Below are 63,505 nucleotides of genomic sequence, written 5' to 3'. Positions count from 1 at the left end.
AAAATTAGCTAATCCTTGCTCAAAACCCTATAATTTATTAATATGAAGAATCTATGCACATTCCACTACCCACATATCTCCAATCTATCTGAAGAGGACATGGCGTTCAGTTTTGGATCTATGAGCATAGGAACTAGACCTAGTACTAACTCAAATGAATCTTATGATGTCTATGTCTATGTTTATGTCACGTCTAATTATAGTGGAACTAGTTATGAAGCTCAAGATGCTAAAAAAATTATGGACCTACTAGTTGGTTAATCCTAACTATCCCATATATGGGAGGACAATAGGGAGCTCAAGAGAGACCTATGTGCACTATGTTCAAACATGACTTACAAACTGCTCGGGTTACATGACTTGGTATGACTATTGTATGAATCTAGATGGTTGTTCCTCATTGTTTGAACCTCATTGAAGCTCTTCATTTATGTAGATGGACACTTATCTAAATTGTAATACAATGTTTAAACAAACTATGGATTTATGCATGGTTTATTCATTCTAATTAACATTTTATTTTCAAACTTTTCATTAATGCGCATTACATACCACTTATATTTCATCATATGTATATCTTATTATTAGTAAATTTTGAGTTTTATTTGTTCAATACATTCATTGATAATGTACAGAACATCTATGAAAGTTTTACACAAAAATTATGTGTTTCAATGCCTATATCTGTCATTTTTGTTGATTTTTTCCCGAAACCTTAAACGATAACGATATATCCCCCGAAATATCCGTAAATTGGAGGCCCGATATTATCTGCACGGACGATATTTTAATCCTTGGTTGGAGATAACTCTGGATGGACAAAGTCAGTCCACAGCTAGTGTTTTTGACAGGATCGGAACATCATACCAACATGGCGATTTTGGCTCCACCTAAAGACATAGCTAGCGAAGGCATATCAAAGGTCGCCTAGTGCAGAAGAATAACGAGCAGCCAAAGAAGGAAATACGGTTAAGATGCCCAAAAATGACAAGCCCTTGGCAACTATCATCGAGGTAGATGGTATTACATTGGAAAAGTGGTAGACCAATCTTTGGAACTAACGAACACGAGAAGATGAGAGTTCAAAGGCAATCTGCACATTCCTCAAGAGTAAGGATGACACACAAGTACTTACAGATACCAGTTCTGCCAGAAAAGGGAAAAACCCAGAATTAGATCCTTATGCAGAATAGACAACATGTCAATCAGAAGAGCTGACAAAGATAGACTCTCCAGGTAAATCTTCTATCCATCATGCCTCATCCTCAATCAATTAGCTTGAACCTTCATAGTCACAAGGTCAACCCGGACCTATTCCAGTAGAAAGACAAGAAGATTGGGTGAAGAATATGAAGAGGAGTAGTTGGACTACGAACCATTTGCTGACGACCAGATTAGACTCCTTGAAGCAGGTGAACAAGAAGACTGAGCAGAAGAATATGGAGAAGAATAGATGGAGTGCGAAGGAGAACTAGATGAAGAAACTGAGGCTTTCAATGCAGAATTAGAAAGCCTGTTACAAGGAGATCTAGGCGTTAACATGGTGTTTATCATGCTAGAAAAGTTTAGGGTAGCAGAAGGACAAGAAAGCACTTTGGAAGGAGGCGTGCTCTCCCAGGAAAGTTTTGAGTGCAGATTGGCAAAAGTAGAGGCGCCAAAACAACAAACACCTACTGCCAAAGTAGGCAGAACTACCATGAAATTAGCCGCAGAACATTTGTGTTTTTCTGAACCTACCAAAGAAATGGCCAATCATCTCAAACCTTTGTTCATAACAGCAAACTTCAGGGGTGTTCCTATTCCCAAAGTAATGGTAGATGGAGGTGCAGCCATTAATCTTCTATCTTATAGGTTGCTGATCAAGATGGGCAGAACAGAGAAGGATCTAATTCCAACACGCTTAACGGTCACCAACTTCGCTGGGGGCATCACTAAGACACATGGAATACTAGATGTGGATGTCATAGTAGGAACCAAGAAGCTGAAAATTGCATTTTTTGTGGTAGACACCACTTCTACCACTTACAATGCACTGCTTGGCAGAGACTAGATCCACCAGAGTCCATGTTTTCCTTCCACTCTACACCAACAGTTGGCCCTCTAGCATGAAGAGGGTTTTATGGAAATTGTGGAGGTTGACCCACAGACCATATTTTCCGTCTGCATTATGTTTTGAGGCCAGGATATTATCATGATGACCTTAGTCCTTTCACTTTCTTTGGAGTTAACCAGAACGCCGTTCTCATGGAGTCACGGCCCAGAAACTCATTGAAGAAGGTATGGCTAGTTCTCTAGAGGACTGGAATAGACCCTGCGTTCTTAACCTCCACAGTTCTGATGTTTAGCTCAAATCAACAGGAAAAGGATCGAGCTGTAACAATCCGATCCATTACAAATAGATTGTTGGTATATTGGGAAGAAAGGAAACTTTCTATGCATAGTCGAGCCATTAACATGACAGAATTCATGCATTAGAGTATAGAAGAACATGAAGGAAATTTCCAAGAGGAAGAACTGGAATTTGCACCAACAACACTGGATGATTCCCTGCCAGAAGTAAAGGATCCATTACAAGAAATAAACCTAGGAACAGAAGAGGATCCCAGGCCTACTTTCATTAGCATATTACTAGAAGAGCCAGTAAAGAATGAGATCATTGCACTTCTACACAATTTCAAAGACTATTTCGCATGACACTATCATGAAATGCCTGGACTGGATAGAGAGTTGGTATAGCACAAATTACCAATAAAAGAGGGTTATATACCAGTCAAGCAAGCCAGAAGAAAGATGTCCATGGAGACAGGCTGAAAGTCAAAGAAAACGTGGATAGGCTAGTTAAAGCGGTTTTATCAGGCCAGTCATTTATGCTTGATTAGTTGTCCAATATTGTACCAGTACTTAAGAGAAAAACAAGGGTAGTCAGAATATGTGTGGACTACAGAAATCTGAATGAAGCATCTCTCAAAGACGAGTATCCAATGCATATGGTAGACATGCTGGTAGATGGAGCTGCTCATAACCAAATGCTGTCATTCATGGATGGCAATGCAGGATACAATCAAATAATGGTGGCAGAAGAAAACATCCAAAAGACAGCCTTCATGTGTCTAGGACATATAGGTGCTTTTGAATACACTGTAATGCCTTTTGGCTTGCGAAATGTAGGAGCCACTTATCAAAGAGCAATGAATTCCGTTTTCCATGACATGATAGGTCATTCTCTAGAGGTTTATATAGATGATGTGGTGATTAAATCCCCATAAAAAGGAGATCATGTATCAAATCTAAAAAATGCATTCCTAAGAAAGAGACAACACAAGTTAAAAATGAATCCCAAGAAATGCGTTTTTGGAGTTCAAGTTGGCAATTTCTTAGGCTTCTTAGTTCACCAAAGAGGAATAGAAATCGGCAAGAACAAAGCAAAATTTATCATGGAAGCTTTACCACGTCGGAAGAAGAAAGAATTGCAGAGTCTCCTAGGAAAGATCAACTTTCTAAGAAGACTCATATCCAATTCTACAGGAAAAATCCAACATTTTTCCTCCTTGTTAAGATTGAAGCAGGAACAGACATTTAAGTGGGAAGAACAGCATCAGCAAACTTTTGAGGAAATCAAACATTACCTCTCAAATCCACTAGTTTTGTCCCCACCAAAGAGAGGTAGACCTCTCAAGTTATATGTTTCTGCATAAGAAGTATCCATTGAGAGTCTGCTAGTTCAAGATAACAAGGAAGGGAATGAGTAAACAGTTTATTACCTGACCATTGAGAGTTTGCATCAGAAGTATCCATTGAAAGACTTTGTTTGGCTTTGTACTTTACTGCTATAAAACTCAGACATTACATGATACCTTTCACCACCTATATCATTGCTAAGACAAATTTGATCAAGTACATGCTAACAAGGCCAATTTGAGAGGGAGAATTGGTACATAGACTCTGGCCATGTCAGAATTTGCCTTCAGATATGTCCCTTATAAGTATATCAAGGGACAAGCTGTTGCAGATTTCTTGGCAGACCATCTAGGAGAAGAAATTGAGAACATGGATTCCATGGATATAGCAAATGTAGACATGCTGACCAGAGCTCAAACCTATCTCAATAATCCCATTTATTCAGTCCATCTCACCCCTTGGAAGCTATACTTTGGTGGATCTAAAATAGACTCAGCCTTTGGGCAGGAATTGTTTTAGAAGATCTACTATGAATCAAACATTGTTATTCATTCCAGCTAGATTTCCAGTGCACCAACAACAAGGCAGAGTACGAAGCTTTAATCATAGGGCTAGAAATGCTGGTGGAACTAGGAATCCAATCTGTTAAAATTCTAGGAGATTCAATGCTTGTATTAAAACAGATTGCTGGAGAATACAAATGTCTGAGCCCCTCTCTAACTGTCTATCTAGTGGCAGCCAGAAATCTCTTGGCATAATTCAGGGAAGCTACTTGGGAATATATCCCAAGAGAAGAAAACTTTGCAACTAATGAAGTGGCTCAGATAGCAACATAAGTACAGATGCCTGAAGACTGCGTGCAGAGAATCATCAAGGTAGGAAGAAAAGCCTACCATCTATCTCGACCAGAGGAATGGAAATAGATGCCAATGCTTCCATAATGAGTGAAGAAGATTGGAGATTGCCTACAATCAATTATTTGCAATATCCAACCATTTCCTTTGAAAAAAGGATTTAGAATCATAGCCTTAAACTACCTCATGTGGAATGGAGATTTGGTCCGAAAGAGCAAAGATGAGTTACTTTTGAGGTGTTTAGGGAAAAAAAGAATACATGAAGATCATGGGAGAAACCCATGAAGAAATCTGTGGCGCTCATCAAGGTGGAAGGAAGATGTGTTGGTTAATTAGAAGATATGGCTACTTATAGCCATCCATGATGAAAGATTGCATTGAACATTCCAAAGGATGTGAAGCTTGTCAGAGGTATGGACCAATCCAGCAGGCTCCTTCAGGTTCCCATGAATCCAATAGTTAAGCCATGACCATTCAGAGGATGGGCAATGGATCTCATTGGCAAAATCTATCCAGCCAGTAGCAAACAACACTGCTTTATCATTGTAGCTACAGACTATTTCACCAAATGGGTGGAAGCCAAACCTGTTAAAACTACTACATCTCAAGAGATCATCACCTTCATAGAAGAACAGAATATACAAAGGTTTGGTATTCCAGAGTCAATCACAACTGACAGGGGATCTTCTTTCATATATGGAGAAATGCTAGATATGGCAGAAGCATTCAAATTCAAACTACTTCAATCCACTCCTTATTATGCTCAAGATAATGGACAGGCAGAATCAAGTAACAAGGTGATCATCAACATTATTAGGAAAATGCTTGAGAAAAATCCAAAGCAATGACATGAGAAATTATCAGAAACTCTCTGGGCATATAGAACTTCAAAGAGAGATGCAACTAGCATGACCCCATATGCTCTAACCTATGGTCATGATGCGATTCTGCCTATGGAAATAGCAGTGAAATCTCTCAGAATTGCTCTGCAACACAATCTGGTTGGAGAAGATTATTCTCAAGCAATGCTGCTAGAACTAGAAGGTTTGGTGATAAGTCCATAAATATACTCATTTATGTACTCTTTTTAATTAGGTTTTGTAGGAGAATTAGATTTACTTTACTTTTCTGATTTTCAGCTTTTCTACGCTCTTAAAAGGTTTTTAAGGGAAAATCAACTTTTCAGAGGAATTTTAGCTCAAGCCCAATTGGAGATGAAAGCTAACATCTTGAAGTTCAATCTTTGATTTTTCTAGAATTTTCTACTGAGCCAATTGGTACAGTATTACAAGTAAAGTTAGCCCACGTGCAGACAAGACAGTTTCATACATGTTACGTGAATGTGAAGAAACGGAAGCCTTCCAGAATTTTCCAGGTTACGTGCTATATATAGTTGGAAAGATAAGGCAATTATCTTTCTAAAATATATTTTTACTGATTGTTCTAGAAGGCCGAAGATCCCCAAATCGTGTGACAATTGGGCAGAGCTGTATTTCCCTGTGGAGTTAGGAATTGTGATTTTTACTTTCCTATTTGGATTCCTTGTTTACCAAGGCTTCTTGGATGACTTTTCAGCCAATTTTAGGGTTTATAAATCTGAAATAAGTGATATAAATGGCCAGCTAAGGCCCCTATACAAGGGATTCATGTCCTAAGGTGATCAACCGCGCAAGAGGAGAAAGCTGCCAATGAGTTCTTTCTTTTCCTTCCTTCTTTTAATTTTCAGTTCTTATGTATTTATTTTTGAATTCATCCAAGAACATGAGTAACTAATTTCTTGTTAGTTAGGGCTTAATCTTGAAGCCCTAAACATGATTTCAATTCTATAAACAAGTTTGAATGGATTTTTCAGTTTCTACAAGCGTGATGATTTCGGTTTCTCTATGTTATGTGAATTCTGATATTTTGTTTCTTTGAGTAGCTAACTTTGAAGCATGTATTGGAATTAAATTGTTGTAGAACATAGGTCAATTGCCATATTGAATGTGTTCTTGTTTGCAACGAATAATTGGGTTATGAACTAGTTATGAGAAATTGATTTTTGAATTCCTAATAACAAATGCCTTGTTTTAGGGTCTTTGTGACACTCATATTCTCTTTGATCTTAATGGATTCTTGATTGTTAATTTGAGTGAATGCCATACTTGATTTCAATTAAGAATACACGTATTGATGTAAATGCCATACACTTTACATACACTTAAGAGAGAATCATACAACTCAAATAAAATGCCATGATCTTGTTGTTAGTGTCGTCATCATATGCTTGTTAGAAATTGATTATCTATTGTTGTTTGTGGATTGATTGATTGTTTGGAGGTGTATAGTGAGTCTTAGCTATTGTTCTTGATTGATTCTAAACCAATTTATCTTAAACTCTAATTTAAATTCTGTTTTGTTTTATTCACAAAATCAAATCAAAATCCCCTTTGGTGTTGGTGTGTGTGTGGAAGTCCTTGTGTTTTAATTTTCGTTGCGTGACATTGATAAACATCTCTTTAGATTACAATCTCTGTGGGAATGACTCTTGCTTGCTTACTATACTATCATTTGATTTGTGCACTTGCAAGGTGTTAATATTGTTGTTAAAAATTACCAACATTTGGATACAGCAGAATTGATACCCTCAACAAACTCTTAGCATGGAAACAGGCTGTATCAAGGGCCTATAACAAAAGAGTTAAAAACAAGAGTTTTGAGGAAGGAGAAATAGTTTAGAAAGCAGTTCTGCCCCTTGGAACACACATAGCTGGTTATGGAAAATGGTCACCTACATGGGAGGGTCCTTTCATAATTAAGCAAGTCCTTGGATTGGGGGCATACAGATTATAGGATCGAGATAGAGACATCCATGCAGTACCAATCAATGGCAAATGGTTAAAAAAGTTCTACCCAACTATATGGGATTCACAGGCAGTGCAAACTGATCTTGGGATTGAAAAAAAAAAGGATGGAACTGTTGTTTAAATTCTTGTTCAAAGTTGTGCTTTAATTTTACTTCACTATATTTCATTTTTGCCTTCTTTCATTTTATTTAGGCAAAAGAAATCGAAAAAGCAAAGTTCCACAAAAATAAATAGCTTTTATTAAATATAGTCATTTTTCATGACTAAGTTTTACTACATTCAAAATTTAAAATTAAAACCCTAGCTTCCTAAGGGTTTCTTGCAATCCGGCTTTTTTGGTAGAAATTTCTCCTTTGGAGAAGCATCCCTTGATGAAGAGAGGCCTCTGCAATCTCAATGCTGGCCTAGAAGCTGCAACCATGTTCTGCACAAGAAAAGTGGCCTTGGTCTTGGTGCCCATCCAGCCCCAAGTTTGTTCTGCCTCTCCCTCATTACTAGCTTTTGAAGTTCTTGAATTTGTCTTTCCAACTTGTCAGCAATGGTCTTGGCCTCCTTATAGCCAACCATCTGGTCGATTCGCCTACATTTGCATAATCGGCCAAGTTGGCTTCATGAGTAGCCTTGCAAAATTGAGGCATTAAAGGAGGGCTTAAGCTCTTCATAGTGAGTGTGGAGATTGAGCACATCTCTTGCTAGGCCTAAGCTGAGCTCAAGGATAGGTATGGGAGCCATGTTCTCCCTATCGGCGAGTCGATCCTTCATCGGTGATCAATGCTTTTCTATTCTCATCTAAGTCCAACTCGGTTGATTGCCATATTTTTACTCTGTCCATCCTTTGCCTCATCCACTACTTTGGACTTAGCCTTGCCATGACTAGAGTGAGCTTCTCTAGCCTTTGTCCAGTGAGCATCCAAATTCTGCGGTTTGGAATAGCAAATGAGGCCGTGGCTGGTGGACTAGGGATGCAATGGATAGGCATCTGCAAAGAACCCCAGCAGCTCTCTCTTTTCCTTTGAAAGGACAAAGGCATTAGAAGCAAGGCGAGCAGACCTACGAAACTAGGCAGTCAAAGACAGAACAAAAATTACCTCAAGTTCGGGAATAGCAGCAGGGTATTCTACCTCCACTTTAGGTTACGGGTACAGCGAGGAGGTTACGCCTATACCACGAGCTCTAATGTAGATTGCTCACAGTGCTCTGCAGTACTAGAACTACAGGAGTGTTACGCCTTTGCATCTTCAAAAGGGCCAACCAGCTTGTCGGTTCTGCCCTTTGAGTTTCTGCTATTTCTTCTCCAAAGCAATTCTCTCTGCTATCACCTCAGTAGGGATATCCTCCTACAGACAACAAAAGTCAAAGTTAGAAAAAGTACAGACGCCTTAAAATAGTTATATTCCATACAGTAAGACTAAGGTCCCACCTCTTCTTCAGCATCTTTGCTTTTTCTTTATCCTGTCGAGGCATCTGCTTTGTTTTCTTGTTCCACACCTCGAAAGCCTCTCTCGGCTCTTCATCATCCCGAGAAAAGGTTGTAGGAGCTGCTGCAGATTCTATGGCTACGTATTCACTGCTATCTTCCTAAGCCTTTTTGACTTAGTAGGAGGGGGAGGAGGGCTTTCAGGCTGCAAAGGACATGCAATAAATTATTAGAACATGAGCTGAATTGAGTTAAGCAGAGCGAGCGATGTCTGGAAAGCTCAAAGGTTTTCTGAAGTCTCAGCCGACAACACTATCATGGGTGGAGCAGTCTCTTTTCTCTTATTCTTTACGCGGAAGGAGTCGCCTTAACAGGGCTGTTTTGCAAAATTTCATCTTCCTCATCTCCAAGGAAAGCTCCAAGTCTCCACCAGCTATGAGTAGTACAGAAACAAACAAGTCAAGTCAATCCAGCAGGAAAATGATAAAGGAACGGAGTGTTGAAAGCTTACCAATCACTTCTCAGCTGGATAGCTTGTCCACCTATGTTCTTCGTCAAGGAGGATCATGTACAGACATAACAAGTTGTTAGACATCATCACAGAGGCGGAATGAGGTAAAATCAGATAGAATGGAGAACCTACCGTCTATGACTTGAGCATTGATGTCTTTGATGGTCTGCACCATGAAATTCTTGGCCTCTACCCTGCATAAACAGCCCGAGAATCCCAGCCATCCAAGAACACTTTGAGGCGATGCCAGGAGGCGGACCTTGCGATCGGCTTTCACCAAGCATCAAAATCTGCGACTGCGAGGAATTAGGCTCCCGGGATGGATATAGAGCATCCATACTATTGTTGATCTTGTTCACGAGCACTGCGATCCTTGTGCACTTCGGATCATCCGAGTCTCTCAGTGGCCCGATTACAGCTTCTATCTGATTTGGTGGAATAAGTTGAGGGCGACCAAGTTGTCGTGCAAGTTGGGATGATACATACGCCTCGGATGATAGTTTAGAGGCTTCCCACCTCCAAAGGCAGATCCTAAGCGGGGTCACACTTAGGAATTTCTTCCTAAACTCGATTACGCTTCTTCTTCTTCAAGTTCCTTCTCAAGCACCTATATCGGTGAAACCAAGGATAGATCCTTCTAAGTACCACCTACGATTGAGCGGCAAACCTCTTGGTGCGGTGCCTAAAGAACATTAAGTATTCTTTAATTGGCGCTTGGGCACTTTGCATCATCAAAGAAAGCACGAACTTGATCATCGAGGCGAACTAAATCAAAAACCTCGGCTCGGAAAGTACACTCGTAGCGGATCGAACCATCCATAATGCACCGAGGCGAGCGAGTTGGGGATTCTCGAGTAGCGATGTAGATTCTTGAATAAATGAGCGAGCTGTTGGACCATGCCCCACATCGGTATGATTATGCGAAGCTTCGCGGATGTCTATACTTAAGCGAACTGAGAAGCGGTTGGGAAAGATAAACTTGTTCAGGCCAAAACAAGAGGAATAACATGTCTTTGCTGATCTCGATTTTTCTCGTGCTTAACTTCTTCAAATAATTTGAGAACGAGCGATTACAGTTAATTATAGCGAAGAGATGGTGAATGGCTTGGCGGTGTTTCTTGATTTTTCATACGTGGTAATCACCAACTGTATCCACAGGTCTTCCATGGGGTATGAACCAGAAAATCTTAGCCATGTCGCGTGGTAGGAGTCATTGGGTCGAGCGGAAGTCAAAGGTGTTCTTGGTAAATTCGGGAACATAGAGCAGCGGCCGAAAGATTCTCATCCATGTTGATGGATTGCTTGGAAAGAAGGATGACATCATAGATTCCAGCCCTCTTCCAGTGAGTTCCATATCTTGGAAGAAGCTTCTTGATCCAATTTGCCCACTTCACCGTGTTGTTCGTCACTTCACTTGAAGGATAGGAGCGACTCAAATTCTTACTAACCCAAGTATGAGAAGCCAGGGCAAAAGAACTCTAAAAACGCAAAGAAGCTTCAGCGCCACTCTTGAATAGTTCTGCCATTTCGGTAGGAACATGGCCAAACCAATGAAGGCCTAGAACTAAGGTGTTTTTAAACAGGTGAAGGACATTTTCGTCCAGATTCTTCTGGGCAAATGGATGGAGCTTGCTTTGAACCTCTATTGCATGGTTATCAACAACAACCCCAGAGATATAAGCAGGAGGAAGAGAGGGGGAAGCCTTGGCACGGGTTTTTGGAGATGACATGTTTCAAAATACGAGATGCCTTGGCACGGGTTTTCAAGATCTCTTGGCACTTGAAGATCAACTTGGGATTTATATTAATCACATGCATACGAGGATCGATTTTTCTCAATTCAAAGAGGTTGGTAGCCTTGCAAGGAAAATGGTGGAGAAAGAGTTGCATAGAACATTTAATTATGTTTATTTTCTTCTCACATTAGCCTTAATTTTACCAGTTGCAACTGCTTTTGTGGAGAGAGCATTTTCTGCTATGAATATTGTGAATGGTCCACTTCGCAATCGAATGGGAGATCAATGGTTGAGTGATAGCTTACTTGTCTATATTGAGAAAGATGTGTTTGCTTGTATTGATAATGAAACTATAATGCTATGTTTTCATAATATGATAACTCGTTGAGGACAATTGTAATGTAGTTTTTTCTATTAATTATGAATTATAATATTATTGTTTCATTTTTATGGATCTATTTTGTATAGAAATTTTTTAACCCTTTAGACGTTGACCCATGGAAGGAAAATTCATGGATTTGCTACTAGATGATGCATATGTAGCTCAATGGAGATCACATCGGAGAGCTCCTAGAATAACACAGCTCCATCATTATCGTGTCAACATCTTTATTCAAATCATTGAGTGGCAACTTGCGGAATTAAATCATTACTTCAGTGAGGTAAATACGGAGTTACTTCTTTGTTTGGCATATTTGAGTCTAGATTATTCATTTATAGCTTTTGACAAACAAAAGCTACTTCGTTTTGTTGAATTTTATTCTCAAGATTTTAATCCCCGAGATCTCTTGGCACTGGAAGATCAACTTGAGATTTATATTAATCATATGCGTACGAGGATTGATTTTTCTCAATTCAAAGGGATGCCTTGCAAGAAAAATGGTGGAGAAAGGATTGCATAGAACATTTAATTATGTTTATTTGCTTCTCACATTAGCCTTAACTGCTTCTGTGGAGGGAGGAATTTTTGCAATGAATATTGTGAAAGGTCTACTTTGCAACCGAATTGGAGATCAATAGTTGAGTGATAGCTTACTTATTTATATTGAGAAAGATGTGTTTGCTTGTATTGATAATGAGACTATAATGCTACATTTTCATAATATGAAAACTTGTTGTGGACAATTGTAATGTAGTTTTTTCTATTAATTAAGAATTATAATATTATTGTTTCATTTTTATGGATCTACACTACTACAAAAAGTGAAAAAGACGACCAGAAAAACACGACGGTCTAAGTGAAAACCGTCGTTGTTTTTTAAAAGACGACGGTTTTATAAAACCGCCGTGTAATAACACATTAGACAACTAAAAAATGGAGTTTCAAATGGCTGTTCATAAAACACGACGTACTTAATTTAAAAACCGACGTCTTATTGAAATAGGATTTTCAAGAGGTAAAATCGAAGCCAACAAATAACGGCGGAAGTTATGAACCGACCGACGTAGAAAGTAAAGACGACGGTTTCAAAAAAGCCGTCGTTTTACCCGGAAATGCTAACACGACCAAGTTTTCGTATAAGGCGCCGTATAATTACAAATAAATCCACGGCGGTAAAATACAAAATACCGCCGTATTAAATTAATGTACAACTACGAAAGGTAAATATAACGACGTCTTTCTCGTATTTCTACGACGACATCTTTAAATCTTACCAAGTTGGGGTTTTCATATAACGACGTATTATAGAATTTAACGTCGTATTTGTCCACTTTATACGTCATACATTATATTTAAACCGTCGTCTGAATAAGAATTGTTTTTAACAATTTATTTCTTGGATTTTGTTATCCTACGTCGGTAGATCTACTTAACGACAAGAATTGAAATAACCACGACGGTTTATATAGAAAACCGCCGACATAATCAGATTATTCTGAGATCACAAGGGTTAGGAAATCTTACAAGATGGAACTCTGTTGCTCATCATAATCTTACCAGAAGACAATATTTTAGAGGTTAATGATGTATGTGTATTTGTGTCTTTGAGATACACAAACGCACATACACATTAACATCCAAAAAATTGCATCTGAAATTTGACGACGGCAGCCTCAGATTTGCAATCAGAGAGACAATTTTTTGGAAGTGAATGATGCGTGTGCGTTTGTGTATCTACACAAACGCACACACACATTCACATCCAAACAATTGCCTCCTAAAACTTCACGACGGCAGCCACAGTTTTGCAATCAGCGAGACAATTTATTGAAAATTGGTGATTTGCAATCATCCACAGATAACCAACATTCAAACAATTGCCTCCCAAGAGATGAGGTGAGACAGAGAAAGGGGCAAGAAGAAGTTGAAACCCTAATCGAATACTAAAACTGAAAGAACCCGTGGAAAAAAACCCTATTTATAATTAAAAAACCAAATCCACGTCGGTTATATTACACATAACGACGTTTAATAAAAATAATCCTCGTTGGTAACAAATACATTACGTCGTTTTCTTCTTACTTAAGACGACAAGAAACAACGACGGTATAACAAAAACAGTCGTTGTTTTATATTTTTATTTGATTTAAATCAGTCACCTAGAAAAGAAACTTTATAAATTCTAGAACATTAATTTCCTCGGGAAAAAAAACTATATGTATAAGGCACTGTTTTTGAAAAATAAACTATAAGAAAAAGGAGAAAAAAATTATATTTATAATAAAAAAATAAAATCCACGTCGGTTATATTACACATAACGACGTGTAAAAACGAATCCACGTCGTGAAAAAAATAATACGTCGTTTTAGTTTAGTGTTATCCACGTCGGTATATTACAATAAAACGACGTATATTATAAAAATACACGTCGTAAATTTAAAACAACCGTCGTGTTAAATATTTCTACCATGACGCGAGATATTGAGTTATCGACTTTTATTTAGGAGTTTACTACGGCGGTACCTACAACACTACTGTCGTATTATGTACCACGTCATAAGTTCAAATTAACGTCGTAGTTTGTCTATTAATACGTCGTCGTTATATGTAAACCGCCGTCTTATTACTATGAAACGGTTTGTATACATATACAACTTTTCGTCTACCTGACTTACACATGCACTGTTTCCAAACCCGAGAAAAAATTTCAATCTCGAGAAAACTTTTCGTCTTTTTTCCTTGTCGAGCACTGTCAGAGTATCTCATCGTCTTCCTCTTGTCTTCGTCGTCGCCTCTGAACTTAAACACCAAAATCCGAGAGAAAGCTTTCATTGCACGCAAAAGGTAAGCTTTCATTTCTCACTATTTTTGTTGCTATTTTGCATGCTCATACTGTTTTTGTTTTGAAAATCTTTTTACCTTTTTTCTGGCGAAAATCATTTTTATTCTTTCAAGTTTGATAAAATACACAGAAAGAGAGGGAAAGTTTCAACTTTGAACACAACTAATTCAACTAAATAAGACGACGGTAGCTTTGTATTTACGTGGTTAAATATGTAGACCACGACGGTTCGTCAGTCGTCCTAGCGTCGTCTTAAAATTGATCTAAGTTGTTTTTAAAATGACGGTCAAATTTTTATTTGCTTGTTTAGTTGCAGGTTTGATTTCTCTGAACCATGGTTTTCGTTTTCCTAATTTGATAAAATACAGAGAGAAAGAAAGTAGGGTTTGGTATCTTATATAGACGACGGTATCTTATTATTGACGCCGTGTGAATGTTCATACTACGACGTTGTTTTAAGATACCGTCGTCTATAAAAAGATGCCAAAGCTTTTTTTCTTTGTATTTTATCAAATTAGGAAAAACAAAAACCATGTTTGAGAAATTAAACCTGCAATCAAACATTCACAGAGAAAGAAAAATGTTTTGGTTTCTTATAAATACGACGGTAGCTTATTATTCACGTCGTGTGAATATCCATAACACGACGGTATATTAATATTTACGTCGTGTTAATATGAATATCACGACGTCGTGTAAATATCGCCGTAATAAGTTCTTATTACGTCTTATTTAATATTGTTTCGTCGTTGTTTAAACATTTATATTGTTTCTTCTTTAAACATTTATTACGTCTGATGTTATGTTATTACGTCGTGTAAAATCTTATCATACGTCGTAGTTTATAAATAACCGTCGTTTGTGTTCTAATTTTTTCCCGAAATATTTTCACTTGCAGGTTTGTTTATTCTGTAACCATGGTTTCTCAAGACCAAAGTAAGTACTCTGGCTCCAAAAAAAATGGAGGTAAGGAGCTTGGAATGGTAACTCCTCAAGACAAGCCCTTGAAGAAGATGAAGTTTGTTTCATCTGTGAGACAGAACCAAGCAGCCCGACAACAATTTCTGAGGATTCAAAGTCAGGTCGAGGTATGAGCACAATGCCTCGTGTTGTGAAGAGAAAATTGCAGAAAATCAAGCCAGTTGTTGAGTACAATAAAAGGGGGAAAGGATGTGGCCCTGCACATACTGAGATGCAGTCCTACATTGGTGTGTTGGCACGCTCCAGAGTCCCACTTGTGGACAAGAAATGGGCTGAAATCCCCAATGATATAAAGGAGCAGATTTGGGAAGCCGTTGACATGGCTTTTGTGGTAGGTCAAGGGGGCAAGACCTCGGTGTTATCTTCTGCTGCCAAGAAATGGAAGGATTTCAAGTCTACACTGACGAGGCATTATATCCTTCCATACATCAAGGAGAGGGAGAAATTAAGCCAACCCCCTGAAGTATATAAATTCATAGAGAAAGCGAGAATGGGATGCCTTTGTAGCTTCAAGGTTATCCAAAGAATTTGAGTCTGCATTCTCAACATTCAGAGATTAGGGAGAAACTTGAGTACAATCATCGATTGTCTCGAAAAGGATATGCTGGTTTGGAGGATCAATTGGAGGAAACCATGCAGGGTAGAAATTGATCGATCTACCTTATGGAAGAAAGCTAGACAGGACAAACATGGTAACATCCCAGATCCAAAGGTGGCAGAGAAAGCAAAATTAATTGTAAGCCTACACACTCTGTTTTAAAATTTTATTAAACTGTGTATATATAATTCTTATTACGTCTTATGTTATATTTTTTCGTCGTGTCAATGATTTTACTACGTCGAAATATTTTAAAAAACGTCGTGAAAGATCTAAAACTGGAATCACAACTCTGTTTTCTGTAATTATAGATAAGACGTCGGTGGTTAATTTTTTTCGTCGTTTTAATGTTATTACTACGTCGAAATGTTTTCAAAAACGTCGTGAAAGATCTAAATCTGGAATCACAACTCTGTTTTCTGTAATTACAGCAAAAGACGTCGGTGGTTTATTTATTGCGTCGTTTTAAACATCTAACCACGTCGGTTTTAATTAACGTCGTTATAAATATATTATAACGTCGATTTCTATTTTGGTGCGTCGTGTGAAATTATATACTGCGTCGTTTGTTTATAAATAACCGTCGTGTGTTTTCTTGTGCTGACTTTTTTGTATGTCTTTGTTTTAGGATGAATTGCAAAAACAAGTGGCTGAAGGCAGTCTGAGTGTAACTGGCAGTAATGATGTCTTGACCTTGGCTTTGGGTCCCGAGCATCGGGAGAGTAAGAGGGTAGGTGCTGGGATTTCCCCTAGGCAATTCTTCAATTTACCTAGACCACAGAGGGTAAAGTTTGCTGATCAATTGAAGGAAAGTGTAAGACTTGTCCTTCAAGAGGAGACTAAGAAGATGGAAGCTAGAACCAAACAATTAGTAGAGGCTGAGAGGGAACATTTACTAAGTCGCTTTCCCACCTCATCCCCAATTTTGATCCAAGCATGCTTAAACCGAAAACTAGCCCCTCTCAAAACCAAGGTCTACAGCAAAGTCCCATAAATCCAATGTCGATAAAGCAAGCTGTTGGGGCTGAAGGAGATCCCAACATTTAGAGGATGAATCTGCCAAAAATGGGGAGCAGAGGAAGAAGCGGTAAAATAAGCGAACTTTGAATTCTCTGTTTTTTACATTAGACGTCGTTATTATGAATAAACCCGTCGTTTTAAAAACATACCACGACGATTTTATAAATAACCCGTCGTGTTTATTTAAATATCACGTCGTATTTAGTTTACTTGTTTTACACGCCACTAGACGTCGTACTTTGTGGTTTTTAGACGACGGTTTTAGTCCTTAACGACGTAATATACAATTACCACGACGTTTATTATTTACCATCGTTTAATAATTTTAAGACGTCCATAATTCTTACATACCGTCTTAGGTTATGCCTTACCACGACGTTTTGGTTTAATTTTTTTACTCTCTGTACAATCTGTCTTATATATATATTTCTTTATTATTTAAAACAGAAATCTGGGGCTTTAGATAATCAAGATGAAGAGAAGAAAGGAGAAAACAAAGATGAAGGGAAGAAGGAAGAAAAAAAAGAGAAAAAAGATGAAGGCCAAAAGGAAGACACAAATGATGAAGAGAAGAAAGAAGAAAAACAAGAAGAAGAAAAGCATGACGAGGAGGTATATTCTCATAACTTTGCCTTTTTAATTTGTTTTTCACATTTGAATGTCGATATTTTTCTTTAAACCGTCGTTTGTTTTCACATTAGACGTCGGAATTTATTTTCTACGACGTAATAAATTATCTAAAACGACGGTATTTAATTATCGTCGTTTAAATTATAATCAGACGACGTTTTTTAATTTAAACCGTCGTTTTTAATGAATTACCACGTCATTTTATTTTGCTTTATTTATATCGTAGTTTATAAATAACCGTCGTAATGAAGTAGTTGATTATTCGAATGTGGAGGTGCCATCTTCCTTACAGTCCCTTTGTCGTTATGTGGAAACGACACTAAAGCCTTCAGGAGAAGATCATGACCTTCAACATTGAGAAGGAGGTGTTTGGTGTAGATCGAAGTACCTTCGTCTTGCATGAAGATATTACACAGTTTGCAGGCATGGAAGAAATTGGGGCTACTGTGGTTGCAGTATATATGAGGTTTGTCCTAATCAAATATCAAACATTATATCATAAGACGTCGGTTGTTTAATTATTACGTCGTTTTAAACCACTAACCACGTCGTTCTTTTTACCGTCGTGATAAATTAGTTATCACGTCTGTTTCTATTTCAGTTCGTCGTGTGAAATTGTATAATACGTCGTTTGTGTATAAATAACCGTCGTTTGTTTTATATATTTAGGTGCTTATATGATGTTTTGAGAGAAGCAAATATGTGCAGCATGGTTGGCTTTATCGACCCTGCTCAAGTTAGTGCCAACGCTGGGTCACTAATCGATGTATCACGAATTGTAGCCAATCGACTTCAAAAAACAGATGGTGAACAGATTTTCATGATGCCTTACAATCCAGGGTTAGTCTCCTTAAAAGGATTTTGTTTGTATGATTTTCACTAATTGACCACTTATAAAACTGTTTAACTAATTCGTGTGTCGTTTGAAACATCTAACCACGTTGGTTATTTATTTATTGAGTCGTTTGAAACAACTAACCACGTCGGTAGTTAATTATCGTCGTGATAAATTTATAATGACGTCGATGATTAAGTTATTACGTCGTGTGAAACTATATAATACGTCGGTTTTTATAAATAAACGCGTCGTTTTCCCTCTGTGCTGACTTTTATATTAACCGTCGTTTTTTATTTTATTTTTGTGCAGCCGTCATTGGGTCTTGCTGATTGTGAGGGCAAAGAGGGAAACCGTCTATTTTCTGGATCCTCTGCCTGGAAATCGTGTGGTTGATGAGGAGGGCAAAAACATCGTGAACAGTGCTTTAAAAATTTATAATTCCCACATAGGCAGACCAGGCCGTAAAGCACCAATCTGAAAACTCTACAGGCACACCAAAGCAACCCAGGTGTCGAATGCGGGTATTATGTGATGCGCTTCATGAGGGACATCATCATGGATCCTTCCTTGGAGTTTGAGAAGAAGGTAAGAATAAAATTTTCAGAAACATTTTTTGTGGTTTTTTGTATTATCAACGACGGTCATTTAAAATTACCGTCGTTGAATCGATATACTACGTCGGTTATGAAAAAACGTCGTCTGTGTCTGAATTTCTTTTTATTTTGTAAAGCTTAATAATCATTGTTTATGGATTGCAGTTTGCCAAGGGAAAAGATCAAGCGCCATACCCCCAAGCAGCCATTGATGAAGTCAGGAAAGAATGGGCAGAGTTTGTTTGCCTTCATATGGATTAGAGGATTTTTGGAACACTTGATATTTTTATATGTACTAATTTTGTCTATAATATATAATGTACAAATTTTGTCTATAATATACATCCTTTTTTTTCCCTGAAAATTTGTTGAGGTTTTCATAATATAAAAGAAAAAACAAATTGCGTAACCGACGTGTAATAACTTTCCAACGACATAATTATGTAAAAAACCGACGTAAAATGATATTTAGACGTGATGGGACGTACATAAGACGTCGTTTTGATGACAATTTCGCCATGGTTTCGCTTTTAAACGACGTGCTTTTGAACAAGTAAGTCGTTTATTAGGGTTTAGGTTAATACCTTATAACGACGGTGATTAGGTCGTTGAATATGTATTTTACGTCTGATGGTGAAACATCCGCCATGGTTTCTCTTTTAAACGACGTCCTTTTTACATGTGAGTCGTTTATTATTATTTACAACGTCGTGGTTTGTTGTTGATATAAGAATATTTTATTATTTTTAATTCAAAATTTTAAAAATAAATTTAAAATAAATTCAAAAAATTCAACTTCAACTCCTATGAAGTCATTGATATATTTTCTTCCCCCTAAAACCCAAAAAAATGCAGTTTGTGTAATAAAAGATTAAAATGTCCAACCTAAATAAAATTGTTTTGATGAGTCATAGCATCACTTACATAGTTTGATGGTTTAGGGTTTAGGGTTTGGGGATTAGGGTTGTTATTTATTAGGGTTTATGGTTAAAGTATAATTTTTGGGGTTTAGGGTTTATGTTTGTTATTTCTTAGGATGTAAAACCATAAACAATTTTATAAAATTAAATTTTACAAATATATAATTTAGGGTTTTAAAGTTTAGGTATTACTTTTAACGACGGTGATTGAGTCATGGAATATTGAGTTTACGTCGTATGGTGAAAAATCCGACGTCGTTTCTCTTTTAAACGACGTTTTGTTTACACGTGAGTCGTTTATTATTGTTTACAACGTCGGTAGTTAATTAACCCCGCCGTGGTTTGTTGTTGACATAAGAATATTTTATTATTTTTAATTCAAAATTTTAAAAATAAATTTAAAATAAATTCAAAATTCAACTTCAACTCCTATGAAGTCATTGATATATTTTCTTCCCCCTAAAACCCAAAAAAATGCAGTTTGTGTAATAAAAGATTAAAATGTCCAACCTAAATAAAATTGTTTTGATGAGTCATAGCATCACTTACATAGTTTGATGGTTTAGGGTTTAGGGTTTGGGGATTAGGGTTGTTATTTATTAGGGTTTATGGTTAAAGTATAATTTTTGGGGTTTAGGGTTTATGTTTGTTATTTCTTAGGATGTAAAACCATAAACAATTTTATAAAATTAAATTTTACAAATATATAATTTAGGGTTTTAAAGTTTAGGGTATTACTTTTAACGACGGTGATTGAGTCGTGGAATATTGAGTTTACGTCGTATGGTGAAAAATCCGACGTCGTTTCTCTTTTAAACGACGTTTTGTTTACACGTGAGTCGTTTATTATTGTTTACTACGTCGGTAGTTAATTAACCCCGCCGTGGTTTTTCATAGTTTTAACGCCTTTTTTGATTTTGCGTGGTACATAGTTTTACCACGACGTCCTTAATGTAATAAGCGTCATGTTTAATGTTAAATTTTAACGACGCGTGTTTTTTCGGTCGATGTTTTAAAAAGCGCGCTTTCTTAAAATATTCGCGGGACCTAAAATTTTCAGATTTGGCTCTTATTTTTATACTTCTAACCCTGAACCCTAAAATTGTCAGATTTCGCGCAACATAACATTTCGCTCTCTCACTTCATCTCTAATTCAAAGTTGGGCCAGGCTGTGTCAAATCCAATTTGGTCATAATCTGTGAGCTCTGCCAACCTGTAAGTACAAACCCTCTCTTCCCCTTGTAAATTCATTGAATGATATATTACGTTGTTTTGTTAAAGGGTTTTAGGTATATGTTTTGCGATCTGTTAATAATGTTGTTGGAGGTATGGGTTCATGGATTTTCTGTTTAATGTTTTCTTGATCACTCTCTGTTATGTTGAATTGGGAATGGATTTCATTTTGTCTTTTGTTTAATCACTCTGTTATGTTGAATTGGGAATGGATTTATTGTTTTCATGCTTAGTATATGTTGGTTTCACGTATATGTTGGTTTCTTGCTTGGTTTCATGTCTATGTTGTGTTCTTAATAGGGTTTTGGGATCTTGAAAATAAACTGGATATCGACGCGTTTTCAGGCATACTTTAAACCGTCCTTTTTATTACTTATACACGACGGTGTTATGTAACTACCGTCGTGGTTATAATTAGACGACGTAAAATTCGTCTATATATGTCAAATACGTCTGTTTTTGTTTAAAAACCGTCGTCTATGTTGTATATTACTTGCTATTAGACTTTATATAATCTGCTATAGTGATGGTCATTGCTTTCCTTTTCACTTTATTATATATAATAGGGTATAGTGTCGGAGATGGATAAGTCATGGATGCACTCGGATAGAAGATCGAAGGCATATGAGTTAGGGGTGGAAGCATTTTTGAACTTTTCTGTAGAAAATCTTCTAACTACCACACATATCCGTTGTCCATGTGTTAAATGTGTTAATTTGAAATTGTTTGGGGTTGGAATTATAAGGGATCACTTATACTTTAATGGAGTTGACCAAAGCTATAAGAATTGGACATTTCACGGAGAACAACTTAGGAAGCGACTACTAATGCTAGTAGAAATGTTGAAGAAGATGATGACCATAGTAGGTACAGTTTTGTGTCTGAAGAAATAGAGATGGATGATAATGATTTTGGTGATTTTGGATCTGATCCTTATGAGTTTGCCAATGTGATTGGGGATGGAGATCAACCATTGTACCCTGGTTGTAGAAAGTACACGAAGTTATCGGCATTAGTGAAGTTGTATAATTTGAAGGCAAAATATGGGATGAGTGATGGCTGTTTTACAGAATTATTGATACTTCAAGGCGATTTGCTTCCAGAAGGAAATACAATACCGGCCTCTATGTATGAGGCAAAAAAGACTTTGTGTGCATTGGGGCTGAGTTATGAGAAAATGCACGCATGCCCCAATGATTGCATCTTGTATAGGAAGGAGTATGAGGATTTAACTCATTGTCCTAATTGTGGTATCTCAAGGTGGAAGGAAGGCAAAGATTCAATCTTGAAAGAGGGTGTGCCAGTGAAGGTGGTGTGGTATTTTCCTCCAATTCCAAGGTTTAAAAGGATGTTTCGATCACATGAGACCGCTAAGAGTTTGACTTGGCATGCTGCTAGAAAATCAATTGACGGTTATATGTCTCATCCGGATTCCCGTCTTGGAAACTTCTTGATGATAAATGGCCCGAGTTTGGTAATGAGCCGAGAAACTTGAGATTGGCTCTGTCATTTGATGGATTCAATCCCCACAGTTCTCTAAGTAGCAGATATAGTTGCTGGCCAGTTATCTTAGTTACATATAATCTCCCTCCATGGCTGTGCATGAAACGAAAGTTCATGATGTTGACCTTATTGATTTCCGGTCCTAAACAACCCGGAAATGATATAGACGTCTACTTGGAGCCTTTGATTGATGATTTAAAATCTTTGTGGGATGGATTGGAGGAGTGTATGATGCACATAATGGAGAATACTTTACACTCAGAGCTGCATTAATGTGGACAATTAATGATTTCCCGCCTATGGAAACTTATCAGTTGTGTTGTTAAAGGATATAAAGCTTGTCCAATATGCGGCGATGATATACCTAGTCACAGGTTGAAAAATGGCCACAAAATTTGTTACATTGGGCATAGAAAATGGTTACCGATCAATCATCCATATAGGAGGCAGCGTCAGCTTTTAATGAGAAACTGAATATGGCACGCCTCTGAGCCATTAACAGGAGAAGAAGTGCTGCATATGGTTGAAGATGGTGTGAGTTTGTTGGAAGAAGAAATCAATATTCTTTGATCTCGAGTATTGGAAATACCTTCTGTGAGGCATGTCCTAGATGTTATGCACATTGAGAAGAATGTTTGCGATAGTATCATTGGTACATTCTTTGGAGATCCCTGGAAAAAATAAAGATGGGATTCTGCTCGATTAGATTTATTGAACATGGGGTCAAAGCGATTTACAACCCGAGTATGGAGAAAAGGCGTACTCGTTTGCCTCCGGGCCTTGGAATTTGTCAAGAGCAGAGAAGAGAGAGGTTTACAATTCTTTCTATGGTATGAAGGTCCCTGAAGGTTATTCTTCAAATATAAAAATCTTGTATCTTTACAAGATTCAAGACTTCTTGGCCTTAAATCACATGATTGTCATACCTTAATGCAACAATTGCTCCTGTGGCAATTCGTTACTTTTGGAGAAGCACTGCAAGGTATGCAATAACTCGTTTGTGCTTCTTCTTCAATGCTATATGTGCAAAGATGTTGATGTTTCCAAGCTAGATAAGTTGGAAGAAGATGTAGTAGTTACTTTGTGTTTGCTTGAGAAGTACTTTCCCCCTTCATTCTTTGATATCATGGTTCATCTAGTAGTACATCTTGTCAGAAGTTCGCATGTGGGCGAGTATATTTTAGATGGATGTATCCGTTTGAAAGATATATGAAAGTGCTAAAGGGTATGTTCAGAATCGTACTCGTCCCGAAAGTTGCATTCTGAGCGGTATATAGTGAAGAAGCAGTAGAGTTTTGTACCGAGCATTTATCGATGTTAGTACAGTTGGAGTGCCTTCAAGCCAAAAGATGGGAGTTTCAAAGCCATTATCGGTTGCGGTGAGTGTAGTTGATCGGGACTGTTGAACCAAGCACATCTATATGTCTTGGAGAATACGGAGGAAGTCCTACCTTATATCGAGTACGTATGAGTTTTATTCTTTAAGTTTCCATTTTAAATTATTTCTTATGTTTATCTTATATGTTTGGGACCGTAATACTTGAATTTTGTGTGTCATGTAGGCAACATATGATCCACATCCAGACCACTTATCCAAAATTTAGAAAGAGAACAAAGTGGCTGCAGGATAAGCACAATAGCACTTTCATTCAATGGCTACGCTTCAAGGTATATGTTATTGAATAACATATTGGACTTTTAATTTTCTTCTTTCTATGTTAGATTGAATTAAGTTATATGATTAATTTGCAGGTTCAAAGTGAACTTAATGAGGAAGACAATCATGGCGTATCAGAAAATTTAAGGTGGCTAGCAGCTGGTCCAAACATGGCAGTGCCATTATATAGGAGCTATCTCATTAAAGGTATTAAATTCAACATCAAGGCACAAGATGATGTGCGGACAACTCAAAATAGTGGAGTTTATTTACTTGCACATACTATGCAAGTTGCTAGTGCCAAGGATAAAAACTCAATTCTCTCAAATATGGGTTTCTATGGTGTCATTCAAGAAATTTGGGACCTTGACTACCAAAAGTTTACAATCCCAGTCTTTAGGTGTGATTGGATTGATAATACTTCTGGTCTTGTAGTGGACGAACTTGGATTTACCCTTGTAGATTTGAGTAAAATTGGACATAGGAATGACCAATTTGTTTTGGCTTCTCAAGTCAAACAAGTATTTTTTGTTGACGACCCGATGCATCGTGGTTGGTCGGTAGTGTTATCAATGCCTAATAGAGAATATAATGATGTTATTGGTGATGATGTCTTAGGTGATGTGAGAATTGAGTGTGAGCCATTTACTAGGGGGATGCCAAATGTTGACACATTTGATGAAGTGGTGGTTGAGTTAGGGAGTCAAAATATTCGAGATGGGTGTGAAGATATATGGGTTGAATGATGCTTTTAATTGGCAGGTGTATGACATTAATTTTGTAATATATTGTAATGTGATTTCTTCACTTTCATTATACAGGTTTTGGCCACAAAACAATCAGAACAAAATTACTGGTTTCAGATTACAAAACACGACGGTTTTGATAAAAATGTGAAAAACAAACGTCTGTTCTAATAAATAACGACGTTTTGGAGCATTCAACGACCGCAATATATTTACCGACGTCTTAAAGCAAAGTAACAATGAAGAACCACGACGCTATTGTGAAACAGTAATCCAGGATAACACGTCGGACAAGCATAAAGAACCGCCATGTAATTCAAAATAACACGACTCAATCCCATAATGCCGGCGTCTAAAAGATGAGAATTTTAACCTGAACGTTACAAAAGACGGCGTCGTCATGAATTTACCACGTCGTAAGTTCTTTAATAAGCGAAGTGGAAAAGGATGAATTCACGACGGTATTTGAAGTCCATTAAATTAAATCGTCGACGTTAAGATGAATTAGACGACGTTAATTTTTTTAATTAAGACATATAAATTATTAAACACGACGGTCTTTTTCATGGTACCGACGTTGTATATAGACGACAACGTCGTCCTTATAAATTACTGTGTCGTAATTAATGACCCCATCATTTTTTCCACGTCGTTTATTTTCAAAATATGACGTATAAATTCTGTAATACGGCTCTCATTTATTTGGAACCGACGTTGTTTATTCATTTCAACGTCGTCTAAGTAAATACATACGTCGTAATTAATGAACCTGACATCTATTTCCACGTCATAATTCGTAGAAAAATCGAAGTGGAAAATAGATTTTACGACGGTTGTGGGAAATGTTGTGACGTAGTAGGTGTCAATAACGTCGTCTATTATGATTGTAAAGACGTCGTATTTATATTTGTCATCTGTTTCCTTTTTAACGACGTTTTTTTTGTTGGAGTTGGTCGTCTATTCTCATCCTCGACTGTTTTTAATGTCTTTTTGCAGCACAAAGACGTCGGTTTTTATTTTTGATGACGTTTTTTGTTTTAACAACGATGGTTATTCACCGTCGTGGTTTTGTTATGGAAAAGATGTCGGTGGATTCCACGACCATTTGAAAACAGAATACACGACGGTGAATTCCCGTCGTGGTTTTCCTTTTTTGTAGTAGTGCTATTTTGTATAGAAATTTTTTAACCCTTTAGGCGTTGACTCCTGGAAAGAAAATTCCTGGATCCGCCATACAGCTCTCAAGGTCTTTCAAAAGAAGGTTCATGTCAATAAAAACTAAAGAATTAGAAAATAAAAAAGGAAATCCCAACATAACCTATATAGCTAATTCTCTCTTCTGACCCCACCCCCACACCCCTATATTCATATCTCAGTTTAAAACAATGGGTCTCATTTTAAATAATCTCAACCTAGTGTTGGGCTCAAGATCTGCCTAGCAATGCGGACCCTGAAGTTGGATTCAAGCGCAAGGGGTCCGATCCTAGAGGCTGCGGAAGTGACAACACCTATCATTTTGGAGGAGGCTAAAGGATTGGGTGGAAAGGACCATATTGCCCTTAAAATATGAAGCATGTGTGCCCTCATGTTATTCTTTTGACTGCAATTTGGATGAAATTGCCTCAAATTTAACGGTAGGTACGAAATTGACTATTATAGTAGAGTTTGAGTGCTAAATTGACCAAAAAAATAGTCGAGTGGGTTAAGTTCGAATAACATTATAATGCAGGGGAAAACAAATAACCGAGGCAGAAAAAGGGATTTAGGTTTTGGGTTTTAGTAAGAGAAAGTTGAAGAGAGAGAAGCACAATATATTTCTTTTTGAAAAATCTTATACATCTCAAGTTAAGCTTAAGCTTATCCTTATATAGTTAACTAACATTACTTCTCCTCTAAGTAAACTATGCTAACATACACACATGTATACACTAATAAGCACGTGACCAATCTAGCTCACTTTGAATACCTCAGCAACAATACACTATTAACACCCCCCCTTCCCCCCTTCGAGCTCAACTAGGGGAGAACCAAGGCTGAGATTGGAGCAATGTTTGACAAAGAATTGTGAAGGCCTTTGGTCAGAATGTCTGCAACATGTTCATCTGTAGATGCATATTGCACAATAAGATCTTTACTTTGAACTTGCTCTCTAATGAAGTGATAATCGATGTCCATGTTTTAATACGAGAATGAAAAATAGGGTATGCACTAAGTAACTCCAAAATGCAATGTTCCTTGCAAGTAGCTGAGTATTCGTTTAACTAGACCAAAATGGATATCTGTAGGCGTATGCATAAACTGGCAAACAGTGTTAACCGCAAAGGCTATGTCAGGTCTAGTGAATGTTAAGTATTAAAGAGCACCTACAATACTTCGGAAAAGTGTAGGATCTGGAAGGACAATACCTTTATCTTTTAGGACTTGATGATGAGGTTTATAAGGGGTGCTGCAAGGCTTACATGCATCCATGGCTGCCTTTTTGACGAGATCTCTAGCATATTTGGCCTAATTAACAAACACCTTACCACCAGAATGATATTGCACCACAAGGCCGAGAAAGTACCTAAGTTTTCCCAGGTCTTTAATCTCAAATACTTCTCCAATTTCTTTAACAAATGTCACTAGCTCAGGATTAGAACCCGTAATTATAATGTTGTCAACATAGAGAAACAATATAACAACATCAGAGGAATTTCTTCACAAACACGCTAGGGCCAGATTGTGAAACCATGAATCCCAGAGTAGGTAAATAGCTTGTAAATTTAGCATTTCAAGCACATGAAGCTTGCTTCAATCTGTATAAGGATTTTTTAAGTTTACAAATATAATCTAGAAACTAAGGATCAACAAATCCTTGAAGTTGCTTCATAAACACTTCTTCTTGAAGTTCATCGTGGAGGAAGACGTTCTTCACATCCAATTGCCTTAATTCCCACTGAAAATTGACTGCCAAACTGAGAATGAGCCTCATTGTTGTATGATGCACCACAAGACTGAAAGTCTCTACATAATCCAATCCATACTATTAACTGAACCCTTGAGCGACCAATCTGGCTTTATAGCGAGATATAGTGCCATCTACATTTCTTTTGATTTTAAAGATCCATTTACATCCCACAATGTTTGTATCTTTAGGAGGAGGAACAAGAATCCAAGTACCTTATTGATCAAGAGCTTAAATTTCTTCGGACATGGCTTGTTGCCACTCTGGATGACCCATAGCTATTTTAAAATTAGAAGGAGTATCTGGTTTTGTAATGGTATTTAACTGAGTATGAAAACTAGAAAAATTTGGAAATTGCTTGGATTGGACAACACCGGTTCTTGATCTAGTTTGCATAGGATGACAATTCCTTGATCTTGTTGTGTGTAACTGTTCAGGAGATTGTTCTGAGGATGAAGATGAAAGAAGAAGAATAACCTCTAACCATGCATCTTTGAAAACAGGTAATTGTTGATCATCATTATCTCTAATCACTATAGAAGAAGAAGAACCGGAGGATGGAGTAGAAGAACTAATAGAAGAATTAGAAAGCTGTGGTTGTGGCAACGAAGGCATAATAATGGTAACTGGTGTAGACTTCTGAAGAGAAACTTTCTGTGCTGACGGAATTTGAGATGAACATTGGATTGTCTTAAATGGAAACATATCCTCATTATGTTTCTAAACTCAGAAGGTTCTAGTTTCTAAACATGTTATACATAAACCTGCTAAAAAGTCTTTAAACATTCTACTAGTATATTCTCCACCTCCATCTGATTGAAAAAAATTGAACTTGAGCTTGATAATGAGTCACAATATAAGCATGAAACTTTATGAATACTAAGGAAACCTCTGATTTATTGATTAAGGGAAACACCCATATATAACGTGTACAATCATCCATAAAGGTGAGAAAATATCTATAACCACCTAGTGCTATAATAGTTGAAGGACCCCAAACATCTATGTGTAGCTTGGTAAAGGTTTTATGACTAGTGGTAGAAGAAGAAGGAGCAATGATCCAGGAGGATCTACCAACAAAAATAAACATAATATAATATAATTATAATTTATTATATTATATTATATTATTAAATTATAAAAACTAATGGTTTGTAACGAATTGTTATAAATCATAAAAAGTTAAATGGTTTTAAAATGAGTAAGATTTTAGGCCATTCATTCTTTATGGCTTAAAATAATTTACTATTTTAGTTTAGTTAATTTTAGCAACCGAACCTTGTATAAATACGTAAGTTATTCATTGAAATGAAGCAAGCAATTCTGAAAGCAGAACTCAAAACAGTTCCTTAGCTTTTTCCTTTTGTTTATCTAATTGTCTTAAAATTCCTCTCATTCCCTTATTCTTATAAACTAGGAATTCATAATTCTATTGACTAGAAGTTTTGAATCAAGTGGTATCAGAGCACCAGATCCAAGAGGGTGATGGTGGTTTATGGTCTCAACTCGCAACCAATGCAAAGCTTCTGGAGAAGAACTTTTAGATCCTTTGCTCGTACACCAAAAGCCAAGGTCCAAGAGAGACATTATGATAGGAGAAAACAAACAGGATACATCTAGTGATTGCGATCGCATCACTAAACTTGAGCAACAAGTTGAAAACTTGTCTGCATCAATCCTTAAACTCGTGGAGAGTTTGAAGACTGGAAAACCTTCACGTCCATCAACTTCATCTAAGCCTGATCAAAAGCTCAAGAAAAAGGTTGTTGAGGATAGTGAAGATGAAGACGACACACAAGCTGATCCAATGAAAAAGGAAGCTAAATCAGGTGACAATAAAAATTCTATTGATACCTTAAAGATTGATTTTAAGGTTGACATCCCTATATATAAAGGAGATGTTGATCCTGAAAAGCTAGATAACTGGATAGACACATTAGAAACTTATTTCATAGTTTATAAGTATTATAATGTGCAAAAATAAAATTTGCAAGTTTGAAACTTTCAAGCCATGCCCTTACATGGTGGAAGTCCTATCAGAGACGGTATGATATCTCATAATTGACTTGGAAGAACTTCAAGAAGCTTTTGAGAAAACAATTTTATCTAGTTGGCTATGAATATGAAAGATGGTATAAGTGGCAACACTTCAGACAAAGATTTGGGCAGCTTGTACAAGAGTATACAACAAAGTTCCACAACCAAGCCATGGTTCTGGACATTGATGTCGACGACTGCGACATTTTCATGAAGTATATCGGAGGTCTTGCCGACTACATACGGAAAGAACTAAAATTGTTCACCATAGATATTATTGAAGAAGCTACTGTGAAGGCCATCGCCATTGAGGCAAAAAATAAAAGAACTGACAAGAAAGATGAGCCAGATCAAAACCTTTCAACAAAATTGACCGCGAGAAAAAGGGAAGCGAGCAAAGAAGGTCGGACCACGAAAGTCTCGTGATCATCACAAACCAGCGGACATGCCAAAGACAAGTGATGGATACTCCATCCTAAGTAGCGGCCAAAGCGAGAAAAAAACAGGAGAAATGACAAAGCCACCTTAAGCGCACAATGGCGGAAAAGCTTCCAGATTTGAAGCAAGCGATGTTACACTTACCCTTATAACAAGTCCGCAGATATCTGAAGACACGTACAACCGTGAAGAGTTTTTTCATGTGAATATTCAAGTGAAGCAAAGTGTTGTACAAGCTATCATTGACCATGGAAGTCAGAAAAACCTGATTTCAGAGGCTTTAGAAAGAAAAGTGGGTTTAAACACCACACCACATTCTAAGTCGTACCCGCTAGGATGGATTCAGAAGGACGTTGACTTACAAATCACGAAGCAATGTACCTTCAAATTTGCTATCACCAATCGATATATCGGTGAGGTGACATGTGAGATGGTTCCTTTGGACGTTTGCCAAGTCATATTGGGCAGTCCATATTTATGGGATCGAGATGCCATTCACTATCGGAGGCTTCGCAAGTATTGACTTGTGAATGATGGGAAAGAGTTCCACATAAATGCTTGCAAGCCTCAAGCTACAAATAATTTGCATACAGATAATTTGCTAACAGCTAACTCAGCCAAGAGGTTAGTAAATTAATGTGGGCGATTCGTTTTGTAGATGATTCGACCGCAAGATCAGAGTTCTGGAGCTGTGACATTGTCTACATTGTCTTTATCTCCTATGCAATGCACATACATAGGGAAATTACAGGAGAAGTTCAAGGACTTATTTCATGATGTGCAGGGTTTGCCACCTCGGAGAGCTATGGAGCATGAGATCCAGTTGGTAGGAGATTCACCTCTACCAAACTTGGGTTTGTATCGTATACAGTGACGGAATCGATGAGATCAAGAAACAAATTCAGGGACTTCTTGAACAAGGAGTCATCAAACCTAGCTGCTCACCATGTGGTTCGCTAGTGTTACTTGTGCTTAAGAAAGACGGAGGCTGGCGTATGTGTGTTGATTATAGGGTACTCAATAAAATAACCATCAAGAATCGGTATCCATTGCCGAGGATTGATGACTTGCTAGATCAACTACATGGTGCACGCTACTTCACTAAGCTTGATCTCAAATTTGGCTGTCACCAAGTCCGCATCCATGAAGAAGATACATGGAAGACTGCATTCAAAACGAAAAAGAGACTCTTCAAGTGGTAAGTCATGCCATTCGGGTTATGTAATACTCAAGCTACCTTCATGTGATTGATGAATGAGGTACTCTGCCTTTCATTGACGACTTAGTCATTGTATACTTAGATGAAATTCTCATTTTTAGTGTCACATGGGAGGACCATCTTCATCATATTGCTCAAGTTTTGGAGGTTCTACGAACAAATCAGTTACAGTTAAATGGTAAGAAGTGTGAATTTGGGAAACAACACCTTGTATACTTGGGATTCATTATTGGTGCAGGAGAACTGAAAATGGACCTAGGGAAAGTACATGTGATTTCTCAATGGCCTCACGCCTGTTCAAGATGGCGAAGTTCGGAGCTTTATAGGTGCATGTCAATATTTACGAAAGTTTATTAAGCACTTTTCACAAATTGCGGCACCCTTACATTCACTTACAAAGGCAAATCAAAAGTTTGAATGGTCGAGAAACCATGAAGAATCTTTCCAATTGTTGAAACGAAAGATTACAGAGGCCCCAGTACTAGTATTACCAAATCTACAAAAAGCATTTGAAGTAGAAGCGATGCATCAAACTATGCCATGGGAGCCGTATTATTTCAGGGATGGGAAACCAGATTGCATACCATTCTGAGATGTATAGTGGACCAGTATTGAATTATCCAACTTATGACAAGGAGCTGTATGCAATGCATCAAGCAGTGAAGCATTGGAAAGCTTACTTATTGGGAAAAGAGGTTGTAGTTCACTCAGATCATAAACCTCTTCAGTTTTTAACTACACAGTCTAAGTTGTAGCAAGCTCGCCATATGAAATGGATGTCTTACCTACAACAATTCAATATTGTGATAAAGTACAAGAATGGAACAACTAATAAGTTGGCAGATATGTTATCTAGACCACCTACACTAGTTAGTTCTGCATTGCTGGTGGCTATGCAAATCCAACCCACTTGTTCCTTCCGAATATGCCAAAGGGTATGACACAGATACTTATTTGAACTCAGCCAATGCCAAGCTACAACAAGGAAAGACTAGTGAGTTCCAATTGAAGGATGGACTAATGTACAAAGCAACACAATCGCGCATTCCAGAAGATGGCGACAGATTGCAACGGATTCGTGAGGCTCATACTTCCAAAGTAGCAGGGGATTTTGGAGTTGAGAAGACTTTATTGAATCTTCATCCCTATGTGTATTGGCCAAAGATGCATCTTGATGTTTCACTATACATTCGAGGTTGTGTTCTATGCAACACATCGAAGCCTTTCAACAGAAAGTTAGGATTTTTCTACTATTTATTGCATTTTTTCAAAGATTTTTGCACTAAAAAAGCCAAAATAATTGCCAAATGGACACCTAGCGCGATCTCAGCCCCTCACCTTTCACCCCTTGACAAGTGTGCGTCAGTCAACATGGCCACATCCTTACCTTTTACCCTAAATTATTATTTTATGACTTTTTCTTAGAAAATTCATAACTAAATACACAAAAATCACAATAATGATCCGAAAATTGCTACGACCTCATTGACACTCCATCTCCTTGCTGAATTCCCGATTAGTGGTTACGCATTTTAAAAAACAATTCCGAACATTAACGGGAGATGCTTGTTGAAGTAGGTTATTGAAGTTAAAGTGAACAACATATATACTTAGGGTTAAGAGGAAAGTGAGTTATGTAAATCATTTTTGAATTTTTAATTGCGAAATGGATGATCTATGGGTTCCCCTCGTTTTATAACGTCACACGGAGGCCGGAGTATTTTTCGGGGCATTTTTAGGATTTTTCTACTATTTATTGCATTTTTTCAAAGATTTTTGCACTAAAAAAGCCAAAATAATTGCCAAATGGACACTGCGCGATCTCACCCCTCACCTTTCACCCCTTGACAAGTGTGCGTCAGTCAACATGGCCACATCCTTACCTTTTACCCTAAATTATTATTTTATGACTTTTTCTTAGAAAATTCATAACTAAATACACAAAAATCACAACAATGATCCGAAAATTGCTACAACCTCATTGACACTCTATCTCCCTTGCTGAATTCCCCGATTAGTGGTTACGCATTTTAAAAAATAATTCCGAACATTAACGGGAGATGCTTGTTGAAGTAGGTTATTGAAGTTAAAGTGAACAACATATATACTTAGGGTTAAGAGGAAAGTGAGTTATGTAAATCATTTTTGAATTTTTAATTGCGAAATGGATGATCTATGGGTTCCCCTCGTTTTATAACGTCACACGGAGGCCGGAGTATTTTTCGGGGCATTTTTAGGATTTTTCTACTATTTATTGCATTTTTTCAAAGATTTTTGCACTAAAAAAGCCAAAATAATTGCCAAATGGACACCTGGCGCGATCTCACTCACCTTTCACCCCTTGACAAGTGTGCGTCAGTCAACATGGCCACATCCTTACCTTTTACCCTAAATTATTATTTTATGACTTTTTCTTAGAAAATTCATAACTAAATACACAAAAATCACAATAATGTTCCGAAAATTGCTACGACCTCATTGAGACTTCATCTTCCTCCCGAATTCCCTGTTTCATGGTTACGCTACATTAGTATTTTATTATTATTTATCCAAAATTATTTTTATTATTATTGTTATATTACTTGTTAGCTTGTACATTTGTTAATTATATTTACTCCAAATTTTTATTTTTATTTTTATTTTCCGTGTGAATAGACCATTTCTAGTGCTAATCAGTTTCTCTCTTCTTCAATTTGTTAATGTTTTTCCTTTTTTAGGTTTAAGGGATGTTTTCAAACATAAAATGGAAATATACAAGCCATCCATTCTACAACATCAGGAAATAATTATTCAAAGTCTTTCACTGTTCAAGTTTTGCTTAAGAAACGTGTAACCCAATCATTTGGGATATGCTAAGTGGGAAAATGTCATTCCCAATAACCGGTGAAAAGACACATACTCACTTCATGCATGCGTTTTCGTTTACCAAATATTAAGATTGCAGTTGTGCAAAATATCTGTCAGATAAAATGTCATTTTAGCCGTCAATTATGTCAGTAATAATTCCACTATATAGCAAATATTATACATTTATATATAAAACGGGCTAGGACAGCACAAACACCAGACAAAATAGATTAAAACATGAAATAGAAAACAACATTTGTAGAACATAGACACGCATAAAAACCGTAGAAACATACTCCAACTAATTATAAGGGTATGGATTCCCTGGCACAACGTGACACGCATCACCTTGAACCAAAAAACACTCTCACGGTGCCATTTGCATCGATTGCAACAAGTCCGTAGGATTGATCTTTTCTTCACTAGGCCAGCCTGGACTAACAAAACACCGATCGTTGTTGTTACAAGCGCTGCACCGATTGAACTTAATCTTCCCATAGTGAAACATATCTACGATATGTCTTCCAACAGAGAAAATTCCGCTTAATCGTCGTCTCAAAGCATCCCTGGTTCCTTTCATATCAATGTTGTTACGTTGATTCAAAGAACACAAGAATTCTAATGCATCCTCTTTTGGTGACCAATTCCGGACATGCCAAGTAGTCCAACTATATATGACGCTTCCATATGGCTGCCGTGGCTGCAACGCGCATCCCAAACAATGCTTCCACATTACCTGCCGAAAAACATGTCAAACGCTTCTCTAAATATCGCCTCGGGTTCGGCAAGCCCTGCATTGGTCCACGAAATGCCGGACTTGCGTTGCGGCATAGTACCAGTTAGGATGGTCTTGGTACTTTTCCATTGAAATTGTGTTCCACACTTGTAGAGTGTTTGCCAACGTATTGAACAATGGGCACACACATGCCATACGAAAGAGATCTTCCGAGGAGTTGGTTGCCACGTATAACATCACTTTAAACCAAGCTAATTAGGGATGAAGGCTTGAGGCACATCCAGATGGAGATGCTTCCTTCTCTTTCCTCCATTGTAGTGTAATGTTTGGAATTCATTGAAATATTTTTGGAATGGAGCGATTTGAGGACTGCAAGAGGAGAAATGAGAATATCACGGGGTTTTGGGTTTGTTCTAGCCTCTGGTTGCACTTTCGAAAAGGTGTTTCCTTGGGGTTTTACCAAGTTGACCCTTTTAAAGCTGAACTCAACACCCAAAACATAAGACAGGCGAAGGGAAAACGTCATCAAAATGCAAAGGGAGTCAGGATCGTCAAAAGTCAATTAATAACCTATTTCCATAGCCATTGTTAGGCTTTTCCGCCATTAAATTCATTGATACAAATGTGATGGATTCTTGACTAGTGATAGAAGGTCCCATCGGATACTTTTCATTTTCCCACACCACACTACCCCTATTAAATGACGGATTCTTATCCAACTAGTTGCCTTAATGAAATATAAAGAAAATAATATATTTAAAGCAGTGTCCCCTCAATTGTAAGATTAATTGGTAGTGAAATAGTATATAAACGCTTATCGGGTAAAATGTGTCACAATTCTGATACAGTGTCCAGATCGTGACCAACCCACCCACACAGAAAAGAAGGATATAATTCGATTTGGCGCAGAGATGAGAGAGAGCTGAGTGAGAAGTTTAGGGTTATGACTTATGTGTGAAGGGTATAACGAGAAGGTATGAGTCCGAAGAGGTTTTAGTGAGAAGATCTGAGTGAGAAGAGGTACAAGTGATAAGATTCAACATGTCTTCGTCTTCATCTCCCGCTCAAACAAAGAGGTGTCGTATTGTGGAGCTGCAATGGTGCTTCGGGTTTCAAAATCAGATAAAAATCGAGGGAAGCCATTTTGGAAGTGTCTAACCTCCTATGTAAGTTCTCATTTCCAGAATATGTATGTGGGTGAAAAAATCCTAGGTCTAACTCACAGAATTATTTTGCATAAATGATGCCTGCAATTAGGAGCCACCAGATTGCAATGGATTGAATGGGTTGATGTAACCTCCACGGTCGGCAAGTCGACATGTATGATGCTACTGATTACTTAATATCTGAAGTCCATTAAGGACTTGGTATTAGTTTTATTAGTTGTATCAATTGTCATATTATTTGTTCTTTTAATGACCAATTAAGTGCACGGTTTCAAGGATTGTAAAGTTCTCCCCAAAAACACATGTTGCACGCACCACCAATGACTTTTCAAACCCAATTTGTAATTTTTGTTATTGAAATAGGTGGATTAGCATTGAGTTTAAATTATTGTTTGAAACAAAAGCATTTACTTGTCAGAAACCCAGTAAAAACTTTCCTAGACTTACTTTACAAAAATAAAGTCATACGAAGACGATAAAATGACAATACAGGGCCAATACGATGCAATAATAAGACAATACCTTTTTTAAGATTGCATAATTATTGATGTATATAGATTGTTTATTGATTGTTTCTGCATGTAAATCGCATGATATTATTGTTTATTGAAGGTTCATTAACTGCATGTATTTTTCATGTTATTACTCCGATATTGAGTGTTTATTGAAGGTTTATTGATTGTTTACATGTTTCGTGAAGGTTTCATGATTGTTAACTGCATGTATTTCACATGTTATTGAACCGATATTGAAGGTTTATTGAAAGTTGATTGAGTGTTTACTGCATGTATATCGCATGTTATTGCTCCAATATTGCATGTTTATTGGGGGCAAAAGTAGGACTCCAATTAGATTTAAGGGGGGAAACGGTCCTTATTCTTTGTTTTCGTAGGAAGAACAACTTAAGTAGAATTTCCTATTCAATACGACTTCCTTATGGTTGATGTAATTGGGGACTGATGTATATTGCATGTCTATTGCGTGTATATTTCATATCTATTGCGTGTATATTGCTTGTCTGTTGCCTGTGTATTGTTATTTATTTCCGTCGTAAGCAATACAAATCAATACAGACGCAATAAATGTAAAGATATGCACGCAATAGACAAGCAATATAGACCCAACAGACATGCAATATAGACGCACCAATATACATTACTGTTATGTTACTCAGCTGCCCAAAACCAATAAAATAAAGAAAATCAACCAATTTATTAACCGATTATAAAGGAGAGAGGGATTCAAACCCGAGGGGCAGTGCGGAACCAATAGGGAGTTTTTAGAGCATTGCACCTGGGGACATTTTTTCATGTGTTTCTATAAGGAGGGCATGGTTGAATAAAATATTGGAGGCGAGGCCATAGCAGCCTATTCCCCTTACAGAATTACCTTATTAAGATGCAACTCATTGCGATTAAGTCAAGGCATGTTGAACGGCTTAAAGATTGGGATATGATATTTGGAATGGTGGCTTGGATAAATGATGACATATCACTTTGCAATGATGTAATACACTTAAAAGCCATCAGTCCCTATGTGAATATGCATTCTTCAAATCCAAATTCACATATGCAGTCTTCAAATCCCAATTCAATGCAGTTTGGTTGAGGTTAGGTAAATGTCGTCAAGGAGTTAGGCCAATATTACACCGATGTTTGTTTCATTACATCAAAAAAAACTTTACACTCCATATGCACATTCTATGTATGGGAATGGCATGTGTCTAACTTCAAAAACGCATCTGCCTATCCATTTAGATTGCCCACGTGCAATAGATTTACAGATCCAGTTACTTTTCTCCTCTCCAACCCTTAGCATCTCCATTTGAGTCTTCATTTTTCTATGCTCTGCAACCAGCTCCATATACATTTCGCACAATATGAGAATAAACATAGCGTAATATCACACTAATCAAAATGAAAGCATGCATCCGCTATAATATTTGCCACTATTTTGGTTCTAATTGTTATTGTCCAGTAACTTAAATCTAAATACACTAAGATTGAGAAAGACGAAGAAGAATTCAGGAGCAGAGGTGGAATTCGAAAAGGACCCATGGGTCTCTATTGTGTATTTACATGACTTTGAAATTTGACATTCCCAAAACCTATTTCATCATCATGTGCCTAAACCAAGTTCAACCGATATCATGGCATGTAAGCATCTCCCCGTGCAATTTCTGCAGCCAACTTCAACCGAAAAAATGGCATGTTCTGAGGTGCAAGTAGCTAAGGAAATCTCAGCACTCAACAGCTCAATGTACTTCAACACGAACATACCACAATCGCCTCTGAAGCAAAACAAGAACTCGATCAATTCAACTAATGACATTCTAACATAATTGACAAATTAAAGTAATAAAATTAAATAAAAAGTTGTGCTCACTCATTAGCCTGTTGTGGAACATCCACACGATGTATTGGCCATGGACACCACCAATCTCGGGTGCACTCGTTCGCGTAAACACCTTCTTCATAAAAGTCGAGGGTGTGCAGAAGATTTGGAATCGTAATTGACAAGTTCTTCCTTTAAGCTCGATCTGGAATGAGTGAAACCATTGAATCGTAGAGTTTGATTTCACACTGAATCAGATCAATCTCTAGAGCCACCCAATGCTTATATTTTTGCAACATACAAGGTACATACACCTTATACGTGTTCTGCCATTCCAATCCACAAGCCGGAACCTTGCCATTTACAACGTTCACTAAACTGGTTCTAATTTTCCACCCAACTTGCTCTTTTTTCCTTTTATTATCCGCAAAGCAAGTATGGATGTGATTCTGTGAAATAGAAAACAATCAATGGTTAAACAACTCCACAAAGCAAGTATGGATAATTTGTAATTATTAACTGCACTTGGTCAAGCCCTATGCCATATTGATGTAGCACAGCCCTGGGTGTGTTAGTTTAAACACTTACAGCAATAAGACATAACAGATAAGAAAAGCTGAAGGGAAGAAAAGGTAGAAGGCAGAAATCAGAGAGTTTAAAGGAATGTTTAATCAATATTCAAATCTGAATTGTAAAGAACTACATAGGGGTATTTATAGCAAACTAAAACCTAGAGAGAATAGAATTAAAATCCCGGTAAAACAGAAATCCTATTCCTAATAAAATAGGAAACTTAGAAATCCTAATAGGATTTGGAAAACTAACTTAGAAATCCTACTAGGATTTGGAAAACTAAAGAATATAGGAAACTAACAAATCAATTAGGAAACTAAACAATTTAGGTCCTATGCATCCTGCATCACATACCATAAAAAATACATCGGTCGTTGTCCAATCCGATATTTCTACTTCCTCCAACTGTTGTTGTCGCTTCCGGATGAGATACAAGCCCAAATCAATGTGCTGCACATGTTTTCCTTGTCAATCTCATAATCTATGCACATTCAAACAAATGCATAATCAATTAAACTTACATCTCCTTTCAGCCAAGCCGTCAGCTTTGTGAGGGAAGTGAAGAATTCAATCTCAGCTTTCCACGTTGCCAAATTGCATCACCAAACTATGAATATAAAAAAGTTTTAGAACACAACAATTAAAAAATATATACACTCATGCCTTCTATCTCAAAAAACAAAGGACTTACTTTGGGTTATGGCGCCATTCCGAACAAAGTTTCAGCAATTTCACCATATCATCATGCGGAATCGCCTTCATTGGGTCTAACGTCCAAGTCCGGTTGTCTTTGGCAAATTTTTTTAACCACTTCACTAGCTTCAACGATCTTCCACATAGGAATAATCCTCTTCCTCTTCCGTAATTGGACCCCTCGTTCCACACCTTGACCTTCATCATTCAACCAAACGTTCAACTAAGATAACACAGCTGTAGGTTGATCCAAATCAATTTCCCCGACAGTAACCTCAACCTTTGTCCCCTCCGTGCTCTCGCCAATGTCATCGCCAACCAACATAACTTCATCATCCTCTTCCTCACATTGGTTTCTTTGCACTTCCTTTTCCTCACTTCTCTGTCTTTTCACTTCCTTGCCCTTCCTTTTTTTTTTTTGGATCCTCTCCCTCACTGCTTTTTCTTTGCAGTTCTTCCTCTCCCTCAATGCTCTTTCTTTGCGCTTCCTCTCCTTTGCTGCTTTTTATTTTCACTTGCTCTCCCTCACTTCTTTTCCTTTGAGCTTCCTCTACCTCCCTTGGTTTTCTTTGCACTTCACCTCCTTCAATCCCCTTCTCTTCCTTTTCCTCTCCCTCATTTCTCTTACTTGGCACTTCACCCCCTTCAATCCCCTCCTCTTCCTTTTCCTCTCCCTCATTTGTCTTACTTGCCCCTTCACCCCTTTCAATCCCCTCATCTTCCTTGTCCTCTCCCTCATTTCTGTTATTTGGCCCTTCACCCCCTTCAATGTCCTCCTCTTCATTTTCCTCTCCTTCATTTCTATTACTTGGCCCTTCATCCCATTGCATGCCATCCACTTCCTCATATCCCTTAAATAGATGTGACACGACACAACGATTCGTCCTCTCTTTCAGTAAAGCTATGTCCCTTCTCACTTCCTGCTCAAAATGAGGACCTAAACAGTGGCCCAAATTTTTTCCATCCGTATGACCTTTAACTCAAGGACGTCCTTTTCCCGCTTTACTTGAAACAACTCGGATCTCAACAAGCTTACCGCCTTGTTCAACTCATCAAGGCCAGCACATGAAGAAGGAATTGACTCTGCGAGACAACAGCAGGCGACCACATGGCCAACTCCAATATGGTTGTCTCATTTCCTCTTCACTTAGACATAGCGCCCATCGAATGATGTTTGAAAACAAACAAGAGTCATATGCAATCATTCTACTTCATAATTTCATTGAATCTTATAAATAGTTCCAAGGGCTGCAAACCAAACCTCTTTGCTCTGGAAAAATAATTGTTCAACTTTCTCATCTCGGAGCAGACGTAGTAGTTCTCCATCGCATAAATACGCAGGAGAGTGTCGGATCAACAACCTTGCAGTAATTCAGGTCCACCATTCTAGGAATTAATTCATATACCCAAATCTACACAATTCACAGGACACAAGTTATTATTTCAGTTTTAAAGTCAACAAAACATAACGACATGAACATTATTACCATGTACCTGGAAAGCATACGTGAAACCTTTAAAACTCCAGCCACCCCTTTGCACTTCACCATGGTTATCCTTCTTGCCCTTCTCATTTCTCCGCTTGTTCCGGTTACCTTACATTTCCCTTCCCTCTTCCCTCTTCATTTTCAAAGCTTTTCACATACTTTGTTGGTGCAGAAAACAGATCTTGGGTTTTGTCAAACGACACGAACCCCATGGAAACTGTTGAACGCATCCAAGTCCTCTACAAGGGTCAGGGTAATTTAGATTGATGTTCAAATGTTTGTCCCTTCCCAAAACCGCTAACTCAGCAAAGTAAACAAGAGCTAGCTTGTAGACGTCATCTTCCTCTGTGCACCTCACAAATGCTTCTTCTAAAGCATTACATGTAATTCCTTCGTCTATAAAATATCTTTTCTGAAGTCTAATTTCATCACTTTCTCCCTTTGGAAACTTGGCACTTCCCCAAAACGAAGCCACGAGATCAAACAGAAATCTGAGAGTGAACTGAGCAACGTCGCACCCTATTAAGAAACTCAGTCCATCCAAGTCTTTCACACCTGCCCCGCTACTCTACGCAACACAACCCCATGCACAATCTGCCCGCTAAACCAATCTTATCTATATTGAAGATGGCCAAAGCATGATGTCTTGAATTGTTCTAATTGTTCGGCACTCAACTTCGCTCGAATTACACTAGGGATGAATTTGCATGTGAGCAGTTGTTCACCCGTGAGGAATATGCCTCGACTCTGCCATACCACTCAACGTTGGATCCCATTTCCAAATACAAGATGAAATAACGTGAACACATATACTACCACGTATTTGCACAATCACATTGGTATTTACACAACTAGTCAACCACACATTACAAATTTTACAAAGTACATGCGCATAGGGATTACGATCACAGGCTTTAACATCATCAAAGCAATATGACATATTTTGTGCAAATACCTGTTAATGCAATGATTCTGTGAATTACAAGCACTAGCATGTGTTTTATTTATGGATCCAAACTCCAATCAATGGTTGATGCATGAGTGAGTGTGAGTGCAATCTAGGCAAGTTCTGCACTTCACACACATGACAATTATTGTCATTTCATACACAACACAAAATAAATAAATAAATAAATGAGAAAGATGGTGGAAGGAAGCAAAGCAAAGCATCTGCTCTGCTATCTGCTCGCTAAGCCATTGCCACATCCTTCTTTCTTTCTAGCTTTTTCTTCAGATCACCATAATCGTCATAGATCAACCTTTTTTCAAATGCTTTGCACTTTTATTCATGAGTTTATTATTATCTGTTCTCATTTTTAACAGGCAAATTTAGTAACAACGGAAATAATATTTATTTCAAAAATTATATATATTCTAGCTCCAGAGAGATAATCTGCACTCTGCACTGCTTCAAATGTGGAAGGTTTTGAGGGCCTCCTCCAATTCAACACCATTACCTTATTCATATCATTATTGACATGTTATTGACTTTATATTCATTCGTTTTTTAACATATACCCAAGCAAAAATTAACATGCAAGTGAAGCACAAAGAAGAGATGCCAAATCTAACAACATTCATGGTACAAATTGGGGAAAACGGTTACTCTAACCCTAAACTCAAATTCCATAAATTATTCACCAAATGCTGGTTATTGAACAATCGCAAGGTGTCTGTGTTGGGTCTTTGTGCGGCTTTGCTCCACAAATGGAACCTATCACGTCCAACGAATACGGCTTCTATCCTTCCCCTTCCACTGCTTCGTCTTTTTACTGTTTGAATCCACGCCTTTGCTCCTTCCACTCAAAATAAATACTTTTTCACGGTTTAGATAGTGGAGTTGCGTTCAACCGTCGTTGTCCGTTGCCTTCAACCGTCGTTGCCGTTGCCTTCAACCGTTTCTCGAGCTTAGCGGTTTCTCTCACTATGAGTTTGAGATCAATGGGTTTTTTCTGTTCAAACTTCGAACTTGCCTCTCTTTTTTTTTTTGTTGGGACCAACTTCATTGCTGGATATTAAATTCGGGTTTGGGTTCCTCACCTACCCGATTGCACAACTTTATCCCAATTCTCCCCAGCCCTTGGATTGATCCAATGACTATAAAGTGAACCCCTTATAACTTACCCCTTATTATAGTCTGGGCGATTATAGTCTGGGCGTGAAACTGAAGCCCACATATAATATTTACAACTTAGCTAGCCCAATCACTTCGTGATAAGTAAACAAAACACGAAACACGAACCAGCTCACGGAAAGAAATATCTGCGCTCTGCTGCCTGCGACCATCAACCAAAACAAGAACCAGCACACGGAAAGAATTCAAAAGCGAGTCTTCATGGCGGCATTCACAGGGGCGCTGACGACGACCCTTCCCACCGCGCCATTATTACATTCAGATTCGATATCATCATCATCATCGCCTTCGTCTGCGTTTTCTAAGGTATACAAAATAACCGCTTCTCTTTCTTGCTCTTGTTCCACTTCTAGTACTGCTTCTACTTCTCGTTCCTCGACTGGGCAACCGAATGGCTGCGATGATTGCACAAGGAGCACGAAAAGCACTCAGAAATTTAGCTATGGCAGAGCCTCACCCTCAGTCAGATGGCCCCATTTGAAGCTCACTGACACTTATCCCTCACCTCACACCCAATTCACTCCTCCACTCCCGACCCATGTTGTGCAAGATTCCACTGATTCCGACTCTGAGGGGAAAGAGGAAGGAGACCTGAATTTGGGTTCTGTGGGTTCTTTGGATACGAATGATGAAACCCAACAAGTGTTGGGGAGGCCCAGCAAGACTAAGGCCAAGAAAATGACCAAACTGGCTCTCAAAAGAGCCAAAGATTGGAGAGAAAGAGTGAAACTTTTTACTGATAGGATTTTGGGACTGAAACCCGACGAGTTTGTGGCTGATGTGTTGGATGATAGGAAAGTTCAAATGACCCCAACTGATTTTTGCTTTGTGGTGAAATGGGTGGGCCAGTCGAGCTGGCAGCGTGCATTGGAGGTCTACGAGTGGCTGAATTTACGCCACTGGTACTCCCCGAATGCACGGATGCTTGCCACTATCTTAGCAGTCCTTGGAAAGGCTAACCAGGAAGCCTTAGCCGTGGAAATATTCACGAGGGCTGAGCCCGGAACTGGCAATACAGTCCAAGTGTACAATGCCATGATGGGCGTCTATGCACGAAATGGCCGGTTTAATAAGGTCCAAGAATTGCTCGATTTAATGCGTGAGAGAGGGTGCGAACCGGACCTCGTGAGTCTCAATACTTTGATAAATGCTCGCCTGAGGTCAGGAGCCATGGTACCAAACTTGGCTATTGACCTTTTAAATGAGGTGAGAAGATCAGGTCTTAGGCCAGATATAATAACTTATAATACTCTTATAAGTGGCTGTTCGCGTGAATCCAATTTGGAGGAGGCAGTGAAGGTTTACAATGATATGGAAGCACATAATTGTCAGCCTGATCTTTGGACTTACAATGCCATGATTTCCGTATATGGGAGATGTGGAGAATCAAGCAAAGCTGAGCAGCTCTTTAAGGAATTGGAGTCGAAAGGGTTTTTCCCAGATGCAGTGACATATAATTCCTTGTTGTATGCTTTTGCAAGAGAACTTGATATAGAAAAGGTGAGGGATATTGGTGAAGATATGATGAAAATGGGGTTTGGTAAAGATGAGATGACCTACAATACTATTATCCACATGTATGGCAAGCAGGGCCAGCATGATCTAGCGTTTCAGCTTTACAGGGACATGAAAATGCTAGGCCGGACTCCTGATGCTGTTACATACACTGTATTGATTGATTCGCTTGGAAAAGCAAATAAGATAACAGAGGCCGCTAATGTGATGTCAGAGATGTTGGACAGTGGAGTGAAACCCACTCTTCGGACTTATAGTGCTTTGATGTGTGCGTATGCCAAGGCTGGGAAACAGGTGGAGGCTCAAGAGACATTTGATTGCATGGTTAAGTCTGGGATTAGACCAGATCATCTAGCATACTCAGTTATGTTGGATATCTTTCTGAAGGTCAATGAGACAAAGAAGGCTATCACGTTGTATCAGGAAATGCTGCATGACGGTTTCAAGCTGGATCATGCCCTCTATGGGTTTATGTTGCGGGTGCTTGGAAGAGAAAATAAATTGGAAGTCATTGAAAGAGTGATCAGAGATATGGAAAAAGTTGGTGGTATGAACCCACAAGTTATCTCTTCTGTTCTTGTTAAGGGAGAATGTTTTGACCATGCTGCTAAAATGTTGAGATTAGCCATCACCAGTGGCTATGAGTTGGACAGGGAAAGTCTTTTATCTATTGTCAGTTCATATAGTTCATGTGGAAGGCACTCAGAAGCATGTGAATTGCTTGAATTTTTGAGAGAACATGCTCCCGGTTCCAATCAACTTATAACTGAAGCATTGGTTGTCATACAATGCAAGGCTCACAGATTTGATGCTGCCTTGGTGGAATATAGTAATACCAGAGGGTTCCATTCTTTTAGCAGAAGTTCAACCATGTATGAAATCCTGATTCAAGGCTGCGAAGAGAATGAACTCTTTGGTGAAGCTTCTCAGGTTTATTCTGACATGAGATTATATGGCGTTGAACCATCTGAGCATCTTTACCAAATTATGGTGCTCATCTATTGTAAGATGGGTTTCCCTGAGACAGCCCACCTTTTGATTGATCAGGCAGAAATGAAAGGCATTTTGTTTGACAATGTCAACATATATGTTAATGTTATTGAAGTCTACGGGAAATTGAAGCTGTGGCAGAAAGCTGAAAGTTTGGTGGGAAGTCTTAGACAAAGATGTAAAGCAGTGGATAGGAAGGTCTGGAATGCCTTGATACAAGCTTATGCTGCAAGTGGTTGCTATGAGCGAGCTAGAGTGGTCTTTAACACAATGACGAGAGATGGTCCTTCCCCAACAATTGATTCTGTAAATGGTCTTTTACAAGCTCTGATTGCCGATGGGAGATTGAATGAGCTCTATGTTCTAATCCAGGAGTTGCAAGATATGGGTTTAAAAATAAGCAAGAGTTCAATTCTCTTGATGCTTGAAGCATTTGCTCGAGAAGGTAACATATTTGAGGTAAAGAAGCTATACCATGGAATGAAGGCTGCAGGTTATTTTCCTAACATGGATTGTTTCAGGATTATGATCAAGTTATTGTGCAGGGGAAAACGAGTAAAGGATGTTGAAGCAATGGTTTATGAGATGGAAGAGGCAGGGTTCAAGCCTGATCTTTCAATATGGAATTCCATGCTTAAGTTATATGCAGGAATTAAGGATTTCAAAAAGACAGTTAAAGTATACCAGCTGATTCAAGAAGCTGTACTTCAACCTGATGACGATACTTACAATACTTTAATTATAATGTACTGCAGAGATTGTCGACCAGAAGAAGGTTTATCATTGATGCAGGAAATGAGAAGGCAGGGCCTAGAACCTAAGTTGGACACTTACAAAAGCTTAATTTCGGCATTTGGTAAGCAGAAGCTGTTGGATCAAGCTGAGGAACTTTTTGAAGAGTTAAGGTCAAATGGATGTAAACTGGATCGGTCCTTCTATCATACAATGATGAAAATGTTTAGAAATTCAGGAAACCATGCCAAAGCTGAAATGTTGTTCACCATGATGAAAGAGGCAGGAATAGAACCCAACTTTGCCACAATGCACTTGCTTATGGTTTCTTATGGCAGCTCTGGACAGCCTCAGGAAGCTGAAAAGGTGCTTGACAATTTGAAAGTAACTGGCTTAGATCTTGATACGTTACCATATAGTTCAGTTATTGGTGCTTATCTGAAGAATGGAGATTATAACATTGGAATTCAAAAGCTCAATGAGATGAAGGAAGTAGGCCTGGAGCCAGATCATAGAATATGGACTTGCTTTATACGGGCTGCAAGTTTATCCCAGCACAAAAATGAAGCCATTATTCTACTAAATGCACTGCGTGATGCCGGATTTGATCTTCCAATCAGGTAATTATTAGTTCTCAATAGAATCACAATCAGATTTTTCTTCTTTTCCCAGTTTTTTCTCCTCTGATCCGTCTCCAAGCAAATCTTGTCTTGTAGGCTTGTGACAGAAAAACCTGAGTCACTGATTTTGGAAGTAGATCGTTGCCTAGAAAAACTAGAACCCTTGGAAGACAATGCAGCCTTCAACTTTGTCAATGCTTTGGAGGACCTTTTGTGGGCATATGAACTCCGAGCCACTGCTTCATGGGTTTTCCAATTAGCAGTAAAGAGAGGCATCTATAACAATGATGTGTTCAGGTAGGTGTTGGTAGATCCAATAGTCAACCATCTGGTATGAAGACTAGAAATTATGTCTATCAAGGCTAAAGAAAAGAAAGTGATTTTCCTTATCAATCAATTTTCGTTTCCATCGGTTTGCTTATATCCAGTAATCTTTTAAATGCAGGGTAGCTGACAAAGACTGGGCTGCTGATTTTAGAAAGTTATCAGCTGGTTCTGCTCTTGTTGGTCTTACATTATGGTTGGATCAGATGCAGGCAACCCTCTTTCTCCTTCACAGTTTCGTTTGAGATCACTACTCTTTTGAAGCTCCCCTTTCATTTGTGAGTCTAACACAGTTTCTTGTTTTATAGCAGGATGCATCATTGGAGGGTTATCCAGAGTCTCCAAAATCAGTCGTGCTGATAACAGGGACATCCGAGTACAACATGGTTTCACTTAACAGTACATTGAAGGCATGCCTTTGGGAGATGGGTTCACCTTTTCTGCCTTGTAAAACACGAAGTGGCCTTCTTGTAGCGAAGGCACACTCCCTCAGGATGTGGTTAAAGGACTCCCCATTTTGTTTGGACCTTGAGTTGAAAGATGCCCCAGCTCTCCCTGAATCAAACTCAATGCAGCTGATTGATGGATGCTTCCTACGACGCGGTCTTGTTCCTGCATTTAAGGAAATAACCGAGAGGCTTGGCCTAGTGAGGCCCAAGAAATTTGCTAGATTGGCTTTGCTATCAGATGAAAAGAGAGAGAAAGTTATTCAATCTGATATTGAAGGGAGGAAAGAGAAGTTAGAGAAAATGAAGGAAAATGATAATCCAAGGAGGGTGAGCAGGATTAAAAAGCTTAGAAAGAGGAAATATGTAAGACCGTCCACATTGTCAAACACCAAACAGATTGTATCAGGACAAAAAGCTTTAAAATAGTGTTGTGAAAGTATGGAAAGGCTGCATAGTTTCTGTACCTTCTTCCACTTCAGCACCTCTTAGTTTAAATCTTTCTTTTTGATCTCATGTCACATTAACTTTAAAGACCCGAACTTCACTGATAGCATGGAGGAGGATTGTGATGATGAAACTCACGAGGGGGAGGAAGATGAGTATGTTTTCAAGCTGTGTGAGGTTATGTTTGACTCGGAATCACAGGTCCACTAAATGATTTCTAATTATGCTGCCTTTATTATGTTGTAGTGAGCAACTGAATATACGGGGATGAAGATGTCAGCTGGAAAGTCCGAAGAGCAGCGGCTAAATGCTTAGCGGCATTAATTGTTTCCCGTCCTGAGATGCTTTCAAAGCTGTATGAGGACAATAGTCCTGAGATTGTTTGCAATTTCTCTTGAAACTTCTCATTATATTTTTGTGTGCTCTCTTGTGTTATCGATATATTTGTAACATTTTGATTTTGTATTTTACTTGGTACTGGTCTCTCATCGACTTGAAATGTGATGTTTTAATTTCCTTCAGTTCTCACAATAGTCCTTCAATGAAATCATTAAACACTTTCTGCTTTTCCGCAGGCTTGTCCAAAATTAATTGACAGGTTTGAAGAGAGGGAGGAAAATGTCAATGTAAACCAGAATGAATGTCAGTGGATCATCTCACTTCACGGGATTAATTATTTTGCTGAAGATGGATTTTTTAATACATTCATTGAACTGTTGCAGCAAACTGAAAATGTTACAAAAGGACAGATTGAGATAAACGAACAGAGGTAACTTACTTGTAAACTTGTAATGTTATCTGAGTGTTAAAGTACATGCAGTTTGTTTTCTCTTTTACCTCTTATCTAGCATTTGCTCGGTTGGGTATGGTTTTAGAAATCTTAGATTCTTAACTAGGGAAGTCCTAGTTCTGAGTTATTAGATGCCTTTGCTAAATTCTTGGCATGTTTTGCAGTCCAAAATGGTTATTGAAGCAAGAAGTGCCAAAGATTGTCAGATCTATAAATAGGCCGCTACATGAGAAATCTATCAAGACAAAGGTAGGATTTTTTAAGTATCTTTTGGATTGTCTGTTATGGGAATGTTATGAACTATAACATTTATCTATTTTCAGGTTGGCGCGTTTTCTGTTTTGAAAGAACTTGTGGTGGTCTTGCCAGATTTCCTGGCTGATCACATGGGTTCACTCAGTCCAGGAATTGAAAAGGCGTTAAGTGTAAGTAAAATTGTCTCAAATTGTAAGTGTATTTTGAACTAAGATAAGTCTTTTCTGGTGCTGATATTTGTTCCCCTTTTTTCCTTTTTTTGGTGGTCTCTTGTAATTTTTTCTAGGATAGGTCTTTTACCTCCAATTTAAAGATTGAAGCTCTTATATTTGCACGATTGGTGCTGGCTTCACATTCTCCTTCTGTGTTTTCCATCCTTATATCAAGGTAACTGCAGTAACTCTTACGAATATGCTATGTTATGACTGCGCTGATATGATTTTGAGAAATAGACCACTAGTTGCATTCATTTGGGGACATTATAAAATATAAACTCATATTATTGCAGGCTCTTTCTAGTCCTGTTGTATCTGCTGTGGGAGAGCGTTATTACAAAGTCACAGCCAAGGCACTAAGGGTGTGTAAGGAATTTTTCCATGTCGTTCGCCTGAATATCGAGGTGTATTAGTGGGCACACTTAGTCTTGTGGTCCTGTTAAACTTTTCTGTACTTATATGATATGGTTATTCCATGTAGGGGATTGGTTTTGATTTCAAACCTTATGTTCATCCAATATATAATGCCATAATATCACGCTTGACAAATAAAGATCAAGATCATCCTATATATGTACTTAATTGTTTATATCTGCACATATTGTGGCTCATGTCTATTCTTTTGCAGGAGGTAAATGAATGTGCTATATCTTGCATGGATCTAGTTGTGTCAACATTTGGTGATAACCTTAATGTTGAACTGCCAGTATGCCTTCCTGTACTTGTTGATCGGATGGGAAATGAGATCACTTGACTTACAGCTGTGAAGGTAATTCTTTTGCTCACTTTTGTGACTGACTGTGACTGTTCCTTTGCCATTTGTTTGCTGATGTCTTTTTTTCGGCCTCTACTTTCTGAAGATATACATTTGGGACTGTATTATTATGTACATGTCTTAAGTTTCTAAGACCTTGAGTGTTTTGCATCCAAGCATTTGCTGTCATTGCTGCTTCTCCACTGAAAATAGCTCAATCTTGAATGTTTGAGCAAGTGATTGCAGAGTTGACTGCATTCTTAAGGAAGGTATGGGAATTTACTTAATATGTCGTTGAATTCATAATCTTCTTACAAATTTTTTTATGAAATTCATGTTAGAATCACTCAAAGACCTATGAAATTAATCCTAATATTCTTTGCCTTGGTGGAAATCAGGCTAATCAGCCTCTAAGACAGGCAACATTGTGGACCCTGAATTCCCTAATTGTTGCTTATGGAGATAAAATTGGCTCATCTGCTTATGAAGTTATTATTGTATAACTTGCCACACTGATAAGGTTTTTCTCTTGCTACTTCACCAATTTTTTTGTTCTTTTCAAATTTTTGTGTGATTGGTGGCAGGTTGGTTTAATTTGTGAACCTTAGTGTCTATCTAATACACATTTCCAGTGATTCAGACTTGCATATGACAGCCCTCACCCTGGAACTCTGCTGCACCTTGATGGCAGACAGGTCAAGCCTGGTTGTTGGATTGGCTATTAGAAACAAAGTTCTTCCGCAAGCCCTAATGTTAATTAAGAGCTCATTGCTGCAGGGGCAAGCCCTTTTGGTAATTTTATCTATCTAACTGGTGTTTTGTCTTGATCTAGAAACGTTGTACATGTTTGAGAACATTCTTTGTTGGATATTGCAGGCATTGCAAAAATTTTTTGCTTCCTTGGTGTATTCTGCAAACACAAGTTTTGATACCTTACTAGACTCTCTGCTATCAAGTGCTAAACCATCTCCCCAGTCAGGTGGGGTTGCAAAACAAACTTTGTATTCAATAGCTCAATGTGCGGCTGTCCTTTGCCTAGCTGCTGGTGATCAACAATGTTCATCTATTGTGAAAGTGCTAACTGAAATTCTGAAAGATGACAGCAGTACAAATTCGGTACGATGCTATCAAGCAAGAAGTAGATCGCAACAAAGATATGATTCACAGCACTCTTAGTCCAATTGCATCCTTGCATCATATAAGGTTTCACCCTTGCCTTTTATCCATGTCCTGATGTAGGTTCTGCATGAAATTCTTGTTGGCGTTGGTTCGTCCTTCAGTACTAGACTCATTGGTGGATCCTTTCCCCAGTATTTTGCTTTCCTTTGCGCGCACGTGTTTGTTTTCACATTGATGAATCTTCTACTGCTTTGTTATATTTCTTATCCTGCAGTGGTGAAGATTGCAGCCTTAAGTTCAAGAATATGAATGAAATCTCAAAATCTTCAATTCTCTCGGACAAGTATTATTCCATCCGAAATGAATGACGGACTAGTTGGAACTCGTCTGTCTTACTGTCATGTCAAGGTTTCGCGCAGCCACCGAGGAAGATTGTATCATTATTTTGTCGTGTGCAGGCTGAGCTTCTCTGTGGCAGATTACACGGAAGTTGAAAATGAAGTTTAGAATTCAAAGCTGCATGAACACATCTTTATCGTGGGAATACTAGGTTCAAGTCATTGCGATGTTTTTGCCTCTGCAACTAACCATCATTTGGTTACATGATGTATTGCTGAACAGATTATATAGGGTGTGGAATCAACGAGATTTTTGTCATTGAATTTTTTATTTTTTAATTTAAGTCGTCCATTATATACAGTTGACAAAGCTTATTTTTTAAATTGTAAATCTTTTCTTTTCTTTAATCAAGTTGTGCATTTGGCCTTAGAGTATTCACAAGGGGCTTCTTAAACCACATTCTTAGACAAATTTTAGGGAGAAATTTGAAAAATACAATTCCAACCATACTCCCTATCCATCTCCTAAAATAGGGAGGTTTTTAGGAGCTTCTAAATACGATGAGAGAGAAATGACTCATAGTGGCTTTTTATAATTTAATATTATTTTGTTTTATGCATAATTTTAACTTTTAATTATTTTTAATTATTTTTTTATATTATTTTTTATGAAGATGAAACAATCATACTGAATTAAAAAATAACTAATATTTATGATTTCCTAAATTATGAGAAAAACTTACCTGACAGCGCAGTGGACAGCATTCCAGCTCAATATCCCAAACCACTTAAATGCTTATAGCTGTAAGTTATTTTTTATTTGCTTTTCCTCTTCCCTTCCACTCTCTTTGGCTTGCACCTCCTTCATTTTTTGTTGCTTTTTATCACAATTTTTTAGGTTAAATTATCATATTTCGTCCTAATGTTTTTTGACACCAATCCTTAATTCTACATCATCAAATGGTCACTCGCTGTTAGCTTCCATCAAATTTTCTATTAAGTTGATGTGGCACGTGTGTAAAGCACACATCCAATAGTATACACCCACGTGGCTTTAAATATTTTAAAACATAAAATCCAAAACAAAAAAAAAAAACCTGTACCATTTGCGTTCTCCCTCTGCCAGCGCCTCCAACCCTCGCAGACCCACTCTTTGCCTCTCTCTCCCTCAACTTCCTTGATCTTCCTTGACTTCTTGGGCTTTCCCTTCTCTCTCCCTAATCCAAAAACCCAACTCAATGTTTATGTTATGACTGTGTAACTGTACCAGCCACCAGGTTTGGTATTTTGTAAATCTTATAATTGGATCGCTTCATCTTCACTATTGGGTCTCATCCCATACCTTTTTTTTTCAAACTTTTAAGATTTGGGTTTCATTGATTTGCGGGTTTTGGTCAAACAAAAAAGGACCCAAGTGTTTATTTCATCAGATTATCATGTGAGGGACTCTGGAGTTGGGAATTACTACCACTGAGCTCATATTCACAGTGACCCACATAGAGAATTTGTGTTTTGAAGCTTAGATTTGGCCACGGAGAAACTTCCTAATGCAGAAACTACATCAAGCTATGGTAGATCAGCCTGTAAAAATCAAGGAAGATGAGGGAGAGAGAGAGAGAGAGAAGGGAGGAAGAGGAGGGAGAGAGAGGCAGAGTGGGTCTGCGAGGGTGGGTAGGAGGCGCTGGCAGAGTAAGAACACAGATGGTACAAGTCTTCTTTTTTTTTTTTGGATTTTAAGTTTTAAAATATTTAAAATATAATATATTTTATTTAAAGCCACATGGATGTATACTATTGGATGTGTAGGCTCCACACACGTGCCACGTCAGCTACTTAACAGAAAATTTGATTAAGCAAACTATACCATTTCACGCGCTGATGAGAGTGCCATTGGTATCACAAAAACGCAGTGATGAAATGTGATAATTTTGCAAACCCATGACTATTTGATAAAAACCTTTTGTTTTGCTCCATGGCCTGTAGGCTGCAGTTCTCCTTCAATTTTTTTTTCCTTCTATTAACTTCTCTTTACCTCTTCCCTTTCATTCTCCCTGGCCTGCAATCCTCCTCCTCCTTTTTTCCTTCTTCTAATTACTTCTCTTTACCTCTTCCCTCTCGTTCTCCCTAGCCTGCAACCCTTTTCGTGTCTTTTTCTGGTATGAAACCTCAGCACTCCCCTCCCTTTTTAATCTCAATTTTTAAGTCTCTTTTTCAAATCATAGAACTGATAAAAGAGAAGAAACCAAGCCACAAAAACGAAACCAAACCCAAGAGTTAATCATTACCCATCAAAATGAACCCAAAATAGAGAGAAGAAAGTTAAGAAATCTGAGGGAGAGAACTGTGATTTGGGGAAGGGCTACATGAATTACACGGGTTGACAGAGAAGAAAATATTTATTTATTTAATTTTAAAGCTTGGGGTTTTTGTTTTTGGGTTACAAAAAGCTTGGGTTTTTACAAACCAAATTTGTATTCCATAACAATTCCATAAATACTTGGAGGCGGAGAGTGTCAGAGGTGTACCTGAGGACGGAGGAGAGAGATATAATTGAAAATGGGAGGATTAAATGCTCATAACTTCATACTAGAAACTGTTTGGGCCAAAATTTTGCACGCCAGCCCATTTTGTTAAAAGGCCTATAATAACAAAAAACCAATTGGGCTTTGTATCTATTGGAATTGGAAATCAACCCAAAATGCTGAGATGGCCCATACCATTTTTTGGGCAGATTACAAATATTACCATAGTTAAAAAAAATTTAATTACCATTACTGGCAATTAAATATGACACACTCAGCTTTAGATCAAATGACCTAGCTTCTAAACACTCTCACCATCTGATGTTAACCTCAAAAGTGCAAATTAGCATATTTTTTGCCTCAAAAGGAACCCCACATGACTTTCTGACTTTGAAAAAGTTAAAATTCTCAACTAAGACAGAGGAAGTGATAGGAGTTAATGAAGACAGGTTTTTCGAAAAACCTTCTCCATTTTAAAAACCAAGAAAAGAAGATCAAATCCCCCCTCCATGTGCAGAAAAGCTCTGCACCAAAGCATGTTATATTTTCAAGAGATAAGTAGGTTACATTTTCAAGAGATTGTAGGGGCTTTTTCGCTCGCACTCGATGGGCCTGGCTCAGAAAGAGCCAAATGTATGAAATTGCCCCTGAGTCTCGAGTTCAAGGATCAGACCCCAAGAGCATTTCGAAAGGGTAGCTGAGCCTTAGGATACACCTTGGTCTCCTTCACCAATGAAACCAACAATAGCTTACAAATAGACACTACTACATTTCACTATTTGCGTGACGAGAGTTTGCACGACTAAACATACCACGCGTAGCGCAAAATCGAGCGACGACAAAATTTCGTCACGCAAAAAGTCTTAGAGCGACAAAAACTATATCGTCGCAAAAAGCCAGGAAAACTCTGGGAACCTTTTTTTGACGCTAAAGCCTTGCACGACAACAAATGTCGCCGCAAAGATTGCTTTCTGCGACAAAAGTTATTGGCGCCGCAAAAAAAAGCTGGAAGAAAATGCGGGTTTTAGGTTTTGTGCCAAATTCTTGCACGACGAGATATTTTATTTAGTCGCGCTTACTCTTTGACGATTAATAATTTTCGTCGCGCTAAAAACGTTCTAACATCTTGCGCGATTTACGGGATGACTTGGCGCGACGAATACTTGAGAGACGAAAAATATTATTATCATCGCGCAAAGTTCGATGTCGGCACAACCTTGCGCGACGAAATAATGAATATTGCGATGAAAACTGTAATTGCGCGACGAATTTCGCACGACGATGAAATTTTTTGTCCCGCAAGTTGTTATGTTTTTGCGTGACGACTATTTTTTGTTTAGCGCGATTTAATACTTGTTCGTTGCGCAAATCTTCATCCTCTACTTCATCGGTTTCAGCCATTGTAGAGGCAAACTGGAAAAAAAAATTGCAGCTTGCCTCTCCTTCTCTCTCGAACGATTTCGGCAAACAAAACTCGTCAATTTCATTTCGTTTATGAGTTGAACTACCTCCGCTTCTGCTACGTTCGTTGGGTATGTATTTTTTGTCGTTAGTGTAAAAGTTTTAATGTAAATTTATACTGACACCATTAATTTCGTTGTCTATAGGGATATTATATGTGATTAGCGATTACTAGAGAACGATTGATAAGGTATTTTCGTCGTTTTATAATTTAAAAATATAAAATTAATTACATTATGTTTAAATTGTTTTGTGAAATTATATTTATATTATGTTGTTAAATTTATGCACGTTGATGTATGCATGGATGCGAAAGCATGACTGCGGTCCAATTAATTATTGAATTGTCCCATTATTTGGACAGTTTGGGAATGCATAGTCGTGTCACGTAATTTACGGCTATAGGATTAGGTTTCGATTGTGGAGATTTCGGTGTCATCTCGGTACGTTCTTTGGGTGGTACGTAGGTATTTTATACCTACGATACACCTCAAGAATTGTGTCGAGATGCTGCCGAAATTCATCAACGTCTAAATCTAATCTCATGTAGCCGTAAATTATGTGATATGACTATGCATTCCCGAATGGGATAGGGCCATTACGGGAGGCATAAGGTGACATTATGATTTTGTACGAATACAACATGATTGTTGTATTGTGATTGTGGTTCCAGGAATTATGAGCAGGAGGTGGATACAGAACCTGAATAGGTGCATAAATGAATATTTAGATGGAATCGAGGATTTTATTGCCTTTGCATGGACACACAACCTGGGTACAACTAGAATCCGTTGTCCTTGTCGGAGGTGTAATAACACGTTATGGGAGACAATTGAAAATGTTCAATTTCATTTGGTAAGGAATGGAATGATTGAGACATATAGCACTTGGACCTATGACGGGGAACAATTAGACATTGCTTTGTCTTCAAGGGCCACAAGAGCGGAGAATGTTGAACCTATTGTGGATCCTAATGAACAAGTCATAGATATTCTAAATTATGCTTTTCCATTTGCATCGACCAGCAGCAATCAGGAGGGGGAAGATGACGTGCCTACATCAATGGACAGCAGAGTTCGAACAGATGAAAACTGTACAAAATGCCAATCAAGAGTTATACCCGGTGCGTAGAACTTTTTGTTATGACGGCCATTGTGGAGCTAATGCACGGAAAAATAAAGTATCGTATGTCGAACCTGTGTTTCGATTACTTTTTAGGGGTTTTTAAGAGAATACTTCCGACGGACAATTGTTTGCCGAAAGACCACCGACAGGCACAGAAGGTGTTGAATGGTCTTGGATTGAGTTATGAAAAAATTCATGCTTGCAAAAACAATTGCATGTTATTCTACAAAGAGTATGAAACATTGGATACATGCCCTATATGCAAGGAGTCGAGGTTCAAAACAACATCTCAGAATAGAATGACTAAGATTCCACAAAAAGTCATGCGTTATTTGCCCTTGAAACCTAGGTTGCAACGCTTGTATATTTTGACGCATATTGCCACAGATATGAGGTGACATAAGGAAAAACGGGTAAATGACGATGTGATGCGGCATCCTGCAGATGGGGAAGCATGGAAAGAGTTCGATCGAACGTTCCCTGAGTTTGCTGCTGATCCCCGAAATGTTAGATTGAGACTTGCCACTGATGGATTCAATCCGTACGGGGTTCTAAACCAACACTACAACACTTGGCCGATTTTCGTATTCCCATATAATTTGCCGCCTTGGAAGTGCATGAAAAAGGAATATATGATGATGACTGTTTTGATAACTGAGGATCCCGGCAGGTCAATCGATGTTTACTTACAGCCGTTGGTTGATGAGCTCAAGGATTTATGGACAAACGTTGTGCGTACGTACGATAAATCCACTAGGAAGATGTTCACTTTGCGGGCAGCAGTTATGTGGATTGTGAATGATTTTCCCGCATATGCAATGGTTTCTGGGTGGAGCATGAAGGGTTATATGGCATGCCTTGTATGCAAGGACGATGTGACTTCTAGTTGGCACGACGGAAAAGTTTGTTACCTTGGTCATCAGAGATGGTTGGCATGAGACCAGGAGTGGCGGGAAAAGGATAAAGAGTTCGACGGGAAGAAAGAGCATGGCCTCAGACCTAGAGAGAGGTTCGGTGATGAGATCTTAGAACAGCTTAACTGTTTGGATTTTGCTCCATTCGGAAAAACAATTAGTTGGACCAGGACCTGCTACACATATGAATTGGACGCACAATCTTATGTTTTTTGAGCTTCCATATTGGTCTAAACTAACATTGAGGCACAATCTCGACGTTATGCATGTTGAGAAAAATGTCTTTGACACATTGATGGGCACGATTCTAGATATCGAGAGGAAGACAAAGGACACGATCAAAGCTCGTCTGGATTTGGAAAAAATGGGCATACGAAGGGGTTTATGGATGAAAAGGGACAGTCATAAAGCTAGAAAGGATCTTGCATTTTTTTCCATGAAACCGAATGACAAAAAAGAGTTTCTAAAGTTTGTATCGACTATAAAGTTTCCTGACGGGGGTAAATTTACTGGACTAAGGAGCCATGACTGCCATGTCTTTATGCAACGCCTACTTCCTGTGGGGATTCGACACCTATTACCGGAAGATGTAGTCAAGCCAATCGTATTGTTATCCAGATTTTTTTCCCAACTGCGGCAAAAACGCTATGGCGATGACATTAATCAGCTGCGCCATGACATTTTCCAAGTCTTATGCAAGTTTGAGATGATATTCCCTCCAGCTTTCTTCACAAGTATGATTCACGTGATGGTTCACTTGCTAGAAGAGGCATTGCTTGCTGGTCTAGTCAACTATCGTTGGATGTATCCAATAGAAAGGTATATAATCATTCCATATTTGTGTATGCATAATTATCCTATGCTTGCTACTTGTTAAATTTGCATCGTATCGTTTTATTTTCGCAGGCTTCTCGAGAGTCTGAAAAAAGCGTACACAACAGAGCGAAGCCCGAAGGATCAATTATAGAGGCTTGGGTTCAATACGAGGCGCTTAATCTCTGTGGAATGTATTTAAAATATGTGGACACAGCTTTCAATCGTCCTCAGCGCAATAATGACGGAGGCGTGAGAAATGCGAAACTTTCTATTTTTGCCCAAAGCGCACGACCCTTTGGAGATCCTGTACGAGGAGAGGCGTTTTCCAAAAATGACATGGAGGTGGCCCATTGGTTCGTACTGAACAATTGTGATGAGATAATCCTATACTTGGATGTGCATGAAGAGATGATGAAGCGAGAACATCCATCACATTTGTATTCCAAGAAACACCGTGAATTGTTTCCACAATGGTTTTTGGAATATGTAAGGTATAAGTGTTTTGTATTTGACATATATATATTGTAGTATTTATGCTTCTCAAACTAAAATGTGAATGTTTTTGTATAATATTAGGTGAATAAGTTGAAATCAGAGAATTCCCCCATTTACAGTGAAGAGTTATATAACTTGGCATTCGGTCCAATTAGCACTGAATTATTCTTGGGTTGCCATGTTAACGGCATCAAATTTTTGGGGACTGCATGATATGACAAGTTGTGTATGCAAAACAGCGGTGTCCATGTCCTAGGTGGTGGTGAAAGTACGGACATTGATTTCTATGGCAAACTCACAACTATCGTGCAATTGCTTTACAAGGACCGATACCAAGTAATCATGTTTAAGTGTCGATGGTTTGATACAAACCCGAATAGACAGGGAAGTGTTAAAATCGACTATGGGTTACTATCTGTGAACATTAACAGAACTTGGTATGATGACGACCCTTACATTTTGGCAAACATGGCAAAACAGATTGTGTATCTAGATGACCCTAAAGCAGACAGCAGTTGGAAAGTTGTTCAGCAGATGGATCAGAGGAACGTGTATGCTATACCAGAACTAGACCCATCTGACAACGACGTCGACGTTTTTGACCAACGTTTGGAATCTTTCATGGAAAATGATGCACAAACCCTTCTAGATTCAAATGTTGTACAAGAATCGTTTCAGCTTGAAGGAGTGTCTTCAAGAGAAATACCGATTCGGTCAATTACAATTGACGTTGGTGATCTTCCGCGATACGATCCAACCATGGGCCCAAACAACGACGATGATGTACTTATGGAGGACGAGGAGGATGAGGAGGAGGAGGAGGATTGGGAGACCGAAAGTGATGATAGCGATGGTAACGAAGATTATTATAGTTCAGATGATGAATAATGTAATTTATTTGTGACCTACCATGTAAATAATGTAATTTATTTGCGACTTGCCATGTAAATAATGTAATTTATTTGCGACTTGCCATGATAGCGACGGTATATCGTTTTATTTTCTCATTCTAATTTCCATGTATTCCTATGCCTTAATTTCAATTTTATTTTACAAATCATAAGCTTCTCAATGATTTTAGTTAAATATTTCATACCTTTTTAATTAATTACTTTTAAATTTAATTACGACATAAATACGAGTTATACCTTCATTTAAATCCTATAATATAAGCTTACTTATACCTTTACTTTTTTATATAAAAAAAAGTTGGTTTTACACTTTCGCGACGAAAGAAGTGCATGGATTCGTCGCAAGCAACAGTCGGGAATTATTTGGTAGAATAAAAATCCTGGGTTTACACTTTATGCGTGACGAAGAAGAACATTGCTTCATTGCGCAATAGTCGGGAATTATTTGGGAGAATAAAAAAGTCCCTGGGTTTACACTTTGCGCGATGAATAAGTGCATGGATTCGTCGCGCAACATGGGAATTATTTGGGAGAATAAAAAGTCCCAGGTTTACACTGCGTGTGAAGAAGTGCATGGATTCGTCGCGCAACAGTCGGAAATTATTTGAGAGAATAAAAAAGTCCATGGGTTTACACTTTGCACGACGAATAAGTGCATGGATTCGTGGCGCAACAATGGGAATTATATGGGAGAATAAAACGCCCTGGTTTAGACTTTGCGCGACGAAGAAGTGCATGGATTCGTCGCGCAAGTTTTGAGCGATTTAAGACAACCTCTTTCGTCGCGTAAAGTATTAGTATTTATATATTATATATTATATATTATTTTTATGGCATACGCATTCTACGAAACTAGTCTCAACGATCCAACCGTGAAACGTGTTTGTATATGCTGCTAGATCATATACCTCAAAAATCGCAAAAAAAAGAAAACATTCATAGACCTACAAACAGCACAAAACTTTTCAATGGTTATAAGCGACAAATCACAATTTAACGGTTATTTTAACTCCGATTGCGATGATTTTTTACAGCTACACTCCGTCACCCTATATGAATACAATGACTGAATTTGATCTTCAATTTCAAAGATTTACAATGGTGAATACCACAAAATCTTACGTTAAATTTAACGAAAGTATAAATAAACTCTTCATTGTTAGATACTGTATTGTTTTGATGGCATATGCATTCTACGAAACTAGTTTCAACGATCCAACCGTAAAACGTGTTTGTATGTACTGTGAGATCGTATACCCCAAAAATTGAAACAAAAAAACATTCGGACATCTAGTAACGGAACAAAACTTTTTAACGGTGATAAATGAAATTCCTTGCGCGACGATTCTGTTGTCAAGAATGAGATTTTGCGCGATGGAAGAGTCTTCTACGCCGCACAAATTCTGGTCGACGCATAATTTCGTCGAGCAATGTATTAAATTGTTGTTTAGGGTTTAGGGTTTAGGGTTCATGGGTTTGGGGACTTTGCGCGACGCATGAACTATTTTTCCATCGTGTAGGTTCGGAAAATATTGGCGATTCTAATCCTGCTTATAGAAAAGTCTTTGCGCGATGGATGAAGATGTTTTTGTCACGCAAGGTTATATTTTTGAACTTTGCGCGACGCCAGGACTTGATACGTCACACAAAATTTTGTCAGACACATTAATTCGTCGTGCAAGGTCGTGAAATTTTGGCGGTCCACCTCCCGCTGAATAAAATATCGAACCAGCGCGACGTATTTTTTTTATTTCGTCAGCAAAGATAAATTTTTGGTCAGCGATGTAATTTTTCGTCGCGCAAGTTTACACTGTCGAAATTTCGGGACGAGTTTCTTTTATTCATCGCACAAGTTAAAAAAAAAGCTTACACTATGCCTTTTTCCTCGTTGCGCAAGGTTCCCAATATTTTTTCTTAAAAATGCGACACTTTCTCTCTCTTCTTTATTCCTCCGTCACATAACGCCTCCTTCTCCAGCCTGCCCCCAAGCCTCTATACCTATGCCGCCACCCAAGGCGGCGGCCTCGCTGCCATTCCTTCCAAACGCGTCGACTTCTCCCAAGCCTCCATAAGTTGACGCCTTGCCGCTCTCTCGCTTCCTTTCCCCTCTCGACCCCAAATTCGTTCTCGCTCTCTCCAACCCAAACCCCATCGCCACACCACCACCTCCCTCTCGCACTGCTGTTATGCATGCATATAATCTCCCTTTTTTTTTGTTTTGTTTTTTTCAATTTTAAATATATTCAGGTGAATTTTGTTTTCTGTTTCAATTTATGTATTTATTTTGTTAAGTGTTGAAATTGCTTAGTTTGATGCTTGGTTAGGATTTTATTTTGTTTTTTTTTTCAATTTTAAATATATTCGGGTGAAATTTTTATTTTCATTTTGTTTCAATTTATGTATTTATTTTGTTAACTATTGAAATTTCTTAGTCTGATGGTTGGTTTAGGGTTTTATGTTTCAATTGAAAAAATCGAGGGTGATAGTTATTGTGGTGGTTTGAATTATGTGTTTCAGTGTGATTTTGTTGTTGTTTTCACATGCGGTTTTTTTGGTGTTTTGGTGTTTGAATTATCGTAGAATTTTTTTGAGTTGGGGGAAGAAAAGTCGAGAAGGAGGAAGGAAAAGTGTGCTAACATATTATCAAAAATACACTTGAAAAATAGCTCACATATTATTATTATCAAATTAGATTGTTTAGTCTAAATCATGCATAAATGTTGTTCGCAAATTTTTGTGTATTTGTTGTTGGAATTGAGATAAACAGACTGTTGTTGGAATCCATGAGTTTCTGCATTTGAGTTATTGGTATTTTGGTGATTGATTATATTTAAAATTGAATTTGTTCTTCATTAGTTATTGAGGTTTTTTTTTAAAAAAATAAATAAATAATTTTTTGGCCAAGGAGGTTTTAACTTTGAATGCTTGTTCAGTTTTGCAGATGTCGACCTTATCGAACTCGTAAGGCGGTGACAACTACATCGAGTTTGCCTCCCGACGACGCGCTGCCACTGCTCCAAAGATGTGCACGCCATGGCGGTTTGTCCCGGTCCCCTATGCACCGGCGTCATCAGTCGTCGGGCGCCTGTTAGCGCCAGCGCATCGCCGCCCAAAGATGATCG

The 63,505-nt window shown here is 38.1% G+C and overlaps 1 protein-coding gene and 2 pseudogenes across 3 annotated transcripts; all 3 read left to right on the top strand.

Annotated features, from left to right (window-relative positions):
* Positions 1–43,723: 43,723 nt before the first annotated feature.
* On the top strand, positions 43,724–49,189 carry LOC103343123 (pentatricopeptide repeat-containing protein At3g18110, chloroplastic-like). 2 transcript variants are annotated; one of them, XM_008246800.3, is made up of 5 exons: positions 43,724–47,451; positions 47,548–47,748; positions 47,897–47,987; positions 48,087–48,823; positions 48,915–49,189. In XM_008246800.3, exons 1-4 carry the CDS (start codon positions 43,796–43,798, stop codon positions 48,648–48,650), a joined length of 4,512 nt encoding a protein of 1,503 aa, XP_008245022.2. In that variant the 5' UTR covers positions 43,724–43,795; the 3' UTR covers positions 48,651–48,823; positions 48,915–49,189. The 2 variants fall into 2 exon arrangements, with proteins under 2 accessions (XP_008245022.2, XP_088899930.1); XM_089043804.1 differs by lacking the exon at positions 48,915–49,189 and having other exon boundaries at positions 47,897–48,009; positions 48,087–48,314.
* Positions 48,777–52,547, top strand: LOC103343124 (cullin-associated NEDD8-dissociated protein 1-like; annotated as a pseudogene). The gene is made up of 11 exons (XR_016124665.1): positions 48,777–48,869; positions 49,223–49,437; positions 49,623–49,707; positions 49,782–49,883; positions 50,000–50,100; positions 50,222–50,332; positions 50,410–50,695; positions 50,857–50,951; positions 51,081–51,202; positions 51,315–51,474; positions 51,559–52,547. The product of XR_016124665.1 is annotated as a cullin-associated NEDD8-dissociated protein 1-like (transcript).
* A 5,128-nt stretch (positions 52,548–57,675) lies between these two features.
* On the top strand, positions 57,676–59,685 carry LOC148920872 (uncharacterized; annotated as a pseudogene).
* Positions 59,686–63,505: the final 3,820 nt, after the last annotated feature.

Source organism: Prunus mume, linkage group LG1, assembly GCF_029339155.1.
Source record: "Prunus mume cultivar Tortuosa linkage group LG1, ASM2933915v1, whole genome shotgun sequence".
Taxonomy (NCBI): Eukaryota; Viridiplantae; Streptophyta; class Magnoliopsida; order Rosales; family Rosaceae; genus Prunus; species Prunus mume.
Note: the sequence above shows the minus strand (reverse complement) of the source record. Positions and strands in the feature narration are given on the sequence as shown.

Coding starts and splice junctions, on each gene's coding strand:
- LOC103343123 (XM_008246800.3), top strand. CDS start 43,796: ATGGCGGCATTCACAGGGGCGCTGACGACGACCCTTCCCACCGCGCCA. Junction 47,452..47,547: donor GGATTTGATCTTCCAATCAG/GTAATTATTAGT, acceptor CTTGTCTTGTAG/GCTTGTGACAGAAAAACCTG. Junction 47,988..48,086: donor TATGGTTGGATCAGATGCAG/GCAACCCTCTTT, acceptor GTTTTATAGCAG/GATGCATCATTGGAGGGTTA.